This window comes from Solanum stenotomum, chromosome 11 (assembly GCF_019186545.1).
Source record: "Solanum stenotomum isolate F172 chromosome 11, ASM1918654v1, whole genome shotgun sequence".
Taxonomy (NCBI): Eukaryota; Viridiplantae; Streptophyta; class Magnoliopsida; order Solanales; family Solanaceae; genus Solanum; species Solanum stenotomum.
Genome location: NC_064292.1, coordinates 18099716 through 18171804, shown reverse-complemented (window position 1 = coordinate 18171804; position 72089 = coordinate 18099716). Strand labels below are relative to the sequence as shown.

Genomic DNA, 72089 nt, shown 5'->3' with positions numbered 1-72089 from the left:
TATATCATCTAATTTTTAAGAATTTAATTGAGAATTTTCATTCATTAAAATATATATAAAAATTAAATTACTTCTACAATTATATATTATAATAAAGCTAAAAATGCATAACAACTTAATTTCCCTTTGTGTCACTACATGATATTTTTTATTTATACTATACTAAAGTAAAAAATGTATAACAACTGAACTTCCTATTGTGTCACTGTATGATATGTTTTATTTATTTGCAAAATTTATTCCTTAGAACGAATATGATAAACGCCAAACCTCAATGTTTGATTATTATACAAAGAGATCAATGAATATTGGAATGAAATTCTAAAAATAAATATTATGAATACAATATATAAAGAAGACAAAATATATCAAAAGATGGGAAGGTAGGCATACAAGTATCAATACATTTATTTTTGTGAAGATAAATACAATTAGATGTAACATTTTAACTTTTCAAGAATGAAAAGATGTAGTAAAACAAAACTAAAAAGAGTAATAATATAAGTGAGAAAATAGACAAGAAATGTAGAGAGACTAGAGAGAATTTTCTTGTTCTTTCAAGTATATTCAAGTGTTTTCTAAATCTTCAAGTGCATAACACATCCTCAAGACCTCTATTTATATTGTTATAAGAGGCATACAAAAACATAGCAATAAATATGATATTAATTATTGAGAATGTGGGGAAGATTAAAGGGTGTGGAAGATAAATTAGGAGATGGTGGAGGTGTGAGTATTATTACACATAATGGTGAAATTATATCTTCAAGTTATGGACATCCACATTAATCAACAAAACATTAATTATAAACAAATAATAATTATATTAAAAATGAGGAGAAAAATTAAAAAATGTCCAAAAAAAGGAGAAAAAAAATAGAAATGGAGGCTATAGAGAGGTGCCACATCACCTCATCTATGTTTCTCCTTTATATATATATATGATTGGAATAAAAATTCATTTTCAAGATAATTATCTTTGATTTATGTAAGCGGTCAACCGAAAATAGATTTATATAAAAAAAATGTAGTTCTTTTTCTACACAGGTTCATCTGACATCTAAAAAGTTTAGTTCAAGTTCTTGAACTTTTAAAGTACTTATGAATTTAGTGTGGGATACACGTGCAACACATGTGTTTGAGAGCTAGTATATATATATATATTACTAAAAGTGGGAAGCCACTAAGTTAAAAGTTGAAATACCATTTTACCCCTACACCAAATTAAAATATTATAAAAATATATACTTAATTAAATAAAAATAAAAATCATTTATTATAAAGTAAATTCCTCCTATTAAATATAATAATTTGTACGTTCTAATGTTTGCCTACTGCTTAATTGAACGAATTTTTAATCTTCTTATACATGTAGTATTGTTATCTTCTTTATAAATTTTATCTTATTCTATTTACTAATGGTAGCTTTTCACATTTCAGCTTATCTCATTTAATTAATTAGTTATATTATATTATATTATCATTATAAATGTTTAAAGTGAGGAGATATTAAGTCAAAACATAAAACACAAAATAATCATAAGAAAGTATTACATTTATTCCGAATGAAAATCAACTAAGTTTTTTCCACAGTTAATTTGAATAACTTAATATAGTAGTATTTGACCTCATGAAAACGTGTATCTTTTGAAATTCAAATCAAGTTCACTTAAATAATTAGTATGGCATGCCTCGGAAAAGTCAAAGAGTTATATTTGAAGTATGGTTATATATATATATATATATATATATTTACTATTGATAATATTTAGCACTATTCACTTAAATATTATTTCTATTAATATTCTTTCTTATTTTATTACTATTTTTCTCGTTTATTTGCTTTAAATATTCATTTTATAATTTATATCTAATTACATATTCAATTGCTACTTTTAATAATCATAACTCGTAAGCTTTTCATATTCATAACCTCTAAATAATTAATTTAAAACTTTAAGATATCTTTTGATATTCCTCTATTTTTATCTATACAAATTCAACTTCTAAATTTCACGAGACCCCTATCCAAACACTTATATTATCATATTATATTTGATTTATGTTTTTGTTTGATTCGATAAAAGAAGTCACTTGAATTTTGATTAGTTATGGGAGGGTGTGAAGACAAGAACTAAGAAAATTATGTTTCTAATTTTGTATTATTTTCCATTTCTATTATTATGATCAAAAGTCTTAAGAAGGATGAATATGCTGCATTTTTTTCTATGTTTATGTGTTTGTATTTTCTCTATGCTAGACTTCATAAAGTTAATTTTCTGTAAATTTCTGATTATGGTAAGTCTATATTTTTTTTTTTGGTAAGTCTATATTTTTATTCGGGTTTAAATTATTCATTTATGACTTTATTAAAACACTAAAATATGTTCTTCATTTGATGTTTCTTGTCCCACTTTTAAATATTTTTATTTGTAATTGAATTTTATTACTCATTACACACATGTGTTTATTGAATTATAATCGTTCTAAATAATTTTAAAATATATATATGGGACACGTGCAATGCCAAATAACTAGTATATACAAATACAACATAGCAGCCAACGGTTGAAAATAGTAAAAGTCTTAATGGCCATTAGTCATAAAGATAATTCATTCACTAGAATTAAATCGTAGAAAGCGACTCCCAATTTTTTTACCAACTTGAATATTGATTTATGAGCTAATTCAAAGAATATTAGAATGAATATAGATAATAATATGAATATTTCTTTTTGAGATATTAGAATCATTTTTTCAAAAATCCCCTACATATCTCAAAAAGAATGTTAAAGAATAGAATGGAATAAGAAGTTTTGATGGGTTGTCACATATGAGTACAATGCATCAAATCTGGTGTTCCTATACTATGAACTAGACCTAGATTAAACAAGATATACACTTACAGAATAAGTGGTGAACTTTAGAATTTCTATGAACTAAAATAATTTTTCTAAGCTCAGTCTTATTCTATCACATCATACTCGCGGAATCTTTGTCATTACCGTGGTTTTGTGCTAAGAGGTCACGAATGTGTCTTGGTATTCATGAGTGTTCTAGAAATTTGTCACAATTTCATGGAAGCGACACCAATTCACACTCATATAGGTCCAATCATCAGGTGTATTCTGCAGAGCAATACACAACCCATAAAGGATATGAATTGGATTAAGAGTTCTAACTAGCCTTACTTTTCCTTGCAGATTGTCGCACTATATTCACACATCATAGGATGGACATAATTCTATAGTGCTTACTTGATCAAGTAATATCTTGTTATTACTCATATGAACCAAATTCGTGGAATCTTCAATCACATAGGTTGGATTACCATCATTGTTGATCTTCTCAAATGACGAGTCTTACTCCTCTTGATGTTTTTTTTAGTCAGTGAATCAGATTCACCTTTGACTACACAATTTATTTATTTAAATAATTTAATCTCATAGTAGTTGGTTCTTCACATTATGTCTCAAACACATATATTTAATTTTGTCATTGAAACAATTATGTTTTCACAACAACTATTATTGCTCGGCAACCACATATGGATTTAAAATCCACAAACTCTCATTGTACCCCCTCTAGTACAAAAAAATATTCAATATATTGGGTACTATACTTGTGGTATCTCTCATGTTTCACCAATGACTTCTTTCCAAAATAATGCAACACAAAGCAATATCATTTTCAACAAGAACATGAGGAATATAATCATTTTTTAAAACTCAATAAAAATATTCTCTAACATTGCATTCAATCACATCATAATTGATTACCACAAATATGTATATGCAACAGTTATTAGCATACAATTAAAAAGATTAGGTCTTATTTTTCATACTTAGAATCATGTAGCACAACTTTAGCAACACACCCCTACACTTCCAAACACTTCACAATAGAGGTATAACTTTTTCAATGTTCATAAGGTTTTCAACTTTGTAAGTAACATAAAATTATATCAAAAGTTCCTTATTTGTTTCTCAACAAAAATACTTTAGAATATTAAGATAAATTGTTAATTAATACGACACAAAAAAAATTGTCACATCTACTCCTTATTTATACTAGTCTCAAAATCAATAAGATTTAATTGTAACAATTTAAATACCCTAAAAGCACATGGATGTATTTTCTTATATGCTTAGTTTCAACACAAATTTTATTCTTAAAAAACACTACATCAACATTAAGTATTTTTTTATCTCTATACCACCTTAAATAACAATTAAAAATTTCCTTTAACCCTATAACAGATATTTTATGTATAAAATTTGAACACAAACTACAACAATCAATATTACATAAGTCAATCAATTAAACACAAATCTAGTACATAAAAAAGCTTGAAAAATTAATACTATAATTAATATCTTGCATTTTCTTTATATAAAATAAATTAAGTAGACTATAAGTCTAACTGTCACAAATCAAATGAAGCAATCAAGAAAATATTAGCACTATTAATTTTATTTTAAAAGAAATTAGACACAAATAAATCATGCTTAAAATACTCATGGGTCAAAACAACATTTGTTTATACATTATCAAACTCAAATAAACATTCATTCAAACTTTTTCACAATTTCACAAGAATCAAACTACAAATATCATATACCACCTCAAATAATGTCAATATTTTTTGTATGAGAGTTTAATAAGAAGAACTTTTTTATTCTAAGAACTTGAGTAGTTCTAGAATCACCAACATATAAAAATTATTCCTCTTCTTCAACTTGGGTGTAGAACACAAAAAAAATTGTTTACACAAATGTGTTCAACTATGTCAAAGTCTAAGACCAAAACCTTCACATATTAGCAACATGATTCACTTGAGAAATGACAACCATAATTTATATCATCCGCTTACACAAATTGATTTTTCTTAGCGGGATTATCATTTCTCTGAATCATCTAATTCTACATTGAGGGGTATTATGATTTAGTTCACCACACACTGTCACGACCCGACTTCCCAAATATTGATGGCACATACCATAACCCACCAATAGGTAAGTCAATATGTACTCAGAATGACAAGTAATGAGTACTAGGGTAGAACGAAATATAAAATAACACTAACAATAAGAAAATATAGAAACAAAAGAAAAAACAAAAAACTATATACAATAGATACCCTCTCAAAACTGGAGGTCACGATTATAGAGTTGTCTAACAAGAGTAAATAGAGGTCTCAAAAGTGGACCACAAATATCCATCTCAAAGGCAAAAGACAAGCTAACATATGTAGAGAAGGAGAAAGGTTGGTCTAGGACGTTAAGTGCTCACCTTCGTCTCCGATATCCACAATCTGCAAAAGATGACACGAACGATAATCGTTGGTAGCTGGTACTAGGACCTGCAACACGAAAAGATATAGAGTGTAGCATAAGTACCAAAGGTACTCAGTAGGCATCATAGGGCGATCGAGCAAGAAAGACAAAGACAATCTGAAAAAACAAGAATCTAGACACAAACAAAGTCACAACGGGAAAGAAAGAAAGCACACGATCATACAAAAAGTAAATCTAAGTACAACTAAGCTAAACCTAACAAGACCCCATAAGCACAAAAGGTACACTCGAGCACAATTTTAAATAAAAATTTGAACGGGTCCCATAAGCCCGACAAGTACACAGAATAGCTAAGGCTATAGAGATAAAATATCCAGTCCCAAGTCCAATAAGAATCAACTGGGCCTCGAACGCCAAGTGATAGTATCCCANAAAGGTACACTCGAGCACAAGTTTAAAAATAAAAACTTGAACGGGTCCCATAAGCCCGACAAGTACACAGAATAGCTAAGGCTATAGAGATAAAATATCCAGTCCCAAGTCCAATAAGAATCAATTGGGCCTCAAACGCCAAGTGATAGTATCCCAAAGAAGTTATGGCCTCAAACTGTAGAACAACAATCTTAGGTTGGAAATAACGGCCTCAAACCATAAAACATCACCCTCAAACTAGGGATAACAACCTCAAATTGTAGTACATCGGCCTCGAACTGGAAAAAATCATAGTGTCTAGTCAACTCCTAGCCCAACTAGCAAGAGTGAAAAAGGGCCTGTCGACTCCGAAGAGGATTTTAATATCAATATTGTGTTATCGTGGAACGCCATCCACCCAAAGGTATCAACAAAAGGCTTCCAGACTAGTACAACTCAATGTCCAACCCTCGCAATAGCACAAACCCAGGTAACGCATTGGAGACACAGAGATGGGGAGAGAGAGTAGAAGACCTAATAAGTTGTGCAAACACCTAAACTAAGGTTTATACTACTAGACTCTCAAGTCTACTTTTTCAGTCTACAAGGACCTAGTTCGTCCAAAACAACGTCGGAAACATGACAAAACTATATGGGTGAAGAGTCTAAGGCATCACTAGCCTATCCTAGACTAAAGTTGAACATGTTTCAGAACACACATGATAATACAAGTAAATCACATAGCATGCTGCAACACACATACAACCCCCCAACTAGCATGGTACTACCCTCGAAATGAAGCCGATGAATACTAAAATATGGTCTCTAGAATAAGAGTAGAAATAACTAAGTACATGCCCCCAATTCACACTAACCATCATGAATTTACACATTCATGCTCAATCTAAGAAGGAAAGGAAGTTGTAGCCTACCTATAGGTCGACTATGCGCGCTCCAATTCACAAGGCTGGAGCTTTTCCTTTACGGACGGCCTCTTGACACTACCACACTATCAAAATAGGATCATAACGTAAGTATTGTCGTAGAGACACTACAACAATCCACGAAATCACAACTATAGAAGCGGCAGCAACTTTCATGCCAAATTAACCTCAAACAGAGTGTCACCGACACAATCCAACCACTCCACCACCCCAATAATTACGAGCGCATGAGAGTTTGAATTACAAAAATTGGAGTTCGGACGAAGGAGAAATCACAAAAATAATAAATGAAGCCAAGGCTGCCTAGTGACCAGCCTTAAATAGGCCAGACGGCTGACCAGTGTGAATGCAGGGCGGCCGCGCCAACGCTCTTACTAGCTACCGTGCGCAAACGCGGAGCCTGTGCACGAATGTCCTTGACATCCACGAACGGGGCCATAGGCGCGTGGACCTGGGCATGCCTCAGCTGACAGCACAAGTGCTACTCCAAAACTTTGACGGAATGCCCCAAACTCGTTCGAAACTTCGTGCACACAAAAGAACTATGCTTCCCCATCAAAATCGACATTTCAGACTCAAAAGAACTATCTAAACTTCCATCTAAGGTATTCTCGATGAAATATTGGTCCCGCACCGGATTTCCATTTTAAGCCATATCCATAAGGGGCCTCAGAATTAGCCCGGAAGCCTCAGGACCTGAACAAAGGGTTGTTCTGGCAGTGTGGAGAGACGTTGTATCATCACATAGCTCATAGTGATGGTTTTCAGTTAGAGAATCTTCCAAATAAGAGTAAAAAGTTTATTATTGTATTTTTATATACATTGAGTTATTATCTACTGTTTTAAAAACTTTATACATCTTGCATCTTTTATTGTTGCATTCATATTGATTTCAGTTGAATATTCTTGAGTTGAGTTGAGTTGAGATGAGGCGAGATGAGGTGAGTATGTCTTCCTTTCTATCAGTTCAAGCCTTATGCTATGTTGTAGAGTTTCACTTGCATACTCGTACATTCAATATACTGACGTCATTTCGCTTGCATCATTTCATGATGTAGATATAAGTATTCAGGATCATCAACCGGCGCTCCGTTGATCCAGTTGCATTCAAGCTAGCTTTGGTGAGCCTCCTTACTTTCCAGAGGGCTTTACATTTATATTTCAATTTTGTTAGGATGTCATGGGTCTTGTCCCGACTTCCATCATAGAATGTTAGAGGCTTCATGGACAGTAGTGTTTTGAGGACTCCTTTCCATTTCCATTGTTAATGTTTAAGACTTGAGTTGCCTTCTTTTGGCTAGCCGAATGTTTCAGACATTTCTGAGTTCATTTATTTTTAAGAAAAATGAGTAAATCTTTCCTTTTGAGTTCATATATTGTTGAGTAAGTGCTCCGCTGAGTATTGAGTCAAGCCATGGTTTGTTTGGGGACCAGCAATGGTTCTTGAGTGCCGACCACGTCCAGAGTGTAGGCTTGGGGCGTGACAAACTATGTGCCAACATAGGATTTGTCTAGATAGACATTAGCTAGTGGATTCATGTAAGCTAGAAGTTCATGGTTTTACCTTGGCAAGCAGGACACCTCTTTTCGGTGTGGGGTAGACATTGGATTCCATGTTAATAGCTCACATGGTCTTATAAGTCGGTTAAAGGTAATTCTCTACATTCGGGAATCAAGGTTACTTCAAGAAGCATCTCACATGTGATTTAAGATGATGTCTACTTGCATTGACCATGTTTTGTGATGTATGTTTTCTAACTCTTCTATATCATGTTTTAGCTTTGGTTATTGCATATTACGAAAAATGTCCCTTTATCATGATTTTTTTTACACTTCATGCATCGCTATCATACTTGGTACATATTTGTACTAACGCATACTCTTGCCTACATTTCTTATCAAAATGTAGGGTCCGACGCTCCAGACTCGCACTTCCCTGGCTAGGGTCTATTAGTTGAAGTTGGGGGATTGGTGTGTCCTCAAACTTCGATGACCAAGCCTTTATTTCATTATGTCATTTCATTTCAGTATTGAACTTGATGTACGGGTTACGTCCTGATTTCTTCTTATGTACTAGATGGCTTGAGACTTTGTTAGATTCCGCTTCGTTTTATAAAACTCTATGCTTTGAAATAATCTTTTAATTCTCTTAAATTTCTATTATCTTGTCTATGTATGTTAAGTGGCTCATNCGCTCCAGACTCGCACTTCCATGGCTAGGATCTATTAGTTGAAGTTGGGGGATTGGTGTGTTCTCAAACTTCGATGACCAAGCCTTTATTTCATTATGTCATTTCATTTCAGTTTTGAACTTGATGTACGGGTTACGTCCCGATTTCTTCTTATGTACTAGATGGCTTGAAACTTTGTTAGATCCCGCTTCGTTTTATAAAACTCTATGCTTTGAAATAATCTTTTAATTCTCTTAAATTTCTATTATCTTGTCTATGTATGTTAAGTGGCTCATATGGAGCCTCTCGGGGTCTTATACTCCATGTTACACCTAGGGTCTATCTTGGGCCTTGACAAAATTGTTGCCAAAAAAGAAAAAAGGGTCATTCTTTCTAAAAAAAAATAGACTAAAAAGGAAAGCAGATTATTCTTTTATAAATGGAGGGCGCATTTGTTTATTGTAATGTCATAAAGAGTATTTGTTTCACTTATTAAGTTTGTCGATAAAATTTCTTAATGAGCTTCGTTTAATTTTTTTTTTAATGATATGATCCATGTTTACCTGACATAAAAAATAATTTATCATGTTATATTGTTTTTAATAAAAAATTTAGTTGAGGTGATTCTATTGATATAAAGGTCTAAATTAAGTAATTTTATTGATACAAAATAAAATTTAATGACTTTGGTAGATAAATTTTCAAAGTTAATTAGTTAAGTGAGCTTTTGAGATATCAACTCTACTGTCTCTACATATAAACACTTAAAAATGTAAAAATTGGTTTACACTATTAGCCTATTATTGATCAATTGTTGCAACTAACAATTCTTGTTTTTAAAGTTACTAGCTACCTGTAGGCTGTAGTTGTCATTCTGATTACCAAATAGTGTAAAAAATCTTTACTGTCCTTGTCACTGTTTAGAGGTTAAACTCTGCATAGCAGTACTAGAGAAGAAACAGAAGAATTTCTGCACTGGAACAATGAGTATCTTGTTCAAAGGTCTATATAATTCACTAATCTGTAAAGTTGGACAACATATACAAAGATCAACATTCTTTGTTTTGGTTTAAGAATTTGTGAGAGAAATAGTTAAAGGGAGAAAAAAAGAGGGACGGGGAATAAGAATTTATGTATAACTTAGTAGGAAAATTTTCCTTTAGTGAAATGGTTTCATTTGAAAGCATCTGAAACTGAGTAAATGAAGTCCAAGAACCCTGTTCCTTTGAGAAGACCTTTGCCGGTCAAGAGTTCAAAATCCAGTAGCAACAGGAAACCAATTACTGCTGCTTTTCCATTTATCAGTTCATTCCTTCCCGTGAACCCAAAGGCCTCTTGACCCTCGTCGATAACCATTCTTACCTAAATGCATATAAGGAGAATCAGATCAGAATGTGTTATTTACTAGATAGGACAAGTTTGTAACTAAACAAGATTAAGTTGGTTCAATTACCTCGTCTACATTCACGTCAGTTGCTGTTACACCAGGTTGAGCCTTTCCACTGAAAACAATCTCTGCAGATGCATCAATTTTTCCACCTCTCATGCTGATGTAGATATTCTCATCGTCGGTTTTAACAGGATAAACAAACAAATTTCTCAAGGCGGGAGTAAGGACTCTCAGCACAGGATTATTTGGATACCATTCTTTGATGGCTCCATTTTGCAGATAAAATGTGCTATCTGTTGTAGGACACACGATACATCCATCCTGTAGGAATTTGAGATTTATGGGCTTTTACATTATCCAATCCAGAAAGAAATATGCATATTGTCAGCATGTTCATGCAGTATGGAGAAATGCACAATGTATGTGAAGCACGAAACATCATGATCGTAGTAATAGATATCAGACAGTAATGGACACATCTAGAATACCATCAATATATTTAATAACAAGAATTCTAACACTAACATGAAAAGGAAGCTCTATGCAGCAGCAAGTGCATTCAAACAAGCAAACCTTTTTAGTAGGCATATGTTAAGTCGAACTATAAAAATCGGTAAGGCCAACATCCTGGCTACCGGCAAGTTATATAATTTTGCAAAAATGTAGCATTTCATCGTTCAAGCAGAAGCCACGCAAATGAAATGAATTAATGGTTTGCCAACTTTGTACCATATCTTATTTCATCTGTTTGTCTAATCAATTTGTTCTTGTAACTTTCAGCAACATGTATGCATTGTCATGAATTTTTAACCTCCACTAAATTCAGAACATTTTATATATTTAGGCTGAAAAGTTCTATTGGAACAGAATGCTAGTTATGTCATGACATTTACACAGTGCCAAAGTTGCTGCCTTCACCAGCAGACAGAGTTTAACCATTTTAACTGTGTAAATGTCAAAAACTATCATGCATCAGCTGTAATTTTAAGTGAATTCCTGAGTAAGTAATACAAACGCAAACCCAAATTGCACGGATATGGTGCTCCTAAGGAAGAGGAAACTGAATCTTTACTGCACAGAGAACCTACCCAAATTGGCAACGAAGGTAAAGACAGCGAGAATAGCATTGAGGGAGAAGAAGGAAATTGTATTCTAATTCCAAAGTGCACGGTGCACTAAGCCCCTGCTATGCAGGGATCCGGGAAGGGCCGAACCTCAAGGGACTATTGTACGCAGCCTTACCTTGCATTTCTGCAAGAGGCTGTTTTCATGGCTCGAATCCGTAACCTCTCGGTCACATGGCAACAACTCTACCAATTACGCCAAGGCTCCCCTTCAATTTAAGGAAATCATTTACATATCAGTCAACAGATTCCAATGTACCCCCACAATAATTATTTACAAATAAATTAACAGGCTCCTAGGTGCCCCATACATTCACTATGTACAAATCACTTAACTGACTACCATGTGCCACTGATGTGCCTAATAAAAATATAAATTCATTTGCTGACTTCTTTTGCAGTTCATATAGGAGATAGAAAGGAAATTAGGTGCTAAACGCTACTCCAATATAGCTTGTCTTGCAGACAAACGTGCGAAAATGTAATACACAAACATACCGCTGTGCAAAATTTTGTTTGAGTGACTGAATATAGCTGGAAGAGGGCTATATGTTCCAGACAAAACAAGTCCTAAAAGTAAATAATATTTCCAGCTCCTCATACTTGGCCACTCAACTAACCTTGTGAAGAGAAGATGAATAACTTCCACAAGAAATATTGTAGCCCCGCAAATTAGCATTCTCTTAAAAGTCTCATATTGATTGAAGTTATGGACTGTTGAGTTTGAACCAAGTCCAACATCAATTTTTGTTGGCATGATATTTGAGCTAGACAATTCTTCGATGTTATTTCCCATGTTATATTGTTCATGTAACATGTGTACATCTAGCATACAGTGGGGTATTAGACACTCACATTGGTTAAAGAAATGGATTGTATTCTGGTCTAGGACAAACCTCACCTTATGAGATGGCTTTTGAGGTTGAGTTAGGCAAGTACATTTTTCTTAACACATTGGATTAGAGTTTTGAGTTTTTCAATCACTAAAACTTACTACCTTGCAACAGTAGAGAGGGTAAGAAATACGGATACCCCACTTAAAAATTGTCTTCTAGGACTACACTAAAAGCTTCCATAGTATTTCTCACACAATTGTTCAAATAAGCACAAATTTTAATATTTTTTCACTTTATGTTTGGTATGAACGAAAACATTTCAATTTTCACATATTTGGTTTGACTAAATGTTTTCCAAATAGACTTATTTTCCTCAAAGTTACGGAAAATGACTTCCCTACATAAAGTAAGGAAAACATTTCCCAACACTCTCATTCAACCTCACCACCCGACCCTGATCCAAAACTCTACCCCGACCCGGGACATGATTCCCAAGTCGGATTCGGGTTCTGATCCCAATCCAAAACCCAATTTTTGACCTTGACCCCGACCTGAAGCCCAACTCCCGACCTCGACTTGAGGCCCGACTCCCAATTATAGTATTTCCAGGTCTAGTGTCATAGTAATTTCCCAGATTATATCTTAATGCTTTTGAACATTCATTTCTTCTTACTAATCAAACACCAGAAAATAAGTGAGAACCATTTTTTTTCCATGAAAACATTTTCCTTCGTACCAAACACACCCAATTTGTTTCTTTGATTGGAACAGAAAAAGCAACCAAATGGAATTATAACCCAAAATAACTACTCATAAAAACTAATATGTTTCCATCAACTGAATAAACCCCAAAAAAAAGGGAGTAAATTAAAGAAGAAGAGGGGGAGGGAACCTGAGTGAGCTTAGCATTAAGAAGTCCTTCGCTATAAGCACCTTCAGCAGGGGAACGATTTTCAATAGCAAAAACATCATCTTTATACCAAAGCAGGAGTATAGTTTCCCCATCTTGTATAATAACACGTCTCTCTCCTTTTGGCAGTGCTGACAACGGAACCACAGGCACCCAATTGGCCGCCGATGACCCTTCCGCAACTGAAACCTCAGTTGCCTTGCATTTTACTGTCTTCACCTTGACATTGCTACATCTACTACAACCAAAACTGTTGCCTGTTGATGAATTGAAGTTGACAGGGAGGAGTGAAGGCAGTTTACAGTGGTGGCGGTGAGACGGGAAATGGAGAATTCCGGTGGCTAGCTTGGGAGATAGGGTGCCCATGGTAATGGCTTATTGGGGAATTGAGAGAGATGGAGCAATCCAGTAATGTGGATGTGTGCCTATGTGTGTGGGGTATGTGTGACAATTCATCAATGGCCACAAATTTTTTCATGGATAACAATAAAGAGGTTATAATCACAAATACAAACTTGTTATAGTTCTTGACCAAACACGATTATTATTCCTCCTTTAGTACAAGCCTAGTAAGGAGAAACTTTAAAACAATGAATATAAAAAAAAAAAAAAATGTTTATCTTAGGAAAATAATATTTGTATCTTTCATTATAATTTTTTGATATATACGCATAGGCCCTACATTTTAGATGATAAAGATGAAAATATAGGATTTTAACAATCTAAGAGAAAAAATATGCCCAAAATTAGATGTTAAAGATAAATATATCAATATATATATATATATATATATCAAAAAAGTATATATATTTGTTATTTAATTGTATGGTCTTAAACATATCAAATATAAAGTCAGAATTAAAGAGTTGTCAAAAAATTAATAAGCATATTTTTAAAATTTTTTTAAAAAAACTAACCAAAAAAAATTAAAATGAGTATATTATTTGAACATTTGCAACACTGGTTCACTAAAAGAAGTTAATCCACACCTAAATAGGAGCTCATTTCCTCTGGACAAAATTTTGTGCTGAAATTATCTTTATTGAGAAACTTTGAATTTGAATTCTACAAATAAAATAAAAATTGGTTTACTAAATTTTCAGTGAAAAATGCAAAATAGATAGAAAAGAAAACAATTCAAAACTTTTTCTCAACAAGTGAAAAAGGTCCCGCTTCGTGCCGTTATAAGATATCTCATTAGATTTACAAAATCATTTCTATATGTGAAAAATTGAAAATATATTTAATTTTAACCATTCATTCATTTTATTTAACACTTTAATTATTTTATTATTTCCTCTAAAATTTCATCACCTAACTTGATTTCTAGAAAATCTTTATATAATAGAATAGTGGCGAGGTCACCGGCATTAATATTTATCTTTTTTTCATATTTTTATTATCTTTTTATCTCATTTTTCAAATACAAATTAAATCAATTCATGAGAAAAAAAATGAATTCAATGAAAGCACAAAAATAGTACTTATTAGTTAATTTGGTAAATAATTTCAACTTCACTAAATTTAAGAAATGATAACCATATAAATTTATTTAGATAAAAATATATCATAATTCTACTTACAAATTTAATATGAAAATTTCAAATAACTTTCAAATTTCATAGTACAATTTTTATACTTCAAACGGCATATGTTACAAGTTTCAAACTTCTATGAATGAGCTAATTAACTTGTTAAGAGTTAATTCTGTTTTTATTGATCAATTAATTTTTAATTTCTTATAAATAAATATATTTATTCAAAATTTAATTATCATAATATCAATAAAAAAATTATCATTTGTGCATCTTATTATTAATTGTACTTGATAAATGTCACGCTTCGAGCTTACACCCTGGACGTGGCCGGTACTGGAGAACCATTGTTGATCCCCAAGCGAATCATTGGCCTGATTGACTATTTAGAAGAAGACTAACTCAAGCAGATTTAACCTTTAAAACAAAATTTAAATCCAAAGTCTCAAAACATCTCAAAACTCAAACTATCTCAAAATTATATACTCAAAACTGTCTAAAAATAATAATATTTTGCAAAATAGTTCAAAGGAAATACTAACAAAAACTCAACACTAACTATCTATGAAGCCCCTATAGTTCAACATGGATGTCGGGACAAGACCCACGACACCTCAAAACTACTAAACTAAAAGACAAGAGTGGAGTCCTCCAGAATGCAAGGAAGGCTCACCAAAGCTAACAAGAAGTGCAAAGTGATCTCAACAAAGCGTCTATTAATGATCTTGAAAACCTATATTTGCATCATAGAAAAATGCAGGTCGAATGATATCAGTACAATGAATATACGAGTATGTAATAAAACTGAATGAATAAATAACTGAACTGATAAGGTTGGAAGAATACTCAACTTAAGTAAACACAACTCAATACAAAACAATAATAAGAGATGAATTATTTAAAGGTTCATAAATAAAAGATTATAACTCAAGGACGTATATAAACATATAATAAATTACTCTTTACTCTTATTTGGGAGATTTTATAATTGACAACCATCACTATGAGCTACGTGATGATACAATGTCTAACCCAAACTGTCTTGGTCTTCCTAAGATCAACCTTAATACCTTCACTAGAAATAATGTGGCCAAGGAATGCAATCACCTCAGCAAAAACACGCACATGCTAAACTTAGCAAACAATTGACAATCCTTTAGGATTTGAAAACTAATTTTTAGGTGATCAAAATGCTCATCCTAACTTTATGATTAAATACAAATATCATAAACAAACATAATCATGAAAATATCAAGATATTATTTGAACACTATATTCATTAGATCCATGAACCCGCTGGGGCATTAGTCAACCCAAAAGATATCACTAGAAACACAAAGTGGCAATACCAAGTTTGAAAAGCTGTCTTCGGAATCTCACTTTCCCTTACTCTCAATTGATGATACCCTAATTGAAGATCAATCTTTGAGAAGAAACTCGCACCTTGGATTTGATCAAACAAGTCATCTATTCTTGGAACAGGATACTTATTCTTTACTGTGACCTTGTTCAATAGTCGGTAGTCAATACACATATGAAGTGAACCATCCCTCTTTCGTATAAACAACACTGGAGCACCCCATAGTGAGATACTTGGTGTAATAAAACTCTTGTCCAAAAAACCTCTCAACGGAATCCTTTAACTCCTTAAGTTCTGCTAGATCCATAAAGTAAGGAGGAATAGAGATATGTTGCATACCTAGAAGAAGGTCAATACTGAATTCTATTTTCCTTTTGAGAGGAATACTAGGAATATCATCAGGAAACACTTTCGGAAACTACTTAACAATTGAAACTGACTCAAGAGTAGGGGTTGTAGAATCAATATCCCTAACCCGAATAAGATGATGAATACAACCTTTAGAGATCATTTTTCTGGCCTCTAGGAAAGAGATTAACTGACTCTAGGCCCTAAATTTCAACCATTCCTTTCTAAGGTAGGTTTTTTTAGAACCAGGATTGTCACCTCTCATACGACAATCTATTGATGAATAACAAGAATGAAGCCAATCCATCCCAAGAATAACATCAAAATCTAACATGTCAATCTCTACAAGGTAAACTGGAGTGACTCTATGAGAAACTAAAATAGGACAATATAGACTCGTCTAGCAATAATGGGGTCACCAATTGATGTAGAGACTGCAAAAGGCCCCATGCATCTCCAAAGTCACAGTGTTAGCATTACAATCGAGAATAACATGATAAGGAAAGGTAAAATCTATACCTAAAATGACATCAAAATCCACCATCCCCAATATGATCAAATCTACCCAAGTGGCATACCCCGCCAAACTAAAAAGATATGATTGATACACTCAATCCACCACTAAGGGCTAAATAGGCACAGACATACAATCAAACATCAAATCAACCCCAACAGAAAGTAGGTAGACACATAAGAGAATGTAGATCCTAGATCAAACAATACAGACACATATTAATGGAAGACCGGGGTGATATATGTGATAATCGCATCTGAAAACTTATCATTGGATCTCCTTGGAAAAGCAAAACACTGACCCCCTCCACCACTGTCAGCCTTAAACGTACCTCTACCTCCTCCCTCAGAGCCATAACACCACCAATACCTTTACTAGGCATCCGTTCGCCTCTACTTAACTGATCTTTGCATCGGCCTCTAGCTTAAGGCGTCGGTGACCTAGCCGGGGCTAAAGAATTGTGCTAGGGTCCTCCATAACCACCCTGCATAGGGTAGTGTCATATCATATGATCGGGATCTCCACAACTAAAACAAAATTTCTAACCCGAGGGTCGCTTTGACGATCCAGAGGAACCACTATAATTGCTTTAACCCACCGGTCTCTTCTGTGAACTGTGAAAATTCTTACCTAAATTGTAGGACCCAAGATATGCATAACCATTCTCAGATGTCTATATGGTTGCATGAACTAGCTCATGGAGCTAGAAGGAACCAGTGAAATTAAAAGCGCGCCTAAGTGCAAAAGCGAGGCGCAAATTGACTTTGCCGCTTCGCATGACCTAAGGTGAGGCTCATGTCAGTGGGCCTTTCTAATTTTTTTTTAAAAAATATTAGTTTAAATAAAAAGATCCTTTTAAATTATTATAAAGAGTTTGTCCCAGTTCCCTAGACTGCAAAGTCACATAGTTTCTAAAAGACAAAAAATGAAGATGAGTAATTATAAGAAGACAAAAGGAATTGAAGGCTTGAAACACGAAAAACCAATCAAATCTGAGACTTCTTCCGCTGGCAAAACAAGCAGCAAGCAACTACATGTAGCTTCTTTCTCTTATTTCTTCTTACTTTTTACTGATTTCATAAATTGTTGATGTTGAACATTCAATATTTCATACTTCTTTTTATATTGGTAGAAAATTTAAAAATAAATTGGAATATGGGAAACTTGTCCTTCTTTAATTACTCATGGTGTCTTAACTTTAATAATGATCAATGCAAATTTAACACTTGTAAGAGGATAATAACAAAGATAATTTTCTTAGAAGCTATATAGCCATAGTGGTGGACCCCATATATATATGTAGTTGTTGTATTTCATTATTTGTTGAGTTATAATTGCATGCTTAAAAATAACAAAGAACATGTCTAGTGTCCCCTTTTTTTGTTCTTGTTGTGTATTATTATTTATTATTTAGAAATTATAACTACTATATTATAACTTTCTTAAATATTTTTTTCAAACTAGAAATGGCAAAGGACTTTTCTAAAGGCAATCGAAGGGATCCTAGTTGGAAATATAATTATTTGAAGGACCGTGATGATACTACAAGAGTCACGTATAATTTTTGTGGAAAAACAACCACGGATGAAATTAATCGAGCAAAACAACATTTGATCGGAAACTTTAGGAATGCAACAAAGTGTAAAAAATGCCAGAAGAGGTTAGAGAGGAACTGGAAAATTACATGGAGGAGAAAAAAATAAGAAAGGAAGTCTATACTATTCAGTTTCCCAAATTTTATGTGTCTATTATGTAATATATATTAAAAATTCTTCATAGTGCGCTTTTTTTATTGAAGCCCACACTTTTAGTGCTCTTTAAGCTCCATCGGGGCTTTAGAATATTTTTGCGCTTTTCGCTTTTGACAACACTGGAAGCAATTACCCTCATGAAGGATCCTCTACTAACCTGAAGTGCGGGCCATCTTAGGGTCCCTAAACCCATCATGTTCCATAAACTCAGCCTCTTTGGCAGCTCCCACTATAGACTAGAAGAAATCCCCCTCGTGGGATGACGTGAACACATCCGTACGAATAGAATAGGACAACCCTCTCACAACATGTGGGTCCTCTCGGCCTTATCAGGAAGAATAGCCAAGGCAAGGATGGACAATGCATAGAAACAAGTCTCATACTATGCAACAGAAAGGCTATCATCCCTCAAGCTCCCAAACCTCAATCTGCTTTCCTCCCTCATACTCCAAGGGATGAAACAGTCATAGAAGGCACGAGCAAACACATCCCATGCATGTCACCGATGGAGATTCAGCTGGTACAGATCCCAAGTAGACTCTCCACTACTCTTTAGCTTGTCTGCACAACTAAAATGTAGTGTAAAAAACTCCATAAGACTCAAGCAGCTCTCAACATATAGTCAAAAACTCACTTTTTCCACCCTAAAATTGAGGTTGATCAATCTTTTTGAACGTATCGTAGCGGTACTTCTCATCCTCAATTAATACAAGCAAAGGTGCACCTTGAATTCCAACTCTTGGTGCAGGATCACCCTCAAACTTAGGACAGCTGGTGGCTGCCCCACCGGATCTTGAACAACTGGAGCTGGATGTTGATCTAGGGTCTGAGCCCTCACCCTAGTGTGAGGAACCTAAGGTGATCCTGTTGCACTCCTACTCTGAGTGAAACTCTAGATCACGCCTAACACCCTCAACAAAGTGTCTTGAAGCAACGGTGTAGTAGCGTGCTCCGGACGAACTTGGTCCTCTCTATCATCAATCTCTGGCTCAGGGAGGTACTCCTACCATGACCTCTCGCTCTCTAGCACGACCTCTACCCCTCACTTGGGCTCTGCCCCAATCCCAATTGAGGTCCCAACAACCTACTCGGGGACTGCCTCCCCTCCTATACCACAAACAATAGATCTCATCCTAGCCATTTATCAAAAGAAGACGTGATAGTTAAGTACTAGCAAGGTAACCACAGACGATAAGAATGAATGAACAAAAGAAAGTTTCTCAACAGTCTTCATAGCCCTTTGAAGATAAGCAATGAACGTCTTTGTGCCTATCCTAAAGACTCTATTAGACTTGGCTTGTACACACATGAGACCTATGAACCTGAAGCTCTGATACCATTTGTCACAACCTAAAAATCGAGTGTGATGGAACCTGTCTTATCCAACCAAGATAGGTCAGCCTAAAGCCAAACAAATGAAGTAAAACAAAATAAAGGATTAGCATGACATTGAAATTGTGTATAAATATAGTATCACTCATAAAACCCCAAAAATCCAGTTTCACATGTACAAGCCTCTAAGTATTACATTAGATTCAAAAGAAATACAAGTCTGGATGTCTCTATTTCTAGAAAAGAACAAAGACATAATGGAAGAGTAAGTGATATATGCCGAAGTGACAAGCCACTACCTTAAGAACTACTCAACTAAGCCTCGAACGAAGGTGAGAAGGAGTAATCAAAATGATTCGAACTCATAGCATACACATGTGTAGAAGTAAGAGAGTGAGTATCAAACAACAATGGTACTCATCAAGCATCCCTAAATAACCCTAAGTAAATCAATACCAAACACAAGTACACCAACACACCATCCGAACCTCCATAAACTACAATCTGCATAGAATCAAATCAGCCCAACCTAACAGTTTTCACTCAAGAACAACAAAGCACATATAGAACATCACAAATCACAAAGCACATATATAATATGTGTGTGTATATATCATCCTAGAATTTCATAATTCAACAACCACAAGACCATATAATCAATCATAAATGTCAGGAAATAAAGATGAAGTGCAATGTGATATAGAGTGATGCATGTCTGCCCTAATAATATACATGTACTAAATGCCAGTCTCAAATTCATGGGGAACATATATGTCCATGCATCCATCACGACGTATGACACATCCCTCGATGTCATAGAATTCATCACGGTCTGTGACACATCCCTCGAAATCATATTATTTATCACAGTGTGTGACACGTCCCTCAAAATGATACATCATCTTTGATTTTCTTCTTTTTCATCAATATCAGATAGTTACTATCATAATAGTGCCTTGGTTCCAATGTAAATAGGCATGTACAAGCTTCACTTGAAGGAAATAGTACATCTCAATGATCGGAGCCTACACTCATAGTAAATGTAGAAGAAATGGGTTAGCACATAAAGTACTAAGTATGGAAGCATGCATAAAATCCTTGAAATATGATAAAAAGGACATTTTTGTTCAAAAGTATGCATTTGTCAAGTTTGGAAATCAACATGCACTCTCAAGGTAAAACACAAGCCATAATCACATTTAACTTCAAAACATAGTAAAGCCATCACCTTAGCAACTCTAAGGAACACTTGTGCAATGTATGGTTGGCATCTCATAATACCAACCATACTAAGTACTCTTTTGAAGCTACCTTAGTCATACATATCATCTTTAGACCTCATCATAATCAATTGTCATAAATAAGGAAATAGTCACGTACATTACTTGAACAAAAGGAAAGTCATTCATAGTAACTATCCATTCAACATACATGCATATATTCATGTCTCATCATAACATAAAGAAACCATCCCATAACATCCTACTAAGTCTACTTGTGCAATGTAAAAGTGAAGTCCCATACCCCCACTCCTACTAAGTAAAACTCATCAAGAAGTCATAGTATAGTTCTTGTCTTATTCATTATCATATCATATAGGGAAGAATAGCCATAACCGACATAGACCATGTGAGCGACATGGAATTCGGTGTCATGTAACCCCACACCAAAAGAAGGTGTCCTACTTGTCTAAGGTAGAACTAAATGTATTAGGTTTTAGGTGGATTCACTAGCTAAAGACCTATGTTGGCACATAGTTATTGGATAGGGAGATTGCTTCTAGAAACCCGACCTATTTTATTGGCGGAGGAGCTTCCATCTCATGAGAATAATCTAGATGACTCGGCCTATTGTATTGACGGGAGGACCTCTACCTCATTGACCATATCTACTCGGTGCTAAGCATTATTTCCCAAATTATACATAATTAGTCTTGAATTGCATTTACATGTGTGAAGGAATATTTTTCCCTTCATTCAATACAACCCATAAAATAGCTCATAGATTCAATAAAGTGAGAATGTACTTTCAACCTTAGAATCAACATTAACATGTGAGTAAACCTTCCACATTATTGTTCATAGTGTTTCATGAGAATAGCCTTTCAATAAACACAACAACACTATCATCATCCTAGACAATTCATACATAATCAAGTGTAAGGGTAAGGGAAGAATGGCCTTTCAACAATCCCTCAATTTACACATTAGTCATAGGATCTTCACTTTCTAAGTGAATTATGAATTTATACACAACATTCATCAACATGTACAACCCTTCATAACTTACCCTTCAAGGGTCATGAATCATGTCACACAATCACACCTAGAAATACTACATTAGGCATGATTAAAACAAGATTCAATAACTAAAATATCTTAGACTTCAGTCATAGTACTCAACTTGCATCAATACACCCATCACAAATTCATGAAATTGGGGTCATGGGGTAATTCTTAGGTTCATGGGGAGTTTTACTATAAAAATCACCATTAACATCAAATCATCCATAATATAAGACAATTAACCCAATGAAATCATTTTTAGGAAGAACCCATGGCTAGAATGCAATCCCTAGTTTTGAACAATTTACCAATTTTGAAATTTAGAGTTGAAGGACTTTATGGAAGGAAACTTTCCATAAATCAAGACTCCCATACCTTGATTGAAGCTTTACCCACGAATTGGAGTTGAGAAGATGGATTCTTGAGCCCTATTCTTCAAGTTCTTGAGCTTCTTCAATGGAGGAACTCTACAGAGAGAAATATTGGAGAGGAGAGAAAGATGAACTTTTATTTTGAAGTGGGGGTTTGTGAAAGTGATTTATTATGGGAGTATTTTAATATAAAATACCTTATATAGTTATTTAGAAATAATATAAAATATACCCACTTCTTAATTTAACTTTAAAATAATATTTATGAAAACACCCCTTGCCCACATGGACTTGCCAAATAAAACTAAGGCAAAGTCCAAGGGAGCTTTTAAGGTCCTTGAAGTGGTCCACTAGACTTGGACCCTCCCTTGGACTTGTGCCTTTAGCTATTTTTAAAGCTAAGGCATGTCCATGAAAGTGTTTAATAACTTCAAGTACCTTATATATTTTTAATTAAAGGTAATATAGAATATACCCATTTAATTTGGACTAAAAATAAAAATTACGAAACTACCCTTAATGCCCCCATGTGGACAACCTTAAAAAAACTAAGGCAAGTACCAAGGGAGCTTTTAAGGTCCTTGGAGTGGTCTGCCAGCCGTGGACCCTCCCTTGGACTTGTGCCTTAAGCTTTTTAAAGCTAAGGCATGTCCACAACGGTGTACACGGGCAGTGGACCCTCACTTGCACACGTGCACTACCTAGGCGCTCTAAGGCAGCCCCCACGCGAGGTGTTCCACGTGCAGTGGGGTCTTCCACGGTCCTTGGACCCTCACGTGGACTGACCTCTTGCCAAAATTGGCTAGGGCAAAGTCCATGAGGGACTTGTACGGGCAGTGGAGGCCTTTCACGGGCCTTGAAGCCTCATGTGAACTTGCCTCCTTGCCTATACGGCTAAGGCATTAGTTCAAGGAGGCTTCTAAGGGTGGTGAAGGCTTTCACCTTTCATGAAGCCTCTCTTGAACAATGCCTTTTGCCCACACGGCTAAGGCTAAGTTCAAGAGTGCTTCAAGGGTAGTGAAGCCTTTCGCCTTCCTTGAATCCTCCCTTAAACTTTTACTTGGTCAAATTTTAGGACTATTTCATAACTCCAATTTATGCATAATTAGGCTCTAGTTTCACCTATCAATTTTCTGGGTATTACATTATCGCCCCCTTGGGAACATTCATCCTCGAATGACTATCTAGACACCTTACGGAATTGAAAGACTCAAGACTAGTAGCCCAACAAGAATAAAATATCAAAATAATACACCACATAAGGAGGAAACTTCAACTCCATCTCAACATAATCAATGCAATAAAAAGGGAGTAGGAACTACATCTATCAACCCAATATTCATGAAATTCAACATTTCTCATGTTCGTAGGAGGAACTACCTTGTCTAATAAAATCATACTCAACACAACAATATGGAGTCAATATGCCATCTCATAAAACATAGTAAAGCATGTTCACCAACTCTTCACATAAAGTCAAATATGCAACATCATACTAAAATGCACAACAACATGAGGAATATATAAATCATGAAAACTCAATTTATACTAAATGTGATTTCTCACAAGAACATGCAAAAATCATAAGGAAATCATGGAGAAATTCATACAACGCACATGACTCCCAAAACACTAAAACTCAAGAGGAACTACTTACCTCAAGCTTGAATAGGAGTAGAAGGAAAAAGATGAGGATAGTGGGACTTCATATCGTCCTTGGCCTCCCATGTAGCACCCTCAACTAAATGATTTCTCCATAAAACCTTAACGGAAGCTACTTCCTTATTTCTCAACCTCTTTACTTGTCGGTCAAGGATTTCTACCGGAACCTCCTCATAGGAGAGACATTCATCAACACCTAAACCCTCTAAAGAAAGGATAGATACTGGATCACCAATGAACTTCTTGAGCATGGAAACATGAAACACCGGGTGAACCGGGGCCAACTCATTTGGCAAGTTTAATTCATATGCAACTTTCCCAATACGTTTCCAGATTTGGTATGGGACCACTACCGGGGACTAAACTTCTCCTTCTTACCAAACCTCATCACACCTTTCATGGGTGAGATTCTCAAGTAGACCCAATCACCAATCTCAAATTCAAGATCCTCCTTCTAACATTGGCATAAGATTTTTGCCCACTTTGGGCCGTCTTCAACCTCTCTCTAATGAGTCGAACCCTTTCAATGGCATCATAAACTAGTTCAGGACCAATTAGAGCAAACTCACCTACTTCAAACCAACCAACCGGAGATCTACACCTCCTACCATATAGTTCTTCAAACGAAGCCATGGCAATGCTTGAGTGGTAACTATTGTTGTAGGACAATTATATCAATGGGATATGGTCATCCCAATTCTCCTTGAAATCAATCACACATGCCCTCAACATGTCCTCTAAGGTTTGAATGGTGTGTTCTGTCTGACCATCCGTTTGAGGGTGGAAAGCGGTACTAAGTTTAACATTGGTTCCAAGCCCTTGTTAGAACGCCTTTAAAAAATGTGAAGTAAATTGAGTACCCCGATACGATATGATAGACAAATGAACCCCATGCAACTTCACTATTTCCTTGATGTACAACTTAGCATAGTCTTCTGCCGAAAAAAGAAACCTTGACGGGAATTAAGTGGGCTGATTTCCTATCAATAATGACCCAAATGGAATCATGTTCCCTTCGAGTACGAGGCAAACCCACCTCAAAGTCCATATTCACCTTCTCCCACTTCCAAGTGGGAATATTTATATCTTGGAACAAAGTTTTAGGTATTCGGCCTTAACTTGTTGACAATTTGGACATTTGGCTACAAAACCCGCTATATCCTTTTTCATGCCATTCCACCAATAGACTTCCCATGGATCACGGTACATCTTGGTGTCTCCCGGATGAATAGAATACCGTGAACCATGAGCCTCTTCTAAACTTTGCTATCTCAAGCCATCAACATCTGGAACACATAACCTACATTGGTACCTAAGCACCCTATCTCGCCCTTGGGAGAAAGCTCAACGGACTTGTTAAGAACCGATTCTTTCAACTCCATAAAAATAGGATCAAGGTGTTGCTTAGACTTCACATCAACCAAAAAGGACGATTCGGAACTATGATGAACCATGAATCCGCCCTTGGTGGAATCCACTAGTTCAACACCTAACCGAGCCAATCTATGCACATCACGAACCAATTCCTTCTTCTCATCTTCTACATGAGCCACACTACCCATGGACAATCTACTTAGGGCATCCACCACTACATTAGTTTTGCCGGGGTGGTAAAGGACACTCATTTCATAGTCCTTCAAAAGTTCTAACCACCTTCTTTGTCGGAGATTCAAGTATTTTTGAATAAACACATATTGAAGACTCTTGTGCTTGGTAAACACATCTACATGGACCTCATATAAGTAATTTCTCCATATTTTCAAAGCAAACACAACCGCCGCTAGTTCAAGGTCATGAGTTGGATAATTCTTCTCATGGACCTTGAGTTTCCTTGAAACATAGGCAATCACTTTACCATGTTGCATAAGGACACATCCCAAACCCACTCGAGAAACGTTACAATATACCACAAACCCATCGATACTCCCTAGTAAGGTCAACACCGGAGCAGAAGTAAGTCTATCTTTCAATTCTTGGAAGCTTTTCTCACAAGCCTCCGACCACACAAATTTAGCTTTCTTTTGAGTCAAAGTTGTCAATGGAGGAAAAACCCTCAACAAACCTCCTATAGTAACCGGCCAAACCTAAAAAGCTTATAATATCAGTAGGAGTTAGAGGTCTAGGCCTACCCTTGACCGCATCCGTCTTCTTAGGATCTACCTCAATACCCATGCCCGATACAATGTAACCAAGAAAAGCAACTGACTTTAGCCAAAACTCACACTTACTAAACTTAGCATATAATTGGTGGTCTTTAAGGACTTGCAAAACTATCCTCAAATGATCCTTATGTTCACCCTCACTCCTTGAATAGATCAAAATATCATCGATAAAGACGATCACAAATGAATCAAGATATAGTCTAAACACCCTATCCATTAGGTCCAAGAATGTCGTCGGGGCATTTTTAACCCAAAAGATATAACCACAAATTCGTAGTGACCGTACCGGGTCCTAAAGGCCGTCTTGGGAATATCACATCATCTTAGCCTTAGTTAATGGTAACCCGAACGAAGACCTATTTTGGAGAAAATGTTAGCCCCTTTGAGTTGATCAAACAAATCATCAATCTTAGAAAGTGGATATTTATTCTTTATAGTGACCTTGTTCAATTGGCGGTAATCTATACACATCCTAAGGGATCCATCTTTATTTTACACAAACAATACCGGAGCACCCCATGGAGATATGCTTGGTTGAATAAAACCCTTGTCTAGCAAATCCTTGAGTTGTGCCTTCAATTTTTTCAATTCGGCTTGAGCCATCCGGTAAAGGGGAGTGGATATGAGTTGTGTATCCGAAAAAAGATCAATGTTGAAGTCTATTTCCCGTTCGGGAGGAATACCGGGCAAGTCATCGGGGAAGACTTCCGGATACTCTCTTACTACGAGGACCGACTCTAATGAAGGAGTCTCGGACTCAACGTCCATGACTCTAACATTATGGTGAACACACCCCTTGGAAATCATTTTCCTAGCTTTTAGACATGAAATGAGTCGACCTCTAGGGATAGAGTTTCCCCCTTCCATTTTAAAGTAGATTCATTAGGAAATTGAAACTTGACCACCCGGGTTCTACAATCAATAGACACAAAACAAGCATGTAACCAATCCATCCCCAAGATGACATCAAAGTCCAACATATCTAATTCTACTAAATCAACCAAAGTGACATTATGAGACAAAGAAATAGGACATCTCCTATATACTTTTCTAGCTACAACCGAGTCTCCAACTAGGGTAGAAACTGAAAAAGGCTCTATTAGGGTTTCGGGGAGTACATCAAATTTCATAGCCACAAAAGGTGTAACAAATGATAAAGTGGCACTGAGGTCTAATAATGCATAGACATCAATGGAAAAGACTTGCAACATACCCGTTACCACGTCCGGTGAACTTTCTTGCTCACCTCAAGATTGGAGAGCATAGAAGCAATTGTTCTTGGGAGCATCAGGATTTGAACAATTTGAAGGAGCTTGATTACCCTCTCTCCCCTTAGCTGTGCAGGTTGGGCAATCTTTCAATTGATACCCACTTTTTCCACATCCATAGCACACAACCATACCGACAAGACATTTTCCCTCATGTTTCTTACCGCACTTGGCACATGTAGGTCTCTCCATGAAAGATCCACCCTGATTGCCTCCTTGAGACTTAGGGTTAGACACCTTATCTTTGTTGGTCTTTGGAGCATTGGAGGAGCTTTGGTTGGAAAACCTCTTCTTAAACCTTGGTCCACTTTGACCCTCAAACTTACCTTTAGAAGCATTTCCATCATCGGTCCTTACCCTCTTTACCTCTCTATTCTTCTTCCTAAGCCTTGTCTCCTCAACTTGTTGATCATATACCATTAACCGTGAGATATCCATGTTGTCATGGAGCATTACCGCACGACATTCTTCTTCAATGGAGTCGGACACGCCCGTTACAAATCGACTCATCTCATCCCTTGGGTTAGACACCAAAGACGGGGCATATTTGGAAAACTTAGTGAATTTCAAAGACTATTCTTGGACACTCATACCTCATTGACGAAGGTTGATAAATTGCTCCACTTTTGCTTCCCTCTTTACCCGTGGAAAGAACCTATCAATGAATGCTTTCTTGAACACTTCTAAACTAATGAGACCCTCTCTTATAGCCCTATTATCCTTCCATTGAGTGTACCATACTTGGGCCACATCCTTCAATCGATACCCGGCTAGTTCGGCTTTCTCAATAGAAGTAACCTCCATAGCATCAACTATCTTATAGACCTCTTCCATAAACTCTTGTGGGTCTTCATTCACTTTAGAACCAAAGAACATAGGAGGGTTCATTCTAGTAAAGTCTCTCAACCTTGAGGCCATGGTGCTCACATTAGGGTTTACCTGAGGCCCCACATCTCGGTTGGCTTGGGCCGTTATAACTTGGGCTTAAATGGTCACAAATTAAGTTTGAGTCGTCATGAGCTGAGTCAATGTTTGGAGAGCCGCCCTTATCTCTATATTAGTCATAGCCCCTTCATCATTAGGAACTTGAGCGTTTTGAGGATCTTGGGGAGGAACCTCTTCATTCACATTTTCCTCTTCCGCCCTTCTTGCATGAGCCCTTCTTGTATACATTGCCTCTAATCAGAAGAGAAGGGTTAGGAAAAAGGACTTCATAGAGTTAGGACTCCAAAGCATGACTAAAGCGTAATGAAATAAGTGAAAGTTCCTAAACATCTTATAACCTCTCATTCATAAGTGTGGCGTGCTTCACACTCATGAACAAGACTCTACTAGACGTGGTTCATGAGACATCAACCTAAATATCATTCGAAAACCTTATGCTCTGATACCAAGTTTGTCACGACCCATGGGTACCCGTACACGTAACATGGCGTACCTGACCCCAAAAGGGTCGCATACAAGCCCTTAGCATAATCATACACATAAAGCCATAATAATGATGCGGAAAAATTTAAAACTTTTACAATCGAAGTCAAACTTCTTTTTCATAAACGAAAATAAGAATCTAGGCTTGTCTCAATCAACATCTAAAACACACAAATACAATCTTAGGGACATAGCCCTTTACATCAATAGTCTTGAATATAGAAAGTACAATAGAAATTAGAAACAATAGCATCTTGTCCTCGAACTTAAGGACTCACCAAGCCTAGGGAATAGCCAACCCAAGCTTCACTTGAAGGAAATAGTACGAACCTACACTCATAGTAAATGTAGAAGAAATGGGTTAGCACATAAAGTACTAAGTATGAAAGCATGCATAAAATCCTTGAAATATGATAAAAAGGACATTTTTGTTCAAAATTATGCATTTGTCAAGTTTGGAAATCAACATGCACTCTCAAGGTAAAACACAAGTCATAATCACATTTAACTTCAAAACATAGTAAAACCATCACCTTAGCAACTCTAAGGAACACTTGTGCAATGTATGGTTGGCATCTCATAATACCAACCTTACTAAGTACTCTTTTGAAGCTACCTTAGATATACATATCATCTTTAGACCTCATCAAAATCAATAGCCATAAATAAGGAAATAGTCATGTACATTACTTGAACATAAGGAAAGTCATTCATAACAACTATTCATTCAACATACATGCATATATTCATGTCTCATCATAACATAAAGAAACCATCCCATAACATCCTACTGAGTCTACTTGTGCAATGTAAAAGTGACGTCCCATACCCCCACTCCTACTAAGTAAAACTCATCAAGAAGTCATAGAATAGTTCTTGTCTTATTCATTATCTTATCATATAGGGAAGAATAGCCATTACCGACATAGACCATGTGAGCAACATGGAATCCGGTGTCATGTAACCCCACACCGAAAGAAGGTGTCCTACTTGCCTAAGGTAGAACTAAATGTATTCTGTTTTAGGTGGATCCACTAGCTAAAGACCTGTGTTGGCACATAGTTATTGGATAGGGAGATTGCTTCTAGAAACCCGACCTATTGTATTGGCGGATGAGCTTCCATCTCAAAAGAATAATCTAGATGACTCGGCCTATTGTATTGATGGGAGGGCCTCTACCTCACTGACCATATCCACTCGGTGCTAAGCATTATTTCCCAAATTATACATAATTAGTCTTGAATTGCCTTTACATGTGTGAAGGAATACTTTGCCCGTCATTCAATACAACCCATAAAATAGCTCATAGATTCAATAAAGTGAGAATGTACTTTCAACCTTAGAATCAACATATGTGAGTAAACCTTCCACATTATTGTTCATATTGTTTCATGAGAATAGCCTTTCAATCAACACAACAACACTATCATCATCCTAGACAATTCATACATAATCAAGTGTAGGGGTTAAGGGAAGAATGGCCTTTCAACAATACCTCAATTTACACGTTAGTCATAGGATCTTCACTTTTTAAGTGAATCATGAGTTTATACACAACATTCATCAATATGTACAACCCTTCATAACTTACCCTTCAAGGGTCATGAATCATGTCACACAATCACACCTAGAAATACTACATTAGGCATGATTAAAACAAGATTCAATAACTAAAAGTTATGGCCGTTTGAAGTTGATCCAAAACTCACAACTTAAGATTAACTTGAACAAATCTCAAATTAACTCTTTTCCAAATTAGTTCTTTTTAAATTTAACTCTTTCTAAGGCGGGATGTTACAATATCTCCGCGTCCGGGGCCAAAAGGGCAAGAAAATTTTTTGAAAATTCCAAAAGAGCAACAAAATTAATTACCAAACCAAAAGGGCAACTTTCTTTAACGCCGTTTAAATTCGTTTAAATTAGGATATTCGCCGCAAGGCGCGACCGCCTTTTAACCTTGTAAGGCTCAGCAGTCCTGCGCCTTACAAGGCACATGTGTTTCAGAGCCTTGAGATTAGTAATAAAAGGTAATAGGGGGATGCAATTAATTAATGTAATTTGAACACATTTAAGTGAACCCAATATTTGTTATACCAAAAAACTATTATAGGTTGAACAAATTGTATAATGTTTAAAATTCTTTAAAAAAAATTAAAAAAATATTTTTGTTCCGATAAAAAAATTCAATTTAATTTTTTGTTCAATCCAATTATTTGTATTGTTAATAAATTTTAATTTTTCTATTACAATTAAAATTGTAATATCAATTTTATAGAAATTGAAATATTTTTCTATTACAATTTTAACTATTATTGTAATTAATTAAATTATTTACATGTAATTAATTAAATTATTAAAACAAGTTTGTTCGTAATTGTATTATCCTTGGCCAAAAGAGAACTTAAGATTTTATCTAACAAATAATTCTAGTACCATTCATATGTATCTCTTTAAAACACTCTTTCGTGTTATTTACTTTGATGTTATTTAAAATTTTAAGAGTCTAAATTATTAAATTTTGATCATGAATTTGGATAGAATTTTTTTAAAAAATAAAAATTAAATATTTAAAAATTATTTTTAAAATATTATAAATCATAATAATACTACAACACACAAATATCACATAAATCGAGATAAAAATAACTTTACGACATATATATATATATAATTCAAGTTAAAGATAATAAGAAGCTCATTTCTTACTTAACGAAGCTCATTTCTTACTCGACCCATTTGATTGCACAATTTACCTTTCATAAATGTTGATTTTCCATTTTTGGTCTTTCAAACAAGTTAATTTTTATTTTTTACGCTTAGAAATTGAATTTTCCAGTGAAGCATAACTTTTTTTAAAATAATAGACATAACTTGTAAGAATCCGAACCCAAAAGGGCAAGAAATTTTTTCAAAAATTCCTAAAGGGCAACAAAGTTAATTATCAATTTTAACTATTATTGGTAGAAAAAATTGTTAAAATTGTAATTATCAATTTTATAGAAATTGTAATATTTTTCTATTACAATTTTAACTATTATTGTTAAAAAAAATTTGTTCAATCCACTTATTTGTAATACTTATTAGAATTTATTATTTATTGCTAAATTGAACAAATATTAATAATAATAGTATNATTTTTTCGAAAATTTCTAAAGGGCAACAAAGTTAATTATCAATTTTAACTATTATTGGTAAATTTTTTTTATAAAATTGTAATTATCAATTTTATAGAAATTGTAATATTTTTCTATTACAATTTTAACTATTATTGTTAAAAAAAATTTGTTCAATCCACTTATTTGTAATACTTATTAGAATTTATTATTTATTGCTAAATTGAACAAATATTAATAATAATAGTATACTTATAAAAATAACAATAATAAGAATATATTTAAACTCTATCTATAACTAAAAGGTTTTACGAATATCCTAAACTTAAGTCAAATAGTATACTTTTAAAAAATAATTAATTTTTATCATTTATGAAATATCTTCAAAATTATAAATTAAAAAATTTATTAACAATAAAAATAATTGGATTGAACATATTTTTTTTAATTTTTTTTAAGACAATCGGACCAATTTTTTTTTCTTTTTAAAAAAGGACACCTAGAATGCCTGCTCATGAATTGGAATCTACTGTTATGTTATTATATATATTATATAAATTCAATTTTCTTAATTATCCTTGCACTTTTGCAATATGATGAATTTTAAACATTATACAATTTGTTCAACCTATAATAGTTTTTTGGTATAACAAATATTGGGTTCACTTAAATTTGTTCAAATTACATTAATTAATTGCATCCCCCTATTACCATTTATTACTGATCTCAAGGCTCTGAAACCCATGCGCCTTGTAAGGCATGGCTGCTGAGCCTTACAAGGCTAAAAGGCGGCCGCGCCTTGCAAGTCGCACGGGGTTCCGTACCTTGCAACAGATATCCTAATTTAAACGAATTTAAGTGGCGTCAAAAAAAGTTGTCCTTTTGGTTTGATAATTAATTTTGTTGTCCTTTTGGAATTTTCGAAAAAATTTCTTACCCTTTTGGCTCCAGACTCTAATATCACCACCTTGGGAACATTCGTCCTCGAATGAGATCACTCTAAGTAGAACTAAGAGTTGCATCTAACACCCAACTCAAACACCCAACATGCAATTTAACACAACATAGCATATCAACTTAAAGAGTGTTTTACAAGAAGTCATTACCTTGGTCTTAAATTTCTCCAGAAGTAAAAGAGACATGGGTATCTCTTCTTCATATCCTCCTTATCCTCCCAAGTAGCCTCCTCAACAAACTGGTTCCTCTACCAGAACTTGACTGATGCAACCTCCTTGGCTCTCAGCTTGCGAACCTGATGATCAAGTATCTCAATGGGAATCTCCTCATAAGATATGTTGTCCTTAATACCAATATCTTTAGTCAGTATGATAAGCAAATGATCGCTCATACACTTCTTCAACATAGAAATGTGAAAAGTTGGATGGACTGCTGCTAACTCTGGTGGTAGCTCTAACTCATAAGCTACATTGCCAATTCTCTTGGATATCCTGTAAGGACCAATATACTGAGGACCAAGCTTCCCCTTCTTACCAAATCTCATAACACCCTTCATGGGTGACACCTTCAAGTAAACCCAATCGTCCACCTCAAACTCTAAGGGGTCGTTTGGTACAAAATTAATAATGCAGGGATTAGTAATGCTAGGATTAGTAATGCATGGTTTATTTTTATCAAGTGTTTGGTTTATTGTTTTCCATCTCATCTTGTGTTTGGATTAAAACTTTATAAAAACTTTTTTCCAATTATATCCTTGAATTATTATGTAATTGGGTTAAGGTAAATAATTGTCCGACAATATTATTTTTTATGGCCTTCTAACTAGCTATGAGAAGAACAATTTTGTTGTCATGTTTGCCTTTTTTCACTTAAATTATTTGAGGAAAAATAATTGTCATCTTAGTAAATTGATCACTTACGAAATGTCATCTTGTAGTTTTAATATGTATGTAATTTTATAAATTGTTCAAAATACAAATAATTAGAAAATCACACAAATATATATATATATATATATATATATATATATATATATATATATTCAATTAAGATTGCAAACATCATGTGGTGATATATTTACCTTTTTTAATTAGTTAATGTTAAACAACTCACATTTCAAAAATTGTATTAATTTGTATTGGATTTATTTAGTAACAAACAACTCTCACTAAATATTTTGTAAGCTAATTTATTTAAATAAATTTACTAGTACAAATATAAAACATAAAATCAAGAAAATAAACAAAATAAATTAAAATGATTTGAGGATATTTTTGTCTTTACATAGACTTAACACATGATATTATATCCTATGCATTACTAATACCTCCAAATGGAAGGTATTAGTAATACATCCTATAATACCATGTAGGATGTATAACTAATTCATGGATTAGTTATACATAGGTCCAAATTTCTACCAAACATAGTACTAAATAATACCATACATAATACACAGACTATTTGTTATAATACGGCCTACCAAACGACCCCTAAGTCTCTTCTCCTAACATCGGTATAGGATTTTGACGACTTTGCGCTGTTTTCATCGTTTCTTGAATAGTTTTCACTTTCTCCATAGCTTGATGAACCAAGTCTGGTCCTATCAACCCAGCCTCACCAACATCAAACTATCCAATAGGACATCTACATCTTCTCTCATAAAGAGCCTCATAAGGAGCCATCTAGATGCTAGAGTGGTAATTGTTGTTGTAAGCAAACTCAATGAGAGGTAAGTGATCATCCCAATTACCCTTCAAATCGATCACAGAATCCCTCCACATATCCTCTGAAGTATGAATCGTGCGCTCTACTTGACCATCAGTCTCAGGATGGAAAACAGTACTCAAATTTACCTTCGAACCCAAACCTTTCTAGAAAGACTTCCAAAACTGTGTGGTGAATTGTGCACTTCTATATGAAATGATCGACACAAGAATTCCATGAAGTCTGACTATCTCTTGAATATATAATCTGGCATAATCTTCTGCTTAATGGGTAGTCTTTACTGGTAAAAAGTGGGCTGATTTAGTCATCTGATCTATAATCACCCAAATAGAATCATTTTGCCTGTGAGACCTCGGCAAACCAGTGATGAAATCCATATTGATCATCTCCCACTTCCATTCCGAAAGATCTATGTTCTCATTTATACCACCGGGCCTTTGGTGCTCTACCTTGACTTGTTGGCAATTCGGGCACTTAGCAACGAACTCTGCAATGCACTTTTTCATACTACTCCACCAATAGACTTCTCTCAAGTCGAGATACATCTTTGTGGAACCAGGATAGATAGATTATCTAGAGCTATGAGCTTCCTCCATGATCCTCTTTTGGAGTTCATCCACCTTTGGTACACACAACCTACCTTGATATATCCGCCATCTCCCCCTTGTTCAAAAGCCATCACTTCCTACTTACGAACATTTTCCTTCCAATCAAGCAAAAATAGGTCTTGATCTTGCTTCTCCTTCACTTCAGATACTAGTGATGATTAAGCCCCATTCATCATCACCACTCCACCTTAATTAGAATCCATTAACCGGACTCTCAATCGTGCAAGTCTATGCATATCTTTGGCTAATTCTTTCTTGCCTTCCTCAACATGGGCAGTACTACCCATAGATAACCTGCTCAAGGCATCAGCAAAAACATTAGCCTTACATGGGTGATAAATAATACTCATGTCATAATCCTTGAGTAACTCTAACCACTTCCTTTGTCTGAGATTAAGCTCTTTCTGACTGAATACGTACTGAAGACTCTTGTGATCGGTGAACACATCTACATGAACACCATAGAAATAGTGACACCTAATTTTCAAAGCAAATACTACAACAGCCAACTCTCGATCATGGGTTAGGTAATTCTTCTCGTGAATCTTAAGTTGTCTGGAGGCATAAGCCATAACTTTGCCATTTTGCATCAATACACAACCCAGTCCAACTCTGGACGGATAACAATACACAACAAAGCCTTGTGTACCCTCCGGTAAGGTCAACACTGGCAGTAGTCAATCGCATTTTCAATTTCGAAAAGCTTTTCTCACATGCTTTAGACCATTGAAATGTTGATGTCTTCTGAGTCAACTTTGTCAAAGGGGATGAGATAGAAGAAAACCCCTCGACAAACCTCATATAATGCCTAACCAATCCCAAGAAACTCGTAATATTAGTCGGAGATGTACGTGTAGGCCAGTTTTGCATAGCCTCAATCTTCTGAGTATCAACTCGAATTCCATCACCGAAAACAATGTGGCCCAAGAATGCCACAGACTCAAGCCAAAACTCACACTTAGAGAATTTAGCATACAACTCTCTATCCTTGAGGGTTTGCAGAACTACTCTAAGATGACTAGCATGATCTTCCTCATTCCTCGAATAAATTAGAATGTCATTAATGAACATGATAACAAAAATATCAAGATAAGGCTTAAACACTCTGTTCATAAGATCCATAAATGTTGCAGGAGCATTAGTCAAGCCAAAAGACATCACTAGAAACTCATAATAACCATAACGGGTCCTGAATGCTATCTTAGGGATGTCACTTTATCTTACTCTCAACTGATGATAGCCTAGTCTGAGGTCTATCTTAGAAAAACAAGTGACACCCGAAGCTGATCAAATAAATCATCAATTCTCGGAAGAGGTTATTTATTCTTGATAGTAACCTTGTTCGATTGGTGGTACTCAATACACATCCTATGAGAACAATCTTTCTTCCTCGCAAATAAGACCGGAGTGCCCCAAGGTGAGACACTTGGTTGAATAAAACCTTTATCAAGGAGATCTTTCAACTGCTCTTTTAACTTTTTCAACTCAGCGGGAGCCATTATATATGGCGGAATAAAGATAGGTCGAGTATCAGGAAGAATTTCTATATCGAAGTTTATTTCTCTCTCAAGAGGGACTCCGGGAAGATCATCTGGAAAGACCTCTAGAAACTCACTCACAACTAGAACTGACTAAATATGTGGTGTCTTAACAGTAGAGTCATTAACTTAGACTAAGTGATAGATACACCCCTTGGAAATTAACTTTCTCACCTTAAGGTACGAAATAAAACGACCCTTAGGCACTGTTGAACTACTCATCCACTCAATAATTGGCTCATTAGGAAAATGGAACTTAACCACTCGAGTTCTAAAAGCAATTGAGGCATAACATGCATGAAGTCAGTCTATACCTAGAATAACATCAAAGTCCACCATATCTAGCTCAACTAAATCAGCCATGGTGTTCTTGTGATTGACAAAAATGACACAATCACGATAAACTCTCTCAGCTAGAATAGACTCACCAATAGGTGTAGAAACACTGAATGGCTCAAGAAGTTTCTCCGGAAGAATATTAAAATTCATGGCAATATATGGAGTAACAAAAGATAGACTCGCACTTGGATTAAGCAATGCATATACATCAAAATTAAAGACTTTTTATCATACCAGTGACAACATCAGGTGAATTCTCTTGCTCTTGGTGACTAGTGATAGCATACAGACGGTTTGCTCCTTCGCCTGTTCCTAAAGTAGCTCCTCTAGGTGCAGCTATGTCTGGTGGACTCGCTGAAGAAGATTAGGGTCCATTGCCCTTATTACCACTCCCCTGCCTATTCTTAGGGCACTCTCTCATGAAGTAACCTGCTTGACCACTCTTGAAGCAACCAGTGGAGCCATTACGACATGATCTTGGGTGGTTCCTACCACACTTAGCACATGCAGGAGTCTAATTACCTCCTTGTGCCATACTACTTTGAGATTGTGCATGTCTAGCTCTGAAGTTCTAAGAATTATGATTCTTTAACTCACCTATGTTCCCTGGTGCATGTGCACTAGGAGATGATGGAGCAGGTCTAGTTGCCCTTTTCTGAAAAGATGACTGGTTCGCATTTCTGGTTTTCTGTTGTCTAGACTCATTACCCGTAGTCTTAACTTTCTTGTTCCGGAACTCTTCTCTATCTCTCAACTTGTCCTCCTCAATCTACTGCACATAGATCATAAGTCTTGCTATGTCCATGTACCCTATCAACATAGCAACCTTACCCTCTTTGCTTGACAGACAAGACAACCCAAACACAAACAAACTCATTTTGCTCCTCATATCAACAACCATCTCTGGAGCATAACGAGATAGTTGAGTGAACTTGAGGCTTTAGTCGTGCACACTCATGGATTCTTGCTTAAGAGTGAGGAATTCTCTTACCTTTGCTTCTCTCAGCTCACGGGGAAATAAACGCCTCATGAAGGCACTCTCGAACATAGCCCAACTCATAATTGGTGCCTCTTCACCTCTACTCTTCTTCCATTGATCGTGTCAGATCCTAGCAACACCTTTGAGTTGGTATGCAGCCAACTCCACTTGATCAACATCAGCAACATGCATCACTTCAAACACATTCTGCAACTCTTCCACAAAGTTCTCCGGAACCTCAATGTCACTTGAACGGTGAAGTCTGGAGGATTCATCCTTATGAACTAACGAATCTTGGATGTATCAGCCACATCCAGTTGATTCCCTATTTGTTGCCCAGCTTGGTTGGTCACAACTTGATTCAACATCCGGATAGCATCCCGGAACTCAACTTAGTGATCTCTCCTAGGGGTTGCACTTCTGGTGCATTGGGTACCCTTTGATTCTGGGGATCAACATTCCTCCTAGTAGGACGACCTCAAACAGATCTTCGTGGAGGCATGATCTGAAAATATACGCGCAAGCACGAATTAGAAAGAGACTTTTATAGAGTTAAACTCTATCGTACAAAAAAAGTATGAAAGAAGGGAATTGTTTCCTAAATGTCGCAGCCTCCTAATTATAGATGTGGCGTGCTTCACACCAATAACTACAACTCTACATACACGGCTTCATAGACACCCTAGGACTCTTTAACTCTGTGCTCTGATACCAAGTTTGTCATGCCTCAAGCCTACACCCTGGACGCGACTGGCACTCGAGAACCATATATGGCCTAAGCGAACCCTTGGCTTGGTTCAACTCTCAGCGAAAAACTTACTAAGCGATAAATAAACTTCAAATGTAAAGGTTTAACTCAACGTCTCAAAATGATTAACTTAGAACATTTAAAAATATTAAAATTGGCCATAAGAGGCAACTCAAGTCTTAAACATTAACAATAGAAATGAAAAGACTTCTCAGCTACTACTGTCTATGAAGCCTCTACTAACTAAGATGAACGTCGTGACAAGACCCACGACATTTTAATAAACAAAGCTTAAATGTAAACTCGATGTGAAACCCTTCGGAAAGCAAGGAGGCTCACCAACTCTAGCTGGAACACGACTGGATCAATGGACACCGGTTGATGATCCTGATTACATGTAGTTGCATCATGAAAGATGCAGGCAATATGGTGTATGTACATGGAATGTATGAGCATGTAAGGGGAGCTTTAAAACATAGACATATAGGCTTGAACTGGAAGGAAAGGAACATACTTACCTCATCTCAACTCAACTCAACCTTAACTCAATACGATATAAAAAGCAACAATAAAGATGCTATATAAAGAAAGATCTTAAAACAATAAATAAGAACTCAATGTATTTAAAAATACAATAATAACTCAGTTTGTATGTAAAGATTAAAAAGAACTCATTTTGGGAGATTCTCTAACCGATAACCATCACTATGAGTTATGTACTAATACATCGTCTCGCCCACACTGCAAGAACTGTCCTATACCTTGCCGGAGTATAATACATCCTCAACTAAGTGGATCCAGTAAGCTATGCTTAAAAAGCAATAAGGAATCATCTAAAATGTATGACCTTTTCTACCCATGGTTGGTACACGATTTATGAGGACTTTGAGTTGTTTGAACTCGTCCCCATATCAGTGCTCAATACTACTCCCAAAATATACTCAACTCATATGTTTAAAAACATTTCCTCATTCTCAAACTTTGAGATTATTATTCAAAAGATTCTCTTAAAAAAGATTATACTCAAAACTCCTCATGAACTCATTTGGAAATGAGGGTTTCCTTCTCATTTTAAATGTAAAAACATTTACTCTTGGGAATACTTAGTTCCCATATATTCATTTTGAAAAATGAAACTCAACTCTCCTCATCCTCATCCTCATACTCAAGTCTTAAAACAAGTTTTAAAAGATTGTAAAAGACTTCTTAAAATGACTCGAAAGAACTCTCAAGACTTTACTCTTAACTCTACCTTGAATTTAAATTATGAATTCAAGGGTTAGATCTATGTTATGAAGGATCTCTCGATGTTTAGAGTAGTTAGAATCAGAAATGAGGTATACTTTTATAGAACTCAGACAGGGCAAAACGACGAAAAAAGGACGGGGAAGGATACCCTGGTGCGCTGAGTGGCACGGAGCGCTAGCCCCTAAACTACAGAGCACAAATCATGGCGAACTGCTGGCGCGGCGCGCCAACCCTTGCCCAGAAAACCCGACTAATTTTTCCTCCTCGATTCTTGGCTCTACTTTGCCTAAAATCAATTGATTTCTTTCAAACTCTCTTAGATTCATTTACCCAACTTAATTCCATGAACTACTCAAAAACCCTCTAGAAAAATACTCAAAAACAAGATCCTCGCCTCATGAACTCGACCAAACATCATGATTCAAGAACGAACAACAACACCTCAAGAATTCTCATCAAAAACTCAAATCATTCAACCTCAAGAATGAAATTATGGCTAATATTTATATGATTGGTGAGTGGGAGAACGAACTCAATACTATGAAAACTTATATACCTCGTTAGGACGGAATCGTTGGCGAAAACTCCTCGAAGATTGCAAGAAGTCCTTGAGTGCTTAAATCTTCTTCTTTCTTTCTCCTCTTGAACTTCTCTCTAAAACTCTAAGCGTATTTTAGAATTGTGAAAACTGAACAAAATAAGTTTAGACCCTTAAAATATTACCAAAAACGTTTAAAGTTGATGGGGTAAGGAAAACACCAAAATACCCCTCATTAATTCGGGTCAAATTCTTTAATTGGATAGGCTGAACTCAAATGGGCATATCTCCCTCATCTGAACTCATATTTTAGCAAACTCGGTGGCGTTGTAAAGAGGATTTAACAACCATTCCATTGATATCTTATGGGCCACCTAACTCATCTTGTAATAACAGTTATGGTCGTTTGAAGTTGACCCAAAACTCACAAATTAAGCTTAACTTGAACAAATCTCAAATTAACTCTTTCCAAATTAGTTCTTTCTAAATTTAACTCTTCCTAAGGCGGGATGTTACATTCTTCACCATCTTTAGAGAAAAGAAGCTCTCAAATATTACCTTAGTTAACTCATCCCAAGTAGTACTGAACAAATCCCTTGGAAGTTCAACTAACAATTTTGAGGCCTCCCCCATCAGAGAAAAAGGAAAAAGCCTCAATGGAATGGAATCTTTGTTGATGTTCCTAAAAGTGAATGGGCCACATACATCCACAAAGTTGTGAATGTGCTCATGGGGATCCTCATAAGAAAGAACCCCAAACATTCCCTTAATTTGGAGCAGTTGAAGCGTGGTTCCGGTTACATGAAATATAGCATTCTCCATAGTTGGGGGTAATCGGGTATTTCTCGTACTTTCTATGGAGTTGAAATTCACATCATCTAAATTTCCCACATTATCACTATGACCATGTTGACTAGAATCATTTTTATCAATGACACTCATGTCGTCACCTAAAATGAACAAAATAATGAAACAATAATAAGAGTATTCTACTACACTAAATTAGCTTACAAAGACATTTCATTAAAAGAATTTTAAGCACCACTCCCCGACAGTGGCACCATTTTTGATAAGGCTCAAATTACTTGCATTGTAAACCCATCAAACAAGTAAGCAAAAGCAGTATAATTACCGAACATATGAGGTCGTGGTCGAATTCCACAAGGAGTGGTATGTGAAAGAGTTCAATTACAATGTCAAATTGTAACCCAATTCATTGCAAGTAGATGGTAACAAGGGTGAAAATGATTCCAACTATAACATAGAGATTGTTTTGTAACCAATTTTGATCAATCAAACTTAAACAAGAGATTAACAAACAAGTGGATTGGGAAGCTAGGAGTGTGCGGAAGTGGGTATCGATTTTAAAAGGTGGGTCAATGTGATTGCTCAATAACCTTAATTACCCATGGACAGGATGGGTCAATCTTAAACACATCGTATTTCTCAATCATAATATGTTTTTCACAAGAATTTCTCTTGGGCACTCACATGTGTAATAAACTAACCAACCCAATACCTTGACATCAATCTTTTCTCTCGAGCAAGACTACCATTTAGAGGTGAAACCCCAAATTCCTTTCTCAAGCAAATAAAGAATTTCAAACTAATATGCAAGAAACAACTCAATTACCCACTTCATATACTCTCTCTCAAGCAATATACAAAGATCTAAAGCTAGGATTAAATTTGCAACATTAATTCACAAATTGAACTCATGATAATCAAATGAAATACATGAAAATCAAGGTACAACATAGCAATACACATTATCCCACAAATTTAATCAAAACCCAATTTCATGTGCATACCCCTAGAATAGGGGTTTTAGCCAATCATATTAAAAGTACAAGAAAGTAAACCAAAAAAATTCTCGACCATCAGATTGATGATTTGCAACTTAAATTAAACAGACCCATTTCAAAAATCCTAAAAACTATGGGTTACCAGCTTGTTTTTCACACTACAAAATAGATGTTTTCTATTGTACTCTTTCAGAAAAGTTTCAGATCCCATTCTATAAGCTAAAAAGATGCATTTTTCTCTCCTTTCTGCTATTTATAGTTCCCCAAAACTTCATCAAATTTCTTAGTTAGAATTGTTAGTCGTTCTCGCCGACTTTTTCTTCTTCTCGCCGACTTCTTCTTCTTCTCGCCTTTCTTGGTTTCGGGCTTCAAGGGTTTAAACCACAATTGGTGAGCTCGATGGAGTTCACAGTTCATATTTGGCGAGTAGTTGATTATCATCCAATCTTGCCTTTTGGCCTTAATCTTGGCTTAAATGTACTGTAACTTTTGGCGAGCACTTGTTAGTTCACCGATTGCGTTCGATGAGTCGCCGTTTAGCTATTCTTCTCACCAACCTATCTTTAGCATTTGAGTTAATGACTCTCATTTTTTGTGAGATCTAGAAAATTTAGTGATTCGCCGAGTGCCTTTTGGCGAGCATCGATGTCACGATTTTCCTCTTTTTCCATTGTTTTAGTCTCTTTTTTGTGATTCATCCTTGCCTTTTCCTTGAGACTTCATAGCTACAAAACACAATAAATCATTAGATACGAACTTAAAAAGGCATTAAGGACACTAATTGTTGAACTAAAAAGGCCTCAAATGAGTCAAAATCTCTGACTCATCACATCCTTTGAACCTCATGGATAGATGGAATGACACTCTTCTTTTTGCAACATTGTTGGGATATCCTCTTCCTTAATATTATCATCGTAGTAAACATTTCTTCAATCTCTAATATATCTTATCATCTTGTAATCAAACACGAATTACTTTATTTCAAAAATGAAGAATATATATATGGAAACATAAGAAGTGCACATGTAAATAGTATATTGCAAATTGTAATAAAATAAAGACCCCAACTTACAAATTGAAATCGATTGGTTTGTGATTTATGATTCAATTTTAATTTAATAAATTTAATTGGCTTCCTATTTATTACATAATAGAGGCTACAGTATAAGAAACTTAGAAGTTGACAACTTGATTGTAATCTTATCCAATTTCAACTTTATCCTATTGCATATTATATTATTTAATTGTAAGCTTATCCAATTGAAATCTTAAACAAATGCAAGCTTACCATATTGCATGCTTATCCAATTACATGTTTATCGAATAAGTAGTTCATTTAAAGGAAATGAATAGACTTCTATTTTTAAAGAGTAGAAACTGATATATAAATTTCTTGCAAGCTTATCTAATAATGGGTGTTTCAAATACACACCAATAATACAATGTATTTATAGTCCAAATAACATACTTGATTTATTCATTGTATTAAATAATAATATTTATTATACATGATTTATACCGTATAGTATATAAGATATAAATAAATCCAATATTATTTTAATTAGAACATGCATAATGTGATTTATATCGTGTGTGTATAGCTATATATATGCCTACCTAAATTATAAACAAACGCATATATGACTAGGTTTAATAAAGTGATGATAAATTTACTATAACGAAAGATAAAACTGTAAGCAAAAAGTATGGACAAAATTAATTTTTCCTTTGGCTATGAGCTCCATGAAAAAAATATATTTAATATATAGTATTTTAATATCTGACAGTGTATGACATGTGTTCTTGCTAAATGGAACATGAAAATCCAATATTTTGATAAAATTAACACTCGGTAATGAATAACCACGTTAAGACTAGAAGATTAATTTGTATCTAATAATCGTTAAATATATTTTATTAAATAATAGAAATTTAGATATTGAATAATGATTTTATGGAAAGCAATCTATAGTGTTATTTTTTTGGATAGTGTCTATTAGGGTAAATTATAAAAAATTCTTCTATTGGTAATGTATTTATGTTTCTTCCATAAATAAATATAACCAATTTATAAATAAAGAAAAAAATTAAGCATTCAAATTAAATCTTCAAAGATGGTTGATAAACATCTGAAGAACAAGTCAATACTTGTCAATCAAGTTCTCAAAGGTATTTTTTTTTTCTATTTTGTGTATGTCTCTGTTATATTTGACAACATAAGCCAATTTCATCCAATTTTGTAAATTCAGGATCAAGATTTGTGGAGCCATCAAAACAAGAAAAAATGATGAATATTGTTGATTGGGAACAAGTGAGTTCACGTGTTACCACCTGAGTTTATACATTCAATTTATTATTGGTTTGACTAAGTAACTGTGTGTGCTCTATTTCTATGGATAAAATGTATTTTTTCCCTATTTAGGTTCTATCATTTCATGAGGGAGAATAGAATCATCATTCATTTTGCAATGACCAAATCCTTCTACCTATGATAATTGTGAAACAATGTGGATAAAATAAATATACAAGCCTAAGATTTAATCTTTTTTTCATACCAAACACACACCGACTGGTAAACTTTAGTTGAACAAGAATGCATTGCTTCCAATCATTAATTGTTTCAATCACAAAAATGTTAAAGTCACGCTAGAAAATAAGGATAGGTGAAAAATATATGATCCTTATACCAGTTTTATGTCTTCACTGAAACATTGAATAGTTAAATATTTTCTTAAAGTGCTTGTCTTATTAGTTTCTCTCTCATGTTTCAACTAACAAAGGACTTAGATTTTTTCTCTTGTTAAATTTTTCTCACTTTTTAATACACTATTTTATTTTGGTAATAGAAGATAATTATATAAATTAACAAGCTTTCTTGTTTATCTTTATAAAACATTTGGTAATAATTATGTAATCTTTCAATACTTTAAAAAAAGGTGTGTGATAGAATTTTCTTGTCTATCTAGGCCATGGATGTTTACTCTGAAGAGAATATACTTGTGGGAATCCTCAGTAGGTTGCCTGTGCGGTCTCTTCTTCGATTCAAATGTGTTTCAAAATTTTGGGGTACACTGATCGATGAGCCATATTTTAAGATGAAGAATCTCACTCACGCCAAGAAGGACAAAACTTTCCAAAAATTTCTGTTCTACAAATTGCGCCCTAAGAAGTCTATATTTTCCATTTATAGTTGTTCGGTATCATCGGTGCAATTGGTAGAGGATATACGGGAACTAAATTGCCCTTTAAATATTGAACCACGACATTGCATAGTCTACTGTTGTTGTGACGGATTGGTTATTATCAAGGTTTATGAAAATAGTGTTGAACGCCAAATACTTTTGCTATGGAATCCCTCCACTGGAGAATCAATTGTACTTCCCAATCCAGAATTTCCAATGGAGGAATTTTCATGTTTGGGAATGTGTTTTGATTCGACCAGTAATGATTATAAGATACTTAAAATTCCCAATGGTGTAAGTGATCACAACAGAGTACCTGGTGAAATTCTCGCACTGAAAAGTGGTTCTTGGAGAAAAATTGTTGAACATCCTCGTGACATTTGTTGTATGGTTCATGGTATGCATTCATTGGCATTTATACATGGTTCATTTCATTGGGTTGGTAATTCAAAAAGATATTTTGTGGTTACATTTGATATTTCCCATGAAGTGTATGGAGAAATATCATTACCAGAGCAAATAAGCTTGAGCAACATTAATATTGGCATTTCAATATTGGATGGAATGTTGTGTGCTTACACTAATGCGTATATTCAGGGGAATCGCACTTTTACGTTATGGGTGATGAATGATTATGGTCTTAAGGAATCTTGGCATAGAATATTTTCTATAGCAGATCCTGATATATGTATAGCTGCACCAAAATATAGATTTGCAGATGGTGAAGTGTTATTCTGGTGCTTACATTGTGAATCTGGGGAAAACGCATATAGAACAGAGAGAGGTCCCTTTACATTGTTGCCTCATGGCATCCTTCAGAATGGATTTGCTTTTACAGAAAGTTTAGTCTCTCCAAGATTACTTACTTAGTATTTGCTTATGTTTGGTTGAAATACTTTGTCCTTTTTTTTCTATCAAGTTATTGTCTCTTATTTTATTTGTTAACCTATTGATCACAAACTTTTCTATTGCAAGCAATATTTACCGAAGCTTTGTTTATTTAATTCAACTTATATTTGTCAAAGCTTTATTTATTTATTTATTTATTGTTGCAAGGCAAAGAACATGAGCCATTTATTTTCTAAGAAAGAAGTGGTTAAATAAATTAATATCAGCTAGTAGGGAGTATGTTTTAATCATGTAGTAAGTTTACTTTAGTGTTATATTTTTATAGGAATTTTTGGACAGTATCGACAGAAAATATTTAATATTACTCTTACTATTGTGTACACACATAAACAGATTCCTCTCTAGCTATACTTTTTTATTTAAAAAATCTCTTTTCATTAATATATCAAGTATAAATTAAAGTTAGAAAAAGTAATGAAAGAGTATCATATGGTTTATATGAGTTAAGAAAATTCTAAATGTAGTTGCTCAATTACAATTATCATGGTCAATCACAAGAGATGATACAAATTTGACTTTATATGAGACCTCATGGGAATATCTTTATTTCTAGTTTTGGGTCACATGCATTGCACGTGTATTCCATGCTAATTAAAGAAGTTTTGAGATAATATAAATGACATTAGAATGTCTATTATAAGTACATGAAATCTGAGGAAAATATGTTAGTACAAAGTGATAAATACATTGTTCTTAAATACTTTTACGAGTTAGCATTAGCACTTTATGGAAATATTATTTAAAAAAATAGTTTATTAATAATTGCTATCTTCGAGACTAAAATAAGCTTTCGTGCTCGACAAAATTCATCTTTGTCCAATGTATATTGAGAAGCCGTGCCCTTCCCTACTCAAATTCACGACTGGCCCAACTTGATGAAATCAACATTGAATTGGTATCAACTTTTAATATAATAATACTAGAGTCTATTTGTAGGTTCTTATAACTTATGATGTCACACCCAAAATCCAGAGGGGCCCGGCCGGCACCTAGATCGTCACTTGAGCGAACAACTCGAAAGAAACTAGTCAAGTAACACCACCAACAACAAGTCAAGTCCGACAAGGCCTGAACAACACACAACCTTCACAATATAAATACAAAGAGTAACAGAGCAAATCGACAAAGTCTTTATAAATATCAAGCTGCATGAAAGCCAGCAAGACATCTATCTATATCTACATCTATCTATCTATATCTATATCTATATCTATCTATACTACCTTAAAAGCATGAAAGGGATGCAAACATGATACCAAGATCATTTCTGTCAGCTGGACAAGACCCCCTTCCTGCACATTCAAACTTAACACTGATGGGAGCGCTTTAAATAATCCCAGAAAGATTGGTGGGGGAGGAATCCTAAGGGATGACAAGGGGGAAATGATTTATGCATTCACTATCTCCTTAGGCATTGACACTAACAACCAAGCAGAAGCACAAGCTGCCAGCCATGGAATCCAATGGTGTATCCAGCATGATTTCAGAAACATTGTCTTGGAAGTGCACTCAGAGTTGCTCATCAAATGGATTACTTCCAATGTCAACTATTATATCAAGGAGCTTCAAACCTTAAACAGTCAGCTGGATTACTGCCAATGTCAACACACTTTCAGAGAAGCAAATTGCACTGCCAACTACCTATCTAAGTGGAGCCATAACTTTGATATCACTCAGCATTACTACACATATATTCAACTTCCTGTAGCAGCAAAGGGAAGTTTTTTACTGGAAAAAATGGGAGTTGTAAACTTCATAAGGAAAAGGTTGAAAAGGATCAAGCATCCTCCTTGAATTGTGTTCCTTGTTGTTTAGTTTATAGTTATCTGTTTTTCTTACTTTGTTCTTTATCCTATTCAACCTAGCTATTTCTTTCGATATAGCTCGTCTGAATAGGATTAGGTTTTTGTTTCTCTTCTTACCTTGTAAGGGGAGAGTCTCCCTTATTACGATTCCTAGAAACTTGTATCGAGAGGAGTCCTCTCAATAGGTGCATTTTTTTGGTTTCTCCTTTTAGTAATGGAATAAGTTGATCATCCTTAGTAGGAAGATTGACTCATGAACCATCTTAGGTAGGAGGTAAGGTTTATGTCCCCCTCCTTGTATTTTGCTTTTTATTTTGAATGCTAAGGCCAGGGGGTGTTTCTCAGCCCTGACCCCCCCAAGGGTCTTTAAAATAAAAAAAAATATGAATGTTAAATTATTATAATACCCCTAACTTAAATAAAGCTCTAACTAACACACCTCGCGCTACAAACTTTTAGGCGAATAGTTACAAAGTCCTACTCGAAGAGTTCTCACTTCAATATCTCACATTGTTGATAAGCACCAATGTTAAAACAATCAAACGCTCACAGTCTTCCCCAAGAGATGCAACTTCTCTCTTCTCTATCTATAACACAGACAAACGTTGCTTGTTGTTTCCCATCAAACTTCCAACTTCTGCATAAAAACGAACATGTATGCCCTGTTACATTAGCTTAGCCAAAGGTACACTCTAAGTAAATCAAACCTTCTTCTACACTGTTTTTTGTTTTCCCTTTATGCCTAGATTTTTTTTGTAGGAAATATAGAAGGAGAATACTATTTTTAGAGAATGCTCAAGTTTTATATAGAATATTTAAGGCCACTTGAGATAATTAGAATCATCTATTACATCTCTATTTATACTAATAAAATATAAAACTAAACGTCTTTCACAAATAGCTAGATACATGTATCATAATTAATTAGATACATGTATTACAAACTCCTAAAAGACTTCTTGAAAAACTAAGAGACAATATTGAAAGACTAAGAATCAAGGTGTGAATGCATTAATTCCAACACTCCCCCTTAATGCATTTGCTTGAAAAATCCAATGCCTTCTCGAAGATACCAAAACTTTTCTCTTGGAAATGCTTTGGTGAAGATGTCAACAAGTTGTTCTCCTGTCTAACAATAATTGTAACTGAATTTCGCCTTTCTCTTGTGCTTTTGAATATCTCCTTCTTGATTGAGTTTGGTTTTGTGAATCCACTTTAGACTTACAACTTCTCTTTCTTTGGGTACACTCACACACTCCCAAGTATTATTTTTCTCAATCATCCGAATTTTTTCTGCCAAGGCTTTCTTTCAAATATCATGTTTTATTGCCTCCTCATAATTTTCTTCTCAACACTGGCAAAGTTGCATCATTGATAAATGTCACTCCACATTTTTGTTCCTCTTGGAGGTGGTTCTTCATCATCTGAATATGAGATTTCTCCTCCTTGAGGGACATCTTCCTCTTCCTCATCCTTTTCTTGATTTGACACATCTAAAGATATGATAGAAGTATTCTCTACCTTATTCTTAGTATGTATTTCAGGAAAACCTTGCACCATGTCTTTTTGCTTGAGAAGCTTCAAATCATGAAAATTCAAGTGACAAAATCTTTTTGTTCCAAAGCCATGAACCATCTATAACTTCATTTTTGAATGCATTGTACTGAAATTGTAAAGGAAATTTTCTTTTTGTCATCTCTACTTCAACAATGACTTGATTTGGCTCAAATTTATCATAAATCTTGCAATAATTATCTCTAAACACAAAAGAATAACCATTTTCCATGAATTGACCAACACTAAGCAAATTTTCTTCCAAGTCAAGAACATAAAGCACATTATGAATTTGCTTACCGCTCCCTTTTATGTTGATCGAAATGGTACCTTTACTTTTTGCATCAACTAAGACTCCATTCCCCATTCTCACTTTAGTAGTAATGCTACTATTAATTGAGAGGACAACTTTTTCATCCCCAGTCATGTGATTGCTACAACCACTATCAATATACCATTCTTTGCTTTTTGCTGAAACATCACATTGAGAAGCAAAGAAAAGATTTTCTTTCATTTCTTCCTCATGTTCTTCGCAGAAATTTGCTTGCTCCTGTTGCTTGTGCCATCAATCATTCTCAATGTGGCCAATTTTTTTACAAAAGTTACATTGGGGCTTGCCTTTGTGCCAACATTTTTTTGCATTGTGATTAGTCCTTTTACAAATTTTACAAAAAAAACTAGTACTTTTCTCACCTTTTTCTTCATCCTTATTAGAAGAATCATCATGATCCTGCTTTTTTTGGATTGTTATTCTTCTTTTGTTGATTTTTTGAGAATTTTTGAGAATTCTCATTTGTTCTGGACTGGAAAGCCATCTCTTTGGGTTGATCTTCACGAAAAAACCTTCGCTTCGCGTGTGCACGAAATGATCCAACTAGCTCTTTGATAGAAAGCTTAGAAAGATCTTTCGTCTCCTAAGTGATAGCAACAATGTACTCATACTTTTCTGTGACACTAATTAGAATCTTTCCCACAACTTTTTGGTCAGAAATTGTATCACCATGATTTCTCATTTCATTAAGAATATTCATGACTCTTGTGCAATATTCATCTATTTTTTCAGATTCTATCATCTTCAAATTTTGAAACTCTCTTCTAAGAGTTTAAAGATTTATAGTGCGTACCTTTTCATCCCCGTACACCTTTGTTTCTAGAGACTCCAAGCTTCCTTTGCAGTCTCACAAGTAGCAGTTTTTGCAAAATATGCTCTTGAGACTCCCATTTGGAATTTGCTCAAGGCTTTTGCATCTTGACGATACTTAGCCTCAAGATTTTTCATCTATGCTGCTGTAAGTTCACCATCGTTTTCTGGCTCTTTAAATTCATTATCAACAATAGTCCACAAGCCTTCAGCTTTTAAATATGTTCTCATTCTTATCTTCCAGTATACAAAATCGGTTCCATCAAAAAATAGAGTAAGAACAACTGAAGAATCAGCACCTTCATTTGTTTTGGATGCCATATTTTTTCTTCACCTAACCCCAGATTAAGAACGAAAACCTGCTCTGATACCAATTTGTAGGAAATATAGAAGGAGAATACTATTTTTAGAGAATACTCAAGTTTTATATAGGCTACTTAAGGTCACTTGAGATAATTAGAATCATCTATTACATCTCTATTTATACTAATAAAAAACTAAAGGTCTTCCACAAATAACTAGATACATGTATCATAATTAATTAGATACATGTATTACAAACTCCTAAAAGACTTCTTGAAAAACTAAAAGACAATATTGAAAGACTAAGAATAAAGGTGTGAATGCATTAATTCCAACATTTTTAAAGTTAGCAGTGTTCCTTCTCCAACAAAACACAGTTTAAGATTGGATTAGGCTTTCATGTCACTGCTCGCCAACATTAACGTTATGTAAGTTTCTACCTAATTACTTTTTGCTCATGTTTATGTACTTCATATGTTCACTCACCTATATTACAATCGATAAAGATTGGGTCAAAGAACTTCCTTTGTAATATGGATGTTATTGATGTGTGTGACTTCTTGCCTTATTATGGTTTCGACATATCTTTGAGAAGATCTTATGTTTCCTGTAGCATGAAAATCCCGTGCATCTGCCAGTTCTCTTGACATATTAGAAGCTAAGCTTGGAATTTCTATCAAGGGTAATATTTGGTTATATGCCTTGAGGATATGAGGTTAAAGCCTTTCTTTCTCTAGTTTACTTTATACTAGTTGTTTCCAATTATTATGATTTTTCTTCCTGCAAACATTTGCAGTTCAGAACTGCTTGAGATGATGGTCTCCGGGAGACATCATATTAATGTCTGATTGGTAAGCTTCAAGACTACAAGTTAAGAGAACCCCATTACATGGAAATTTCCTACATAAAAGATGGTGTGGTTTCCTGGGATGGTGGAATGATGAGGAAATAGAGTTGTATCTATATAGATCTATTGAATCTGACCTAAACAAAAGACTTCATTTTTATAGAACATACTTTTTGAAGAAACATAAAGTAGTATGCTATACAAAATCAAGAGCTATTGCCGTCCAAGTAAATGTATAATCATGGTGCATATGTTACAAAGAAAAGGAAGAAGAACTTCAAGTCTACAAGGTGTAAAAAGAAGGAACACACAACTATAAATTGCTACAGAAAGCTGAATGTGAAGAAGAGGACTGAAGTTGCTTACGTTCTATTTGATTCTATAGATGTTTCATTATATATGATCTATTTATAGATAAAGTGTGAGAATTACAACCACATAATAAGAAAAATATCTCACACCAAATTATGTACATATGTGGCTCACTAACCACCACTCATTTTAAATCTATCTAGGAGTTTCTAGAAAAATCTTAATTTTCTAACATATCTACTACAAAATATCTCAAATCTAGGAGTTTCTAGACAAATCTTAATTTTCTAACACTCCTCCTTAAGATTTTTCATTGAAACTCCTTCCAACAACCTTTGAAACTCAAACTTCTTAGTGGAAAGAGCCTTGGTCAGAATATCAACATGTTGATCTTCACTGATGCAATTCACCAACTTAACTTCACCATTCTTCTCAGCATCTCCTAAAGCATGAAACCTTATGTTGATATGCTTTGTTCTTCCATGTTGCACCGGATTTTCAGCCATTGCAATGGCTGATGTCATGCCCCGAGGCTACCCCCTAGACGTAAACACGGGACTTAGGATTACGAGTGACCCCAAGCTAACCCTGAGCTAGCATATCATAAGTATACTAGATAAAATGAAGTAAGAATTTCTATGTGGAAGCCTAAATCATGAATTAAACTAAAATTATGGGGAATACCCAATATTGTCCGAATATATAAACTATGAGTTTGATAACAACTAAAAGATCAAACTCCAAGAAAAACTGAATCTAACTATGTCTGAAATAAGTCTCCAACAGACTAGAGATGTTGGGACATGCCCTAAGTTAACTCTAACAAAATTGAAACTAAAAAGACTGAAAATGAAAGAAAACATGGCTATCATCCTTGAAGAATGAGGACTCAGCACTGATACTGCTTAACTGGAGATTGGGAACTCATCTATGCATGATCTGAATGCTGAGGACTTGAACCTATATCATGAGAATATGTAGCGTAGAGTATGCATCAGTACTTGAAAGGTACTGAGCATGCATGATAGGATAAAGCTGAACAACATATACATAACTGAAATAAAGCATGCTGAGTAATGATATAAGATGAACATGATGAATATACTGAACATACTAAACATGAACTTAACAGAATGCAATGACCAAGTACATAACATGTTGAAACTGAATACTGAGATATAACTGGTAACTTGGTCAATGCACTAGAATCTGACTGTGGGAGCTACTAATAATCAACATAAAGCCACATGAGCTAAACGTGGAGTCCGATGTTTACGCCCCATCGAGAGGATCCAATATACCTTGCCAAAGGTATAAAGGCATGACTGGAGTGATCACTACATATGATGCCCACAGAGGGGACTTAACCTATGGGGGCACGTAGTTCTGGGACTATGAGGGTGACTGACCCCACTCGATATTAAGTCTACTCCCCACTAGAATGTATAAAATACAACGTAACTGAAATAAATTGGATAGCTCGAGATTCTGACATGCTAACTGAAAATGCAACATTAGGTACTGATAATGAAACATTTGTAAACTAATGCATTTATATTTGTATAAACTGACCTAGCAAGTGTAATTCATGAACTAAATGAATCTACAGAACTAGGGTTTTGAATTTCATGCAAGAATTATGCAGCATAGTTACGAAAACATCATATTCTGATTTGGATTAATCTAACAGCTAATTCACTGCAATCATCTGAAGTTTTAGAAGCCTTAAGTCTAAGCATAATAAAGGGAGTCAAGAATCTGACTGAATTCGAGAAACCTAGTAGATGGAAGGAATCCACGAGTGAAATCCCCCATACCTAGTGATGAATTCCACGAAGAAATCTTTCAATTTCGGGGCTGGAACTGAGGGAAACTTGTTGCATTCGTGGAGAGGGTTTGGTCGACTATTTCTTCTCATTTTCCTTGGTTTGATCGATTTTTGGGAGAATGAATTGGTTTGGGTAAGTTCTGATTAAGTTACTAAGCTAAAAATGACGTAGTTTAGGTGTCCAATGCATAGGAAAAAGACCAAAATGAGCCTGACTTAAAAGCCGTCGGGGCCAATCGATAAGACTGACCGACGGATTATGAATGGACCTACGTTCCGTCCTGGTCAACCTCCGTTCGACTTCAGGGGATGGCTTCTGAGGGGTCTGAACAACGGACCTGGACCACAGACCGTGGTCTGACCTATGGTCCATAGGTCCTGGCGTAGGTCCAAACTTAGCTGTTTTTTTTTGGGTTTTCTGGGGCGGGGCTGCAGGTGGCCAAGCACAGAACCCACCTATAGTCCGTAGCCTGCAACTTCTGGAATTCTGAATTTTTGTTTTCTAGAACATGGGTTGTTAGAGCTGATTTATTGTCCACATAGATCACTGTTGGTTCTTTTGGCAACATATTCAATTCCAATAAGATCTTTCTTAACCAAATTGCTTGATTTATAGCATACCTGGACCACAAACCTTGGTCTGACCTACAGTTTGTAGGTCCTGGAGTAGGTCCAGACTTAACTGGATTTTTTGGGTTTTCTGGGGTGGGGCTGTAGGTGGCCAACCACGGACCCCACCTACGGTTCGTGGGTCAACCTACGGTCCGTTGGTGGCACCTGCAACTTCTGGAATTATGCATTTTTGGTTTTCTAGAACATGGGGTGTTACAGCTGATTTATTGTCCACATAGTCACTGTTGGTTCTTTTGGCAACATATTCAATTCCAATAAGATCTTTCTTAACCAAATTGCTTGATTTGTAGCAGATGTAGCAGCCACATACTCAGTTTCTGCTGAAGATTGAGCTACAATATCTTGCTTCTCTTTGCTCCAAGAAAAAATGCCTGAATCAAATGAAAAACAGTAACTAGCAAGAGGTGCTTTTGTAATCACTCAAACATCCACCCCAATCAGTATCTGAATTGTAATACCCTGCTATTTGAAAGAGCTAGAATTAGAAAGAACCATTATTGGAAAGAATGAAAATCTGGAATTTGACAAAGTTATGTTAAGTATGAGTTTTAGGTCAACTTCAAACGATCATAACTTTCCGTACATATTGAGTTAGGTGGGCTATAAGATATCAAATATAAGGTCTTGGAATCCTCTTTCCAACACCATCGAGTTTGCTAATTTTCGAGCTCGTATGAGAGAGATATGCCTGTTTGAAGTTGGGTTGTCTGTTTAAGGAAAGTTACCCATATTTAAGAGGGGTATTTCGATCTTTTCCTCACTCAATTAAGTTATTTTGTTTTTATTAATTAATTAGGGGTCTAAACTGAATTTGTTCAGTTTACGCACTCAAAATTCACGCTAGGGTTTTAGAGAAAAGAACTCAAGAGGAGAAAGGAGGAGAAAAAGTCAAGATTTCATCAAGTTCTTGAAGGTTTTGTTGTGGATTATTCCAAGGGTTGATCCCTAAGAGGTATGTGTGTTCACATAGCGTTGGTTTCGTTCACCCATATGCCAAATATTTTTATTTCAGCGTGAATTCGTCCTAAATAGTTGAAAGTTTGATGTCCTTGATGTCTGTTCTTGAATTTGCTTTCGTTCTCTTGAGTAAGGGTGAGATTGATGAGTTTCTTAAGATAATTGTGTCGATTATTAGAGTTCTTTTTTGAATAGATTCTTGTGTACATGTTTTGGGTATTTGAATATAAAGAGAAATTGAGAAAAAGAATTGAATTTAATCGAATTAAGATCAGAAAACGAGTTGAAAAATTCATCGGGAATGCCTGGGGAGGGGCTGGCACGACGCGCCCCAGATGCGCCAGAGAGGCTGGGGCGGCACGTCAACAGTGCGCCAGAATCTAGTCTCTAAACTTAGGGGATGGCGCCCCACGCCAGCAGTGTGCCAGGGACATCTGTCCCTACCCATTTTTCGTCGTTTAGCTCGTCTAAGTCCTTGTAATGTGTACTAACACTTCCTATCGATTCTAACTACACTAAATGACTTCTAAACATCTAGAAATCATCCATAAACATGAATCAGAACCTTGAGTCCATAAATTGAAATTCAACTAAAGTTAAGAGCAACGTCTAGAGAGTTCTTAGAGTCTTTTCAAGAAGTCTTTTACAAATGCTTTAAACTTGTTTTAAGACTTGAGCTTTGAGTTGAGTAAGAGTAAAAAGTGAAGTTCAATTTCTTCATAAGAGTATATGGGAACTAAGTATTCTCAAAGACTAAATGTTTTCACATTTAAGAAAGAGAGGAAACACCGATTTCAAAGAGATCCATTGAGCTAGTTTTTGAGTAATTATCTCAAACCACAGAAAGAGTTATGTTTTTAAACATATGATCTAGTTACATTTTGGGAGTAGTATTGAGCACCGATTTGGGAATAAATTGAGTTCAGATAATTCAAGGTCTCAATAAATCGTGTAGCAACATGAGTTTTAAAGGGTCATACTTTTTAGATGGTTTATTAGTGCTTTTTAGCATAGACTAGTGGATCCACTTAGTAGTTAGGTTCTATACCCCCGACAAGGTATAGGACGGCCCTGGCAGCGTGAGGCAAGACGATGTTTCATAACATAGCTCATAGTGATGGTTGTCGGTTAGAGAAACTCCCACAGAGATATTTTGTATTCTTATATACATAGAGTTATTTGTATTTCCATATACAAACTGAGTTATTATTGTGTTTTTCAATACACAGAGTTGTTAACCACATATTTTAAAAGTTTTTCTTTATATTGCATTTATATTACTATGAGTTGAGTTGAGTTGAGACCAGGTAAGTTCTTTCAATTTCCTTTCAATATTATGTCTTGTTTTATAATTCCCCTCACATGCGCTCGTACATTCAATGTATTGATGCCATTTGGCCTACATCTTTTATGATGCAGATACAAGTAACCAGGATCAGCATCCAGCGCTTTGTTGATCCAGTTGAGCTTCAGAGTTGTTGGTGAGCCTCCTTCCTTCCAGAGGATCCCTTTTATTGCTTATTCATTTTAGTTTATGAGGTTTTCGTGGGTTTTGTCCCGATGTTCATCTTAGTTATTAGAGGCTTCATAGACAGTTAGTTATTGTTAGTTCATGAGTCTTTTCCATTTTCAGTATTGATGTTGAGACTTGAGTTGCCATTTTGGCTAGTGAATGTTTCTTTTTACATTCTAATTTTATTTCATGAATTTATCTCTTGAGTTGTCTTAAATGTTGAGTAAAGTCTTCCGCTGAGTAGTAAGTCAGGTCAAGAATTCGCTTGGGGCCAGCAATGATTGTCGAATTTCAGTCCCGCCCAGGGTGTAGGCTCGAGGCGTGACATGAATAGCCAATAAGAGCTCCATTCTCCACACTTCTATACCAAATTCCATAATTAATCGTCCCTACTTGTAAATTTTTTCATACCAACAACACCCTTACTGGTAAATTTTAATAGAACAAGATTGTATCACTTCCAAAATTTATTTGTTTCAACCACAAAAATGTTAAAGTCACATTACAAAACAATGATAGATGAAAAATTTATGATCCTCATACCAGTTTTATGCCTTCACTGGATAGTTAAAAATTCTTAAAGTGCGTGTCTTGTTAGTTTCTCTCTTGTTTCAACTGAAAAAAGCCTTGAATTTTTTCTCTAATTACAATTTTCTAATTTTTAATACTCAATTTTTTTGTAATAGCAGATAAATTAAACTAAGAAACTTCCTTGTTTATCTTTTTAATACTTATGGTTGAAATTATATAATATTTCAATACTTTAAAAACTTGGTGTGTGATAGAGCTTTCTTGTCTATTTAGGCTATGGAAGTTCACGTTGAAGAGGAAACACTTGTGGGCATCCTCAGTAGGTTACATGTGCGGTCTCTTCTTCGATTCAAATGTGTTTCAAAATTTTGGGTGCACTGATTGATGAGCTGTATTTTAAGATGCATAATCTCACTCATGTCAAGGACAAAAGTTTATGTCATGACCCAAAATGAGTCATGAGTGGCACCCACACTTAACCTTCTAGGTGGGCGAACCAATGAAACAAACCACAACTTATATTAATTATTCAATTTATGAAACAACCATAATGTGGAAGCTCAAATCTTATAAATGTAAGAAACACAAATCAACTAAATTTCATTAAATATCATTTCCCAAAACTTGAAAGTCATCACATCAAGGACATCTAAACCCCAAGTACTAAGTATAAGAGTATCAACACCAAAATAAATAAAGTAGTTTGTGCTAAAAAACCTAAGGACATCATGCCACTACCGAGAGAATCCAACACGAGCTAGAATGAATAGCTCACCCTAGAACCTGATGATGTATTGGAGACTAGCTAGAGTTGAGGGTAAGTCGAATTCGCTGGTACACTCATTGCACTCCACAAAAGGAAAATAAAAAAAATAAGTAGGGATCAATCTAGGGCAACATGTACTGAGTAGATATCATCGACCAACTCAAAATAAAAATCAATATGCATAAAGTAATAACATGAAACCAAATATAGTAATTAGTAGATGACAAACAACAAACAACATGAACAAATTATAATAGTAATGAAGCAAGTACGTAATCAGTCACAATATCAAGAACACACATGAGGACTTATGTCTCCATGCCATGCTCTTAAGAGATATGGGTTCTTTGAGATTGAGTACATTAAGTTAAATTTAATATGTTTTCCTTTAATGTTACAGTGTCAAAACGTGACATCAGATCCAATAATATCATGTTGAAACATGACATCCAATCATATAATATCGTGCCGGCTCGTGCCATCCGATCGAAATATATCATGTTGCCTCATGGCACCCGGTCCATAATATAGTTAATTCATCATTCTTTATCATCTCTTTCCACTTACTTAACAATATTTCATTAAGCCTTCTTCATTCAAGGCATCACTTTAATAGAACAAGTTTAAGATTATAAATTTCGTGGTCTTGGGATTCCAGACCNCGAAATATATCATGTCGCCTCATGGCCCCCGGTCCAATAATATAGTTAATTTGTCATTCTTTATCATCTCTTTCCACTTACTTAGCAATATTTCATTAAGCCTTCTTCATTCAAGGCATCACTTTAATAGAACAAGTCTAAGATTATGAATTTCGCGGTCTTGGGATTACAAACCACAACAACACATTAATCCTCGAAACCACAACAATTAATTAAGTACATAAAAAATTTCACAGATTACTCAATGACTATCAATCACTATTGAGAGTTTTTATATCACATAGAATAAATTATAACTTGCCTCCACCGAAGAACGAAGTCAAACAAGCTAATTCTCCAATGCTTCTTTTTTCCTCAATGCCTCCAAACGTTTTCGATCTATCAAGAATACAATCATATATATATATATATATAAATAGAACCCTAGGCCTGCCTACGTGGCGCAACCACAAACTAGAATTCCCTTTTAGTTTATTTATTTCCCATACTAGCCTTCCCTTTTCATGAAAAGTTGTGACTTTTAGTAAGAGTTGCGACTTTTATATCGAAAGTTGTAACTTTTATGAAAAATTGTGACTTTTATGAAGTGTTGCGACTTTTATATCAAAAGCTGTAACTTTTATGAAAAGTTGTGACTTTTATGAAGAGTTGCGACTTTTATGAAAAATTGTGACTTTTATGAAAGGTTGTGACCTTTCCAAAGGGTTGTAACTTTTCTAAAGAGTTGTGAAATTTCCGATAAGGCACAATAAACATTTGTTCACACTACCCTTTGTTGTCTATAAATAGAGGGATTTCTTGCCACAATTATTTGTAGGTGGTTTTTTGTTGTAGGTCAGGTAGTCGAATTCAAATACATTAATTAAGCTTCTTATGAAGTTTGTTTCATTCCTCAAAGTTTTCATCCTCCTATTTCATGGAGTTTAGTGATTCATGTAATTATGACAATTTCTTTTCTTTTTTATTTTGGTGACTTTTTTTTAACTCTGTTAAAAATTTCAGCAAAGATGATTCAAAATTGATCTTCTCTTTTATCCCTTTCTATAGTTTTCTTGGTATAAACAAAATATTAATTTTGATTGCAATGCGACATTACTACTCTTGCACCTCTCATTCCACAACTCATAACGTTGAAATGGTTGAATTCATTACATTTGGTTATTTAGTAAACAAAACTTTTATTTCTGCCACTATTATTTTTAGATTATTTTTGCTATAGAATTCAAATACATTAATTAAACTTCTTATGAAGTGTGTTTTATTCCTCAAAGTTTTCTTTCTCATATTTCATGAAGCTTAATATTTGACTGTAAGTCATAGTGATTCATGTATCTATTGCAATTTCTATTTGCTATTTTGGTGACTTTTTATGAACTTTGTTAAAAATTCGAGTGAGGATGATTGAAAATTTATCTTCTCTTTTGTCCCTTTCTATAGGTTTTTTCATATATTATTTGGGAAAATTTCTTGTGGATTGTTCTATATTTGATAGCACACAACAACAAATATGTGATAATTAACTAATACAGAACCAATGATGAAATTTATTAAAAGAACCAAACAAATTGCTCTCTTGCTTGCCACAATTAATATATTATTTTGATTGTTTTTTATTAGGTACAAACAATTTGTATGTCATTGCACTCTTTCCTAGAACATTAGTATAGGCACATTTAGGCCACTTCTTTTGTCACAAGTTAAGTAATTTGTCATGTTTCTTCGTCTCTTGTTTTTGGGCATAATAAGAGATCAAGTTTTCTTGAAACAAACAAATGTCCAGAATACACTATAACAAAAATAATTTTTATCGGTAATAATATGCACATTAACGAAGAGTGCTAGAGCCTTTATCGACATTAATTAAATTCAATGTTGCTATAAAGTTTAGGGACGTTTATAGAGAGTACTAATTGCCTCGGAAAATACATATTTAGTGACAATTAAGCAATTAATTGCAGTTAAAGATCATTTTTACTGTACTGATAACTCTTTATTTTGATAAACTTTTTTGTGTTTTTAATAAAGAAGTAAGAACTCTTTCTTTTGGATTATTTCAGTTAAATTTGTGAACTGTAAACTTCGATACAGCCCGATAGACTATCTTTTTGAAAAATATGTTAAGCAATATGTCTTTTTCTTCTTGATTGCTAGGAAAGTAAGGTTGTCTTTATTATTATTAGTGGATATTTGTGAGTTCAAGTGCTCACAAAATTATGCTGTGAGATTTTAATATGTTATGTGTCAAAATTTTGGTTTAGAATATCCAGTTGTGTACAGTTTCATTCAGACTATAAATAAGTTGGGGCTGGTGATAAGAAACCTAAGCAATAGTAATGACTATCTGAGACAATGAGGAAAAAAATTTATGATACTAACAATTTAGGTGTCATTTTTAACATATACATTATGCGTCATACTATAATAAAAACAAATTGATGGAGGTTCATAAAAAAGGAGCTGAAGGTCTTCCATTTGAGTTTAGTTAATTTTGTTCTTGTATGGACGTGATGTTCCACTTTACTTAGGAGTGTTGTTCTTCGAGGATTTTTGGTCGTATTCTCAGCCTAGCTAAAGCGAGGCAGCACTATTCATGTCTCTTCCTTAACGTCTAATGTTGTTCTTTATAACTTTTTTGAATTTAGCAAATTTCATTACTTCTGACCAACAATTTCTATTGAGATTTTCTTAGACTTCTTTTTTATACTTAAAATCTCTGTATGACTCATAATTTTCTGTAACAAAAACAAAAATTAAAAAATATAGCATTTAAGATTTCAGAGGAACGCTTTACCTTAACATAAAATGTTCTTGACAATGTAGTGTATGTATCGAAAATATGAATATTATCGAAAGATCGTATGTAAGCTTAATAAAATAGTTCAATCCCGTGCGAAGCACGAATAATTTACTTAGTATATATTTAAGAAAATGAGTTTGTAGACACCCATATTACTATATATCTAACCTTAACTCAATAACCCACTCAAATTTGTAATCAATTTTCAAATCATGAGGTCAATTAATATGTCAAATCTCCTATTTCTTAAAATTTCAATCCTAGAGTAAGTCTTAATTCCTCCAATTAATATAACTTTAATGAAATTCATAAAATACAATACACTTAATATTTAATTAAATATCTCAATTTATCAAAACATAACTTATAATGTGATAATATAAGAAACATCCAAATCCAGTAAATTATACGACCATTGTACTTAACCCTCAATAAAGCATAATACAATTAACTGTGAAACCAGCCTCCAAGACCTTAACTTTCCCACCAATCTATTCTATTTACTCCCTCTATTCCTTATTACTTGTTCACATTTCTTGTTTTAATTGTCCCTAATTATTTGTTCATTTTGACGAATCAACAAAGAACTTTTTTTTTTACCTATTATACACTCAATTAATTACTTTGAAAAAGATAGAATTTCTTCAAAATTTTAATGTTCTTCAAAATATTAATGTTTTAATTCATCCACTTTATAATTAATAAAGATAAAATGATAAACTTACTATGTCAATTATTATTTTCTTAATATGTGTGTCAATTCAAAAGTGGACACGTAATTAGAGACAGGGGAGTACTATATAATTTCTAATGATTGAAATAACTAAGTAGCACTAACTTTAGTAGTATGTAAATTAACCATTACCATAACAATGATCATAGTTGTACTTCAATTCCTACCATTATTGCATAGTCATTGTTCATATTAAGGTTGCAATATTACATAAAGAAACCAAAAAAAAGGCTTACATAGAAATTGATACTTTTCAACCCAAAACCATCACTTCGCTTCTTTTCCTTTAAATAAGAGAAAATACTTAATAAAGACTCACTATTTAGGAATCAGTAAATATACATAAAAAGTTAAGCTTTGTAAGATCTTTACCTGAAAATATCACGTTTATGCTTTCATAGCCGTACGGTAAGTCTTTATTGTTATTGTTCTAAGTACAAGAGATAAACGAACAAGTCGACATTAATTACATTCTGCAAGCTAAAATCTCTGTCTATGAAGTTGTGTCATCCTTTGCTGTTGTGAAAACGAAACCTGATCGAGCAACAGGACTCCTCTCATCAACATCCGTCCTCATACCCCTCTTCGGTCCACCCAGCTCACGTGCTGCACGCGTCTCCTCTACTATGTCACTTGGCATTGTTAACTTCTCCTTGATGGAACCTGTTAGATTCCCCATTGCACTATAGATATTCTTTTTTGCTGCGCTTCCCCTGTTCAACATCCGAAACAAAATAGTGACTTAGTAGTATGATTTCAACACAAATGATTAGAGCTGGCAGGGATTCAACAAGTCCAGCTAAATCCATTATTGTTGTGGCTCAAACCATGGGTGTATACATAGCAATCCAAAACTCGGTTTAACACCCAATGTCATTATATCGTTGCATAAACATTAATATTAACCAAACATAAGGAAAATAGTGTCACCTAGCAGCTGCTGTTTCTCTATCTGCCTCAGCTCTCTGTCGAGCCTCATCCTGGATTCCTTCTTCGCTGAGCTTAAGTTCTTGCATCATTTTCCTTGCATTGTCCTCTGTTTCTTCATATAGTTCCTGCACAGTAGAAAGATTGTTTCATGTACTAAAGCTGGTCATACTGCATTATTTTCTTCAAATTTCTAGAGATGAAAACATATTCCTCCCTCTGCAGCAACGCAAATGGTCGATGCACATAGAAAGCAAGGAGACTTGTGCATTATCAACTACAGATTTGGAAATATAAGGAGCTCCATCATTTCCAAGTCTCACGTGTGTTACACGGTGCAAATAAACTACTTCCTCTGTCCCAATTTATGTGACTTACTTTCTTTTTTAGTTAGTCCCAAAACAGATTACACATTTTTATATTAAGTAAAAATTTAACTATAAAATATCTATTTTATCATTAATAAAATGATTTACAGTCACACAAATTTCTATTATTTATTTTGGACTAGAAGTTTTAAAAGTCTTCCTTTCATTCTTAAACTCCGTGCCGAGTCAAACTACATTACATAATATGAGACGCGGGAGTACTTTGTCATCACTTAAGCGGTGTGGTTCCAAATTCAAATTCTAAAAGAGTTTAGAACTAACATGAAAGCTAACGGAGAATAAACCACGAAGCAGAAACCACTAAGATCTCACCTTTGGTTCCTCATTTCTCAGTGCTGCATCAGCGGCATCTTCTTTTGTCCCTGTGAAGAAACCAACAGCTCTTCTTGCAGCATCAGCAGCTGAATCTTTTAGCTCAGAGATCTTACCAAAGGTAGTATCCTTCCCCTCTTCAGCCTTCTCTGCTATATCGACTGCTTTCTCCATCATTGTGTGTTCCATTTGCTTTGCTTTATGATCAACTACTGAATCCTTGTACTCTCCTGCCTTTTCTGCACCATAATCCTTCAAGTCATTGGCTTTTTTCATGGTAGCTTCTTTCGTCTCCTCACCTTTATTTCTAAGTTTAGTCGACTGTCCTATTAGCGAATCCTTTGCATAGTCTTTGTATTCAGTTGCTTTTTTTTCCATTGTGGAATTTTCGGCTTGTTTTTCCTTTTCTGCAGCAGAATCCTCTCCCAATTTTTGTCCAGCCTCACTAGCTTTTTGATCCGTAGTCTCGGAAGCTCCATGAATCTTGTGTGCTGCGACATCCTCACTTTCTCTTAATGTCGTCTCGGATGTGTCATGAGCCTTCCCAGTGATAGTCTCTTTAACAGACTTAAATATATTTCCGATTACTCCACTACTTCTCTGATCATGCCCTTGATCAAATGGAGTTTCTTCGTGCATCATGCTACCTTTCTCATTCGTGCCCTTATTTAAATCATGAAGTTCATCGGCTGCTTTCCGTGCAGCTGCTTCAGCTCTTTCTTTCTTATCTTCTTGTCTCGAAGCCATGTTTTTCTACTCTGCACAACTCAAAAACAATCACATTCGAATATCACCTAAATTTTCTGAGACTTGTAAAAATAATAATTCATATGTTTGATTCACAAGTTCATTTCTGATGTATTTGACATCTCCAAAGCTTAAAAAATGCGAAAGTTGGAAATTTTACTTCTTTTTTCGTTATTGGCATCTGAATTAAATAATTTATACATATTAAACAAATTTCTTACGCCAAATACAAAATTTGAATTAGAGCTATTGGTTAAGCCTAACCCATAGCACAGACCCTAGCATCGCCCCTATGCGTACACCCAGGAGTCGATATAATTTTTTTTAAAGATGCAATTAGTAATGACATTATATTTTAATAGTCTGACGCTAAAACCGATAGTGACATTGAATTTGATGTCCCAATAACTAATGTCGCTAAATACTTTAGCACTATTTGTTAATGTACATATTTATTGCCGCTAAAAACTAAAATTATTTTTGTTCTAATCATATCAACCCAATTTTAAAATGAAATTTAAGAAAGTCAAAATAAACTCAATTAATAAAGTAAGGGACTTATTAACCAACTCATGACTATATGGAGTGATTTTGACTCACACCTAAATGATCATCGTAGTATTACATTTGTGCCTATACACAAAGCAAATGTTGTTCAAAGATAATGAATTGATAGATTTTCACAAAGACTCATATTCTTTTTATTATACATGGTTTAAAATGAGTCGTGTTCTTTTTATTTTAAGGATATTTAAAATGGTCTAAAATTAACTCAATTCAAGTTCAAGGCATCATTTCATCCCTTTAATTTGAATTTGCATGATCACTTTCATGTAAAGACTAAAATACACGAGCAAGGAAAAGAACATCATACATACCTACTAAAAATTGATGAACTGAATTGCCTCCTATATTCTTCTTTATGGAAAAAAAAAAATGGAAATGGGGATTTTGTTCACATTCATTTCGGTGACTCATTCTTCCACTCTTCCAAATTCTCCACAGTTGTCCTATACGTGTCACCCATAGAGGGCATCAATTTATTTATTTGTAATAAATTACAACTCTCTTATTTTTTTTCGAAAGAAAAAAAAAGATCTCAAATATTTTAACTTTGATCGAAATTGATGTTACAATATCAAATTTTATGGAGGACATTTTATCCATGCACTATTTAATAGTGTATTTTAAAGGAATATATGTGTCCACGTGTATACGTTATTATTTATAATGATGCAATATTTATGATGTCCATGTGGATACTTCTATACCTTTAAAATACACTATTAAATAGTGCAGGGGAATAAAAAGTCATTTTCAAAGTTCGATATTTTTACAACAATTTCGATTAAAATTCGGATATATTTTAGATCTTTTTCTCAAAAACAACCATCTTTAAAAAAAAAAAAAGTTTATGAAAAGGTATTATTTATGTTTAATATGCATGAAAGTCTTTAATAATAGTGAGTTAATTTTTTTTGTTTTTTATAATAGATAAAATTATTATTTAGTATTTTTCTCCAATTATCACATATAAAATAGACTAATTATATTCTAGATTTTGTGGCTTCTTCCCATGCTGGAGTGTTTTTTCCCTTGACTACATCATAATTGTTTGGCGATGTGCGTATGTTTTTTTTCTTTCAAAAGTGGGCGTTTTCTATTATTAGAAGTAGCTTATAAACTTTATTAGAATATAGTTGAAAACAAATTAATTAAAATCCTTGAAGAAAAGGTGAGCTTGGTTATCTTACTTGACACTAAAATAAAAAATAAATTTTATTAGTATGTTTGCTGGATGGAAGTATGTTACTAATTTAGAGTGGCACAATAATGGTAGAATATAGCTTAACAGGAGATAGTGGTAGATCCAGAATTTTTGTTTAGGGGGTTCGAAGTATAAAGAAGAAGTTCAAGTGGTAATGCAAGTGCACAATGAGCGTAGTAGCCCCTCGGCATGCTCCTTGTACAAGAACCATAGATATTTCATTGGTTCATAAAAGTAAAGACTAAACTAATCAAAGATATTGAGGACAAAGATACATTCATAAGAATTTTAGTGGATCGACTGTATTACATAAGTTAATTCCTAAAACACGTGAAAATTAAATGATGAAAAATAGAGCAAGACGGGGAAGAAAGATATTTACCTTATCATGCTAAATTTAACTTACTTATCATACCGTATTAAACATTTCTTTCTACTTTTATCATGCTCCATCGAGCATTCTTAAAATTTCTTGTGTTTTTTATACTTTTATTTTGTAATGTTTTACTTTATTTTTAAAAATTTTAAATTAACATCCATTCAATCACATATTACTATGAAAATTGTCAAGATTCACTAAAAGTGTGTAAGAATATAGTTACTAATACTATAATGCATATTCAGAAGATAAATAAATAGCATCGTCAATTTTTTTAGTTCAATTTAGTAGGTTAGTCATAATTTGTAAAAAGGGAAAATAACAAGTAAATCAAATATGTTTAGTTTACATCTCTCTAAAATAGAATTAAAAATATAAAAGAAATTTCATGAATTCTATAAATTAATATTTTTAAAAAGATGTTGACGATATTTAAGTTTCTTCATTCAATTACATCTAGTTTACCTTTTTTATTTTAAAAAATAAATTATATTTCTATCCCCATTTCAAGTTAAATATAATTCATCATTTTTTAAAAGAGTTATTCAAGTTAGTATATGAAAAAAGAGTGACGGTGAAACAAAATGAATAATAGATATAAAAAGAATAAAGAATAAAAATAAAAAGAATGTGTCTATAAAATTTAAACAAAAACGAATTAAAAAGAAGAAATGGAACAAAAGAAAAATGTAATGAAAAGAAAGAAGAACGTCTAAGCCCAAAAGTTTCATTTTCCAAAGTATTAAAAAGAGGGAAAAAATGTTGTCCATGAGATTCAAACCAGTGGCCTAGGGACATTTGTTGAACCACTTCCACTGAGTCAAGTCTATACTTTATTTCCGAGGGGTTCATTTTAATATATATACGCATAAAATCAGAATTTGACGTTATATATACAATGTAATTTTTTTATGAGGGAGTTTGAGTACCCCTAGGGTCCACCTAGGGCCATCCCTACCTGGAGACCAGATTACTATATAGTAAACCTCATAGCCCATAGGTATGACTTCTCAACAGATAACATGTGAGGTAAAGTTCATTATATAGGATCCATATCCATTATAGATAAATTAAAGAGAAATTGAGGCAGCAAATAGAGAAAAGGAAATTAATGTAAAAGTTGAAAATATTGATAGAGTTGGTGTAAGATTTACCATCTTTTGTTGAAATTTGTTACATTTGTCTATGTAATCAATGACATAGGCAAGGTTCTTTCTTCCTATAAATAGAGTATTCTTGCTCATTTGTAGAACACGCCAAGATAAAGAGAAAAAAACATTTTGAGAACAAAGTGAGATTTTCATAGACTATACAAGAAAAATAGAAAATAGTATGTGAATAAAAATAGAGTGCGAGCTATATTTTTAGTAAGGTGGTAAATTAAAAGAGTGTTATTTCTTTTGACTGTATAGTAGTCACTTTGAGTATTATACTCATGACTATACAGTATAAAAATTCCTTACTATCGTGACATTAGTTGCTTCTTTTGGCCTGTGGTTTTTCCTTATTTAGAAGGGTTTTCGCGTAAAAGTTTTGGTGTCATTATTTTTTCATTTTATTTTCATTATTTTGACCATATATATTTTTGTGTTAGTCTGTGTTTTCCCAACAAACTTGTATGAGAGCATTACTTCGCAATAGCTATATTTTTTGGGAGAAACAATGGAAGCTAACACAAGTAGAATAGTAATTTGAATGGTGTTTATTATGTCATTTGGAATTGAAAAATGAAAGATCTACTATATGTCAAGAATATTTATCAACTAGAATTTACCACTGTAAAGCATTATAGTAAAATAGATGAAGAGTGGAATCTGTTGCACAGACAAGTTTGTAGATTTATTAGGCAATGGGTTGACGATAATGTGTTGAACCATAATTCTGGAGAAACACATGCTCAAACCCTATTGTCACGACCCGAGCCTACACCCTGGATGTGGCCGACACTCGAGAACCATTGCTGGTCCACAAACGAACCCTTATTTTGGCTGACTACAAGCGAAAGACTAACTCAAGCATACATAAGCATCAAATTGAAAGAAACGTTTAAAAACAACTTACTAAATCTCAAAACTTTGCTGAATATACTGAGTATGAACCATTAGTTTAAATAAAACATCTGAAACTGAAAGATTCTCCAAAACTGACTATCTATGAAGCCTCTACTATACAAAGATAAGTGTCGGGACAAGGCACACGACTCTTCAAGGGACTACTACTAACAACTCATAAAAATATAGCCCTCCAGAAGCAAGAAGGTCTTACTCAAAAGATGACGAGCAGATGAAATGATCTCAACGGAGTTTGACGATCATAAGAACTTGTATCTGCATCATTAAAAGATGCAGGTTGAATGACATCAGTACGTTGAATGTACAAGTATGTAATATACCTGAATAACAAATAACTGAATGAAAAGACTACAATGGATATAGATACATACTCAATTGGAGGTAAGAAATAAAGGGGTGAAACCATTAAAACTTAAGAAAAATACTTACTCATCTCTGAACTCAATATATTAAGTGATGTAATAAAAATACATTTCTAACTCTATTTGGGAGATTCTCTAACCGACAACCATCACTATGGATACAACGTCTAATCCACGTTGCCAGAACTATCTTATATCGTGTTGGGATATACAACACCTCAACTAAGTGGATCCACTAAGCAATAAGGATTCATCTAAAAAGTATGATCATGTATCCATGTGGGCAAGACATGGTTTATGGGGGTTGTGAGTCGTCTGAACTCTCAACCATATTGGTGCTCAATACTACTCCCAATAATATATATTGCTGCTCAAATGTATAAAAACATTACTTTTTCATTGGTTTGAGATAATTGTTCAAACTACCCTCTTAAAATAGTTAATTGATCTGAATTGTCTCTAAAACTCATAGTCATTTAGAAAACAAGGTTTCGCTTTGCTTAATGTAAAAATACATAATGGGTTGAGATAATTACTCAAAAAAGGGCCTCTCTAAGAGGTAACTGCTCTATATTTAATCTTTCTGAAAATACTTTTGACTTTTCTCAAAAAGTCTACTCATTTTCTTTATGTAAAAATCAAACCTTTGGAAAATACTTAGTTCGCTTATAATCTTTCTCAAACTGTTCTTTATTTCCTCAAAAACTCAGTTTAAACAATAATGTTCTGTTTAAATGATCCTTAATACGAATTCACCGAATACTCAAAATTATGCTGGAAAATAGTCAGTCAATTCAATAATCACAATTCACATTGTATGACAATTCAATGATTTGGAATAGGAATTTAATATCAACAACTCAAGAATTCAGAAACTCAATATCAACTCATTTCAAGAATACTAAAATCTAAGGATAGAACCCTAGATTACTCTTTTACTGATTTGAAAGTAGATGTAGGGCGTGAGGACGAAATAGTCTAACACTATGATAGCCTTACATACCTGGAAAGAACAAAGTCTTTGGTGAAATAGATAAAATTTGAAGAACGCTTGAAAACCCTAACTTTACTAAGCCTTTGAGTGTTGAAAAATGTAAAATAATATTTTAACACTGTTTAGTCCTTAATTGGGTAAGAAAAAAAGTTGTGGGTTAGGCTTAGAAAGGATGGGAAAAGATTAAACTACCCTTCTTAAAACTGGCGAAAAAACCTTTTACGGGTCCATCTATGGGCGTAGTTTGACTCACAAACCGTAGATTGCTGAGTCCAAAATTTCGACTCATTTAGGGCTTTGTTTAGATAGTATAAGTGTCCAAAAATGCCTAATTTATGCTCTAAATTGATGTTAAAGTGTGGATTTGCAGCTATGAAAGCTAAGGAGCAAGGCAAGCATGACCAGACAAAAAGGAACTAAAAAGCTGAAGAAGTGAAGAAAAGTGATCCTAGTGATCGCCAAGACTACTCGGCGCACCGCCGAGTGGCTCTTTAGCTCGCCTAAAGTTTCAGCATGCCAGCCCTGGGGAAGAACAAAGTTGGCGATAGACTTGGGCAGTCGGTGAATCATCGATCGACTCCGCGATGGCAACTGTGATCGCCCAAAGTTATAGGACCTGGATGCTGAGGACCAATGCAAAATGGCGATGGAAGAGATCAAAAGGTGGATCGCTAAACCACTTGGTGAGGCGCGACTTATTCCGCCGAGTGGACTTTCAGGCCAAAATGCAGGCCACTATAAATTGAAATTTAAAAGGAATTTTGAGGAGTTCCCAGATAGTTCTGATCCCCAAGTTTTAGAGTTATAGTTTTCTCATAGTTTTCCGGTTCTTATTGTAGACTTTGAGGATTTCTAAGCCTAATTTTGAGGATTTGCAAGTGGGTTTTTGAATTTAATCACTTTGGAGCATTGTAAACGCTTGGAGACTCTTACCCAGCTGATGGCTAATCTAGTTGGTAGCTTTTT

General features: G+C 34.5%; 3 protein-coding genes across 3 annotated transcripts; 1 reads left to right on the top strand and 2 right to left on the bottom strand.

The window, feature by feature from the left end:
• Positions 1-9815: 9815 nt before the first annotated feature.
• LOC125844873 (uncharacterized) lies at positions 9816-13554 on the bottom strand. Its single transcript, XM_049524231.1, has 3 exons — positions 13066-13554; positions 10277-10534; positions 9816-10185 (listed from the first exon to the last, which is right to left on the bottom strand). The coding sequence occupies exons 1-3, from the start codon at positions 13447-13449 to the stop codon at positions 9997-9999; spliced, it is 831 nt and encodes a 276-aa protein (XP_049380188.1). The 5' UTR covers positions 13450-13554; the 3' UTR covers positions 9816-9996.
• Positions 13555-45669: 32115 nt separating this feature from the next.
• Positions 45670-46752, top strand: LOC125845719 (F-box/kelch-repeat protein At3g06240-like). Its single transcript, XM_049525258.1, has one exon. The coding sequence runs from the start codon at positions 45670-45672 to the stop codon at positions 46750-46752; it is 1083 nt and encodes a 360-aa protein (XP_049381215.1).
• Positions 46753-63573: 16821 nt separating this feature from the next.
• LOC125845002 (late embryogenesis abundant protein ECP63-like) lies at positions 63574-65548 on the bottom strand. The gene is made up of 3 exons (XM_049524374.1): positions 64802-65548; positions 64104-64228; positions 63574-63886 (listed from the first exon to the last, which is right to left on the bottom strand). The coding sequence occupies exons 1-3, from the start codon at positions 65546-65548 to the stop codon at positions 63667-63669; spliced, it is 1092 nt and encodes a 363-aa protein (XP_049380331.1). The 3' UTR covers positions 63574-63666.
• Positions 65549-72089: the final 6541 nt, after the last annotated feature.

What these genes read in the sequence shown, in the direction of transcription:
- LOC125844873 (XM_049524231.1), bottom strand. Translation starts at nt 13,449, where the DNA reads ATGGGCACCCTATCTCCCAAGCTAGCCACCGGAATTCTCCATTTCCCG. An exon ending in TTAATGCTAAGCTCACTCAG is followed by an intron (nt 10,535 to 13,065) that starts GTTCCCTCCCCC and finishes AAATTCCTACAG; the next exon opens with GATGGATGTATCGTGTGTCC. An exon ending in CTGACGTGAATGTAGACGAG is followed by an intron (nt 10,186 to 10,276) that starts GTAATTGAACCA and finishes ATATGCATTTAG; the next exon opens with GTAAGAATGGTTATCGACGA.
- LOC125845719 (XM_049525258.1), top strand. Translation starts at nt 45,670, where the DNA reads ATGGATGTTTACTCTGAAGAGAATATACTTGTGGGAATCCTCAGTAGG.
- LOC125845002 (XM_049524374.1), bottom strand. Translation starts at nt 65,548, where the DNA reads ATGGCTTCGAGACAAGAAGATAAGAAAGAAAGAGCTGAAGCAGCTGCA. An exon ending in TGAGAAATGAGGAACCAAAG is followed by an intron (nt 64,229 to 64,801) that starts GTGAGATCTTAG and finishes TCTACTGTGCAG; the next exon opens with GAACTATATGAAGAAACAGA. An exon ending in AGAGAAACAGCAGCTGCTAG is followed by an intron (nt 63,887 to 64,103) that starts GTGACACTATTT and finishes GATGTTGAACAG; the next exon opens with GGGAAGCGCAGCAAAAAAGA.